Here is a 72,089-nt window from a genome sequence, read left to right on the forward strand (position 1 = left end):
TTCTTTGGTCGTTCTTTTGCTGCCATATAGACTGGTCGATTTACCTACTGTGGCAACGCCGCCGTTATGCTGTACAGTACAAAAATAGAAAGTTTGTGTCACCTTTACGTGACAGGTACGCGTTAGCAGCAACTTATCATTGCGTTAATTCTTTAATCTTGTCATCGCGGTTTTTCTTTAATTTTTTTGCTTGCACTGCTTTAAGTTATTAAGAAGGTAAACTTGTTTCACTATGTATGCAACCGCACATACGAAAAAGCACTTTCTGCAAGGTACGCTAGTATTGCCAAAATAAAAGAACGGCCGGCTTTAAATGGAGTTCACGGTGATGTAGCTCACACAGGACGGACGAAACGATAACTGAGCATCCGCGTGAAAGAGAACAGCAGAATGATTTCGGGATTGTTACTTTCTATTTCTGCAGCATCCGACATTGCTACAGTGGAGTTTAGTGAAGGTTACAAAACTGCACCGAACAAGCCCTCCAGACAATCCTGAAAAAAGTCGGGTGCGAATAAAATTATGGAATTTTCACATTTCAGTAAACAAGCGGCGAAGAGAAATAGTGTGCAGGAGTAATATAGTTTGCTTTTGGAAGAAGTTCGTAGCTCTGTGCGTGTTGGTGGGTGCGTGATGCTTCAGAAGAGATAAGTATGTTGCTCATTATACGTTCAAAATGAAACATAAGAGAAAAATTACGACAGCTTCGCTCTAGTGGTGCCAGACTGCACGAAGAGTGCAGCTGGACGGCCGTTCCTGTTTCTCGTTATTCTTAGTTCTTAGTGAGAACAAAAAAAAAATCCTCCAGAGTACCTCACGTTACCTAGCCACCACCAATGTCTCAGATGTGCCACACCTTCTTCTCGAGACCAAAACTTGCTTTGTTTGTCTTCTTTTTTATTTTCGCAATCTTCATCTTTTGCATAACTGTTAAAACACAATCGCAGACAGCTCCGGTGTGGATTGCAATAACTCTGATGCATGCGACAACGAGGTAATTAGAAAAAAGAAATTCGAAGGGAAACAAGTCTTCGCCAGGCCAGGTTGAAACCCAGCAACCGAAGGTGAGCGTGTTCACCACTTGGCTGAGCCAGCACTTTCTTGTCTTTGAGTGGTAATTAATACAATGCGTTATGGGCGCAGCGGCTGCGAGCCTGCCGATTACAGCGAGAACAGGGCGATGACGATCGCGGGTGCACTCGGGGGCACGCGGCATCCGCTGACAGCGGGCAGTTGCGGTCCGGGTTATGATCAGTAAACATGCTTTCTGTCGGTCTCCGTCTCTTCCCTGAAAAGCTTGCGGGCCAGCCTCAGCCTTGAACTTCTACAGGGGCGTGGAACCGGCAGTGCAATGGAAGTGCCGCTCACGCATGTTCTGTTTTTGTGCAGTTTGCATGTAGCTCCAGGGTGCTTTCAACGGGTGGTTCAAAAATAACTAGAGAAAAAAAAAGCTTCAAGTTGTTTTTAATATCCTCGGATTGAAAAACACTTATTGGTAAGAGGTCCCAATTGGCAATAGTCCTGACGAAAAAGTATTTGTGAATCAGTAATACGAGTGATAACAGGCGCCAATGAATATTCATGCATATATTTTGTTTTTATAGACGATAGACGTTTCACACAGTTGGGCCAACTTGTTGTAACTTACCGGAAAGAGATTTCTTTAGATACGTCAACCGATTCATTTTACTGTGAGATTTTTATGTTGGGATATAATTAGGTTGCATAACTTGTGTTGGTGGATCTTGTCTTTTATATTTGGTAAAAAACACCAGGCCTATGCGGAAGGCGCAGCACAGTCACAGCTGAAGCTACAAAAGCACCCTTTCTGCGTTGCTTCTGCGTTGCCTGCTGTTGTTGACGCTGAAGACGGTGAGGGTGGGGTAACGTTGCCTTGAATGAGTGGTGGGACGATTATGTTGGCTTGTGTCCCAGTACTAGTTAAAGGCACTGTTGTCATCTGTTACTTCCATCTCATCTACTCGTCAATCAAAAGAGGGGAGAGAGGGATGATGAAAGGGGAGAGAATGAAGGGGAGAGCATACAAGCCGAGCATGCGCAGTAGGGGTGCGGACGCTGACGACGAGTGACATAATGCGACTAAGAAATTCGCATTTAAAAAGAAGCGTTTCGTTAGCGGCATCTTTGCGGACACGTCACCGTGCAGCGTACAAGGCATCCGAACTTCCTACGTTACTCTTATCTCTTGATTTTGTCGTAGCATTCGATAGCATTTGGCATCTTGCAGTCTTTAATTTCCTACGTAAGCACAGATGTCCACAACACTTGTACTTCCTACCTAAATCTTTTTTTCTCTAACCGCACTATCAGTTTTTCAACTAACGTCGCACAAGACACAGCTCACCCAACCGTTGGCAGCCCACGGGGATCTTGTATGAGCCCATTACTGTGGAACATAGCAATACACGGCTTCTTGATCTTCCCATGCCACCCGGCGTGCAGATGCAGGCAGACTATACCATGATTGGCATCGTAGATACGCCCACACTCAGGTTACAGGCAAAGTCTGTGCATGTCCAGACTTTAATATCCAGGTGGGCACGTGGACAAAAAGTTACGGTAAGCGCATAGAAGTCCTTCTTCGTGTTCTTTAACAACAGGCACATCAACACGCTACCCATCTATACTAATGGATGGCGTTTTCCTCAAACACGGTAAAGAAATTCGAAATCTAGGCATATTATTCGACCCCTCTTTGAATTTTCGTGCTCACAATGAATACATAAAACAAAAAGCTGAAGTGTCTACATCTTGCCTTCTCACATTTGTTAAATCGCACCGTTCGCTAGACAGTACACACATTCGACAACTCCATTACCACGTCATCCTGTCGTCTCTCACATACGCATTTGCAGTATGGTGGCCTATGTTTCCTTCGAAATTCAATAGGGCGCAAGTTTTATTGGTTCAGCGAAACCCAATAATCTCTTTAACAGGTGAATTTTACACCTCACGTACGTCGTGCCTACTAATTCTTGCTAACACACCTCCCTTACGACTAGACCATCTGTAGAAGTTTTCCTGTTCATACTACGGAACGTAACTCACTATGGTGTAAAACGACCAAACCGGCTGACATTCTATATCCATGCAGTCCGTGGGCTCACTACCCCGGTTAAAAAATATAAATTTAGTATAACTACAATTTTATTGTCACAAGAAGTGATTCTTTTTCTGAAACAAAAGCCGTTCAAGCATACACTGACGGCTCACACACGTTATACGTGGCAGAAGCGGCATACATTTCCCTCAACGAAAATTGTAAAAATTCATAACTGTCAGGAAACGTGGGATAGGCAACACTCCAAGAAGCGCTCCATTTCGTCTTTACAAATAACTTTAACAAGCCAATTCATATTTACACTGATTATCTCTTCTAATGAAACTATCAATACTCGTGGACAATGACGAATGAATTAGGAACATCAAGCTGCTCCTTAAACATACTATCTCTATAGGGAAAATAATGAATCTGTATCATGTACCCGGCCATATGGGAATTCTAGGAAGCGAACTAGATGACGCAGCCGCTGCATGAGGAGGGAGGAAGATCAGGCTTCGTGCGTTAGGCCAAAATATCAGCTTGGCCAATACGGACACAGTTTCATAAAGTCTTGAACTTTTATTGCCGCGCTCATTGGCATTGGTGTATTGCCACACCCTGAGAGTTTTCTTTAGATCCCAAGTCCCTATGAAATTCCGCAGTGGTTCCCCCTTTCTAAAAGCCTAACACATTTATTGTCTGGTCAAAGACACTTTCATTTATTTATAGTAACTACATCGGGCAGGTGTGGTAGTCTATAATAATCATGCCTGCGTGGGTGCTCTCGATTATAATCAACAAAGATGAAAAAAATTCCTGTGACTGATAGCATCACTGCTCCAATCTTTCCTCAATACCTGAAGCATGGCACCTGCAACGCTTGCGCGAGTAGTTATCACTTTATTTTCCTTTAAAACGCACGCCACTATGATGTCTTGTATAAGTTCGCTGTTGCAAAGAGGCTGCCCAAGGCTGCCTGTTGCATGAATAGTTTGAACTACAGCCCGTCATGGCTGGCTACACTGCTGCTGGTGATAAGATGAACCTCTAACAGACTAATGTTATCCTCATCAACGCTCACCTCATCCTCCAGGCCACTGCCTCGCATCCCACCTTGCCGTCATGTTTGGACTTTCCCACAATTCAACAGCAACGTATTTTAAATGAACACACAGACAGACACACACGCAGTCACATACACGCACGAACACCAAACAGTGAACTTACGCCAATACACCGCTGATGCCTACCGACCTCCTTTTTCTCGAGAACCTAATCGGTTGATTGCTTGCACTTCTATGCCACTCTCATTACGTTTTACTCTTATTTTATTTTAACAAATTGGCTTTTTTAAATTACTTTGGGACATTTCCTCTCTTCATTTATGCTTGATTGCCTTGAGCCCTTTATACACCTCCTGGTGGTGCGCGCTAATCCCGCTATTTTATTTTCATAAATAGGAACCAAAAACTACACACACACACACACACACACACACACACACACGCACACGCACACACACACACGCACGCCCAATGTGAATGTTATGTAGCGATGGGGAGCGTCCGAAATGGGAGTATTAACATAAAATTGCGTGGCATAAGCTAGAATCCAACGAGATGTTAAAAGGCGTGAATTGCACAACTAGACGGTGTTTTAAAGGTCCACTCATCAAAAAGCGCTAAATCTATACTTATAAAGTGTGCAGGTGCGCAGGTACGTGGGGCAACTTACTTTACCGATTCGCAAAAAGAGTATTTATTGGTGCAGTGGTGGCAGTTTGCAACTTTCTTCGGGTTATAGGCACAATCGTCCGTTGTTTGTGGCCTGATTGAGGTGTCCAGCGAGAAGCAAAGCAAAACGAGCGATTGAGAAATAGATGCACATGTGGCTTAATTACGACATCGCATTATACACTCTAAGGTCAAGCGTTCTCCAAGTTTCTATTGTCATAGCAATTATGTGGACACTTGCGGCTGCATTTTTCCACTGGCGCCAGCGTCCTCACCATATATTTACACTTGCCTATATGTATGAAAATACGTACATGAAAGAAAATAATAGCCCCGCAAAAGACTTCAGCGCGCGGAAACAAACGTGGGACCTCTGAATTGCGAGTGCGAGGCGTTAGCCACTGAGCTACGAAAGAGCACCTCCTTGAGCGTTCAAACGGCAAGCTATTTATTCATATCGACGACTGACCACTGGTGACGAGCATCTCAGGGAGAACTATCATGTTTCCAGCGTTAGCAGCGTTAGAAGGCGCAATGACCATGCGTACCCACATCGTCACGACGTGGCGGCACGTGCTCTCATCTCCCACGCGTACTTTGCCACGTGGAGAGGGGGCAAGGCCAAGGCGAACGCATGCGCTTATCTCGCAGTGGGGACAATTGTACGTTGTGGCTGGTCTCGGGCTTTCACCTGGACGATTCTCCTGTATAGTTACCAGACGCACAAAGGTGGCTGCAATTATAACACAGTCACCGTTTGCGGAAAGGGCGCGCTTTTCAGACACAGCGAAGTAACAACTGAGATGCTTATTCGCGTTCATCTGTACCTGTGAGTACGTTTCGTGCGTCATTTCTGCCCGAAAAACGCGGAGCACGTTTCGATCTACTTGCCATTCTGCGCGTGACCTTCCGATGTGTTGCTATCGCGTTCATTGCTTCGCCTTTGCGGTAAATCTGTGAGTTTTGGGGGCGAGGCTCCCTACGTCATGGGTTGTGCGTCCGCGATGTATGTAGTAGTAGTATAGGTAGCCACCTCCACGGCTGGAATAAAGGAGCGGCACGCGCGTACCCTTTTCAATTGAGGAGAAAACCCGCGCGCGTCAATCATAAATTACACGATAGTTGTTTCCGATGAAATAACTTACAGAGACGAGTATTGGCGACTTATTTTCCAATAAACTTTGCCATAAATTTGATATTTACTGAAAGAAACTAGTATCAAAAGGACGCACTTTGACCACTATCTGACCAAAAAGTGTAGCCACGTTAAACCTGCTGCGCGTAACCTCCTTGGCTTTAGCAAAGTTTAGCGAGCGTTGGGCCGCGGTGCCATAAATATAGTGACCTAGTATATAGCCATGAGCTATAGGGGGTGAAAGGTGGGAGGTAGACACGAAACGCAGGCCGTAAGAAAGTGCGCGAGTGCCACCTCTCGCTTACTCCTTTGAATGTCCGCTGCATGGCGGTACTTCTATATGCTTAATGTATGATGAAAAGATGTGAGATGGCGGTACTTGGACTGTTCACTAGTTGGACGGACGGATGGAAGGATGAACAGGCAGACAGATGCACGGACAAACGCATGGACGAGCGGAAGCAAGAAAGAATGCACGGACGGACGGTTCGCCCCAATTATCATCATGCACACCGTGGATATGCTGTGATTTTTAAGGGGTGAAGTTCCTTTTGCCATTGGTCGTGCGTCCACAATGTCGTAGTAGTAGTAAAATAAAAGGTAGTAGTAAATGTAGTAGTAGTAGTAGTAGTAGTAGTAATAGTAGTAGTAGTGGTAGCCGCCTCTCGTTTAGTCCTTAAAAGGTCCGCTGGATGGAGGTACTTGTATACGATGAATATATGATGAAAAGATGCAAGATGGTAGTTGGAGTATTCACTAAATGTACAGACAGATGATCGGACTTACTGGTGGACAGATGGATGCACGGGGGAAGAGAAAGACGGACCGACGCACGGACGTACGCATAGACGGACGCATGAACGGACGCATGGAAGCACAGACGGACGGATGCACGCACGGACGCATAGAAGGATGGACGTTCGCACAAACTACGGACGCAGGGAAGCAAGAACGAATGGACTGACGGAAGCATGGACGGACTGACAGACGCTTCGCCCCACTCATCATCATTCACTACGTGGATAGGCTGTGACTTTTTTTATTCAGGCAACGAATGTGTAGCTGTGTGTATCCGCTAAACTACGTGCTTTGTCGGTGTCAGCTTATACGCAACGCTCCGAAGTGAACTTGGGGGAACGAGGGAAAGATTATACAGCGCTTTGGCAAATGTATTTGCGCGCATTGATAATCAGTGATGTGTTCTCCTTCAGCGTTCTAACTGGTGTTCAAGCTTGCTCCTTGCGTGCTGGCATATACACGCAAAAGGAGAGGTTCCCAGAGCTGTTCTAGTTCTTTCTTTCTTCTTTCGAACTCGTCCCGAGTTGACCTCTGAAAAAAAACACAAAAAAAACAAAAATTACGCAAACCCATGGGCGTAACACACCAACCTTAAGTAATAGATTCAACTTCACAATTACCGTTAAATTAGGAAGGAGTCTTCTAAATGCAAATGTTCGTTGGGGTGGTGAAAAAGAGTCACAGGCTCACAAGCAAAAAATCAAATATCGATGAGTACGATAAATACTTAATACCACATCGAGGTCAGTATACTTGTGAGTGGCATGATTCAAAGGGGCGGCCATAAGCACTCGTGCTAACGATAGTTTTACTATTAATTGCAAGCTTAATAATTACCGTGTAGCGTGCTGCAGTGGCTCACATATTTCCTTTTTTTACCATAAAACCTTGCCGCATCTATGTGCTAAAGCGCACATGGGGATTTGTGCATGTGCGCGTGCGAGTTTGTGTGTGTTTGAGAGCAAGACATTGCCCCGCCGTGGTGGTCTAGTGGCTATGGTACTCGGCTGCTGACCCGCAGGTCGCGGGTTCAAATCCCGGCTGCGGCGGCTGCATTTCCGATGGAGGCGGAAATGTTGTAGGCCCGTGTACTCAGATTTGGGTGCACGCTAAAGAACCCCAGGTGGTCTAAATTTCCGGAGCCCTCCACTACGGCGTCTCTCATAATCATATAGTGGTTTTGGGACGTTAAACCCCACATATCAATCAATCGAGAGCAAGACATTGCCAATTCAGGAGTGCTAAAACAACATTTGTGTCAGCGACAAGGGCAGTTGTCGAAATGGTAGCTCATGCGACGTTTCCTCGGAGACCATTTCTCGTCACTCGGAGCCTACACTTTCCACCAAACTTCTCTATTTTTTAACCAAGTCTTGGAGCACTACTGTACGCAAGAAAGAAACGAATAGTGAAAACGAGGCCGATGTAAAATAGAAGCACATCTCTCACTGCGTTCATCTCTAGCCAGCCCTCCATCTCGTCCACTTTCTTGAGCACGTCGTCCATCTCTTGCTGCCTGAGCACATTGATGACTGAGGGGTCTTCCTTGATCTTGGTGCGCACCTGCGAAAGGTAGTAGGCTCAGTGCTATTTAGGATTTCTAACCGCTACAATGCAACCGTGGGGTGTTGTTCTTACCAAGTGCAGTTGCCTGTTTTCTAACATACTGTACAACGAGGTGCTTCTGCGTTTAGGCAAACACTCTAGTGCTCATTTACACTGCTGTCACGGCTCATTTACACGACCGCCACGGCCGCGGTTTTCGACAAGGGAGAAGATTTTCGAGCGGTTTTCATTTCAAAAAAACGAGTTGATGATGACGTAAAGCGATGCTCTAAGTTTCCGCTGCGGGAACGACGACGGTGCCCCGCCCTTACAAAATGGACCTATCAAAGTTTAGGAATCTGGCCACTAAATAAGACGCTTTTAACGAAGCCAGACCTGTCCATTTACAGGCTACAGCGCAGGCTGTGCAAAAGTAACAGTCGTATCCCGACTCACAACTATTATTAACATTCGAGTTTGACACGAGCGTTTGAGCATGTGGCACGCCATGCAGCTTGTGAAGTTTGTGTGGTGCCAAATGTCCGATATTGATAAACGTCAAGGTAGTTTTCACCCAGAAGCACTAAGACTTCATTCAATTTATTTGGCGTATAATGTTTATTCAATTTCTGTAAGTCAAGAGAACGTACGAGAAAGGTCAGTCAGCACTGGTGAAAAAATCGCAGCATATCCAAGGAGTGAATGATGATGAGTGGAGCGAAGCGTCCGTCCATCCGTTCGTGTGTCTGCTGTACGTTTGTCCCTCCGTATTTCTGTCTGTTTGTCTATCTGTCTGAGCGTTCGTTCGTGCATCCGTTCGTCCGTCCGTGCTTTAGTCCCTCCATCCATCCATGCGACCATCCATGCTTCCATCCGTCCGTTCATCCGTACATCTGTGTGTCCATCCATCCGCCTGTCTGTTTGTCTATCTGTTTGTTTGATACTGCCGGTTACGCCTGACGCAGTACAGGGTTAGACTAAGAGGAGCTTCGCCCCTGAAACGTCATCTGTCGACGTTTCGACCACCGTAGCCTGTTTGTACATTGCTCCGTCGCATCTGCTGTTCGCTATTCTGACGAGATGGTGACGTGACGAGCTGTTTGACGGCTGTTTGAACTAACACTTACATGCCTCGCCAAACACGCCTTCTGCGGCGTCTCGCGGTGGTGGTGGTCAAACACTTAATAACTATTAAATGCTTACAGAGAGATGATTGGGTAGGGGCCTCATTGGCCTCCTCCCCTCACAGTTCTAGGTGGAACCTCTATTAAAACCAGGGTCTTTCGGGCCCTTCCGTCCTGACAGCCGAGCAGGGCCGCCTTACAGTCCTCTCTCTTGGAGTTGGGGTTGGGGGGGGGGGGAGAATAAATGAATCAGAGTGGCACGTTCAGTCTATGTGAAAAGTGTCGGCCACTATTCCACGGTACTGGCACGTGCCATCAAAAAAATGAATTGAAACATTTTAGCACCACCCGGAACAGTAGAGTATTGGTAGAGAGTTCGAAAATAAGGTGCTCGTCAGTGCGATGATGTGCCTTGCAAGAGTCCGCAAAGCGTTGGTGCTCCTCCTTGTAATATTTGGTAATATCTATCAACTTTGAAAAGGCCGAATTGTCTGATTAGTCGTAGGCTTCTGAAGACAGGGAGATAGCCCGGGAAGAGAGTGCGCGGGCGGCGTGATCGGCTTGTTTATTTCCCTTAAGTCCTTGATGACCGGGTGCCCGAACCAGATTACGCGGCCATGACACAAGTGACAAAAAAGCACGTCATCCTGTAATGACGTCACCATAATACTTCATCAAGACATCACACATCGCCAAAATTTACGTCATCCTGACAACACTATGACGTGACATCTACGATGACGCCATGCATAACAACTTTGCTAGGTCCAAGGACGGTTAATAATGGACAGGGATGCAGAACAATCAATAGCATGATCTATACTACCGGCAGCTGAGTCGCTATCGAACTATCTATGGTTGAAAAAGCTATCGATAGCGCAGTAGGTGGTAATTTTCATAATGTTACGATAGCGTACAACCAACCGCGCGAACTCGTAGCAGCATGAATTCCCCAGGTGTGTGGTACAGTTAAAACGCGATCTAAGAAAGCCCCAATTTACGAAGTTGTCGATTTAAAAAAGAAAAAAAAACACTCTCAGGTAATTATGCTTAGCATTCACTTTTTATTCAACCTAATTTATCGAACTGATTCAGCCACCAAATCTTACAAATAGTTGCTCTGATAAGGAGTCTGTAAGGTATTGTGAATAAATAAATATACAGACAGGTTTTTGTGAAGTAACTCAACAAAAACGCTGATTATTCTTTCCATTTTTGACTGAGACAGGTTTAGTTCGAGCGTGCGCTGTCGCACTATCGTGTTAAAACATGTAAGTGCCACGAATGGGGCCCTAGCTTTCTTTGCATGGGCCTACGCGTCGCAACGATGCACAGAGCAACAAACTCGTCGCCGGTAGCGTTCTTACGTACAAGTTAGTGCTAGAAGCGGTAGTGGTTGTTTTGGCTATTTTGTGATTTAAATGACGGATAGCACTGATCATCGCCTCCCATATTTCTTTCTCACGGTGCTGACACAGTCACTGTATTCGTTTTCCACGTTATGGCATGTTGGTAGGTGGTCATAGCACCACATGACGACCTATCTGGGGTCTCGATCATCCGCTATGCCTGAACCGCCATCGCATCGTCATCACGAAGTTTTCAGACACGCAAGCGTGAGTTGCTGATAAAAGCAATGCTGTAGATGTCTCTAGGTGCCGTTACGTTACAATTTTGTATTTTAAAGAATGGAGAATCTGTTGCTTTATTTCACCAAATTCCCCGACTTGACAAAACAGCCTGAAGCAAAACGGAGAGGCGAGCGAGTTGGTACTGATCCATAACAACGTAAATGCAGCTGCAAACAGATCTTGCACGCATTTCGCTCTGCGCAGCTTTCTAGAGCCCGTCGATCTCCTAAATAACGTAGCCTTCCCTGTCTCGGCAATACGTACCACCTGCCTGCGCCTTGTCAAACACATAAAAGGTATCGACGCACGCAGTCAGAACACAGCTCACAATGATCAAATGTTGCTGTTACGCCATATACCCACGCGCTCTAACATCGGCTTAAAGGCCAACTCCGGCGATTTTTTGGCCGCGTAAAGGTTATGGTGTTTCTATGTTCCTGAGACACTCTTGACACGAGCCCAGTAGCTGAAATGCTCAGGAAATTCGAAAATAATTTTTAATAAGCAAAAATGTACAATACCGAAACCGAAACTCTACCGAGCGCTTTGTCTGAGTATGACGTACTATTTGGTGGAGCCGGAGGGCGTATACTGGTTCCGCCGGCGCGGAGTATGAAAACTGTGATAGCCAGTCCAGCGAAGCACCGGCTAAACACCACAGAGGAAGGAAGAAAACATTCCCGTGCTATATTCGTGCCAAACATCGCCATGGTCGCCTTGTGAAAAGCACAATGAACGCTGTAGTGGCCAAAGTACCGATGCCATCGGCTGCGTCTCTTACGTTCACATGCCAAGCATGACGTCATCCAGACAGTGTTGCCAATAATCCTGACAAGGGAGGTGAGCTTTTCGAGGCCACCTTTAAAATTCTTTTGGAAACGAACAGTGCATAATCCAAACCTGCGATTTGGCATAAAGGGCGAAAATGTGCAAAGGACCATACCCAGCGAATTTCATTGAGATTCATTGAACTCGAAAAATCGCCGGAGGTGGCCTTTAAGAAAACCGCACAGAGGTTTGGCTCGAAGGTCATTTTTTTCTGCTAATAACAAGCTAGGTAGAATATGTTCAATGGTGGGCAACAAGCTTGACAAGGTCGGAATGCGTGGTTGCTCCATTAACCACCATATTTGATTCGTGTCATGAAGGGCCAACGTCGTCCATTGCATCCCTCTGTCGTGTGGTCATGTATACGTGGGCCAGACAGGCCAATATATAAACATTCGTCTTAGGGAGCATCAGTCTTCCTTGCAGGGAAGACCCCTAACGCACCTGGCCATGCACTGCACTGAGGGCCAGTGTGAAGCGCAATTCTCCGCCACAGAGGTATGGTTTAGACACCACGATCGCACGACACGAGAACTTGTCGAGGCCTACCACATTAACGCGAGAGCTCCCAAGTGTGTTAGCAATCCTTCACTAGCCTTATCGGAAAAGGAAGTCGCGCTACTCATAGAAAGGGGGTAGACCAGTGGGGAGGGAGGTGCAGGAGGTGTGTTCTTGCTTTGTATTGGTGCTTTTTGTTTCGCCCACGATTCGCATGGGCAGTATATTTTCGGGCACCTAGTGTAACTGTTACATATTTTTGGTTCAAGCATTAAAGCTTTCAGTTATGAGTAAGCGCTTGTGGTGTACCCATTTTTGTCCGTGTTTCTTCGCGCTAAATTTGCGTTGTTATGGAAATAATCTGAGCGACCCAGTCACTTCGTCCAATCGAGTTTCAACTGTACATGGTGGAGCAGTAGAAGCAGGCTTAAGTGCGAAAAAGTTGACATCCTTGCCTTTTTTTTCGGCTGAATGACTGACAGTCGCAGGATGATCCAGCTGGGTTGCTCACCTTTAGCAGCCCGCAAGTCGTTACGTGCGGCGGAACTTTACTGCATGAAACATATATTCCATCTTGTGATATAAAAATACAAATATGAAAAGCTAATTTTTATTGTATGATTTACTGGTTACTTTTGAATATGAATTCATTGAAGGACAAAATCCAGCGTTTTGATTGCGGCAATAATTTATTTCTTTTACCAGAAGAAAAAATATTTCTCATACATTAAGTGAACTAAGGACCTAAGGACAGCTGAGACTAGGCTATCGCCATATATTTCGCAAAATTGCCACCAAACAAATTAGGAGCATAACCATTCACAGCCTGATTCATTGTACTATCAGCCTAAGTACTCCTGATTGCAGTATTGATTGCACTGTCAGTAATACTGGCAGTCATTCATCAATAACAGTACCATCGAGAGTTTTCTTACACTAACGCTAGTTTATAAAAGAAACTATCGATATTATAAATAGAGCATTCACAGGTAGTTCTGGATCACTATCATGGAGACAGTGAACGAACAGCTGAGGTACAGGAAGCTGGCAGAGCCTCCGATCGTTGAGGCAGTCGAAAAACAACGGAAATGATTCAGAATGTTTAATACTGGAAGAAAAAGCAATAATTGACTCGGGCCTCCCAGCCGTCTTACGGGCAAGGGACCCCGGGAGTTCTTTCGTCGGAAAGGCCAAGTAAGACATTCCATTTGTATAAGGGTTTTTCTGGCCCACATATATTCTAACGTATGCGAATGACAAGGCTTCAACATAAGAGACCCATTTTTTACTAGGATCAGTGGTTTAGTTTTTCGTATTGTGTGCTCAAGCATTTTGCCCTGTGTCTTCTTCGAACATGGGCCCAAGAAGCTGTAGAAACTGCTAGAGAACGGGTGTTACTTTAACCCCACTACAAGCTCTGTTGCGTGCTGATCTATCTCTGCGAAAAAAAAAGAACATATTGCAGTAGGCATCACGGGAGAAAGCTTGTGTCTCTACTTAAAGGCGCAACGTGCGCAATTCCTTTGTCGCCTGTGCACACTACGTTGCCTTGTCCGAAGGATGGGCTCTCCTAAATTTTACACAGCCATTGATTAGTAGTTGAGGCAGACAGATTAGTGTGGCAGTTCAAACCAAACTTTTAAATACGTTATATACTTGAGCTCGTTGGCAGGGCTTAATTGTTAAAAAAAATAGCGCAGGCACACAGGGCAAGAAAGACAACAGGACTCTGCGCTGGCTAATAACTTGGGTGTTTATTTTGTCGAAACACATATATACGCCTCAGAAAGGAGAAAACGAAAAAATAATTGAAGGAAAGGTATGGCCCACACATAAGCTCCTAGAGAAGTTCAATCACAATTATAATTATTATTTTTGTACGACGCACGGCGCGCTTAAACTTGATGGCCCAATGGAAGGAAACGTGAACACTTCATTCCATGCGCAAAAATTATGCGTGGGATGCGCGTCTGTTCAAAAGCTGGAGTGCATCCAAACTCGGCACAGTGATTCGCCAGATTTCGTTCACCTTCATCTTTGAGGTTGATGATTGATTAATATGTGGGGCTTAACGTCCCAAAACCACCATATGATTGTGAGAGACGCCGTAGTGGAGGGCTCCGGAAATTTAGACCACTTAGGGTTCTTTAACGTGCACCCAAATCTGAGCACACGGGCCTACAACATTTCCACCTCCATCGGAAATGCAGCCGCCGCAGCCGGGATTCGAACACGCGACCTGCGGGTCATCAGCTGAGTACCCTAGTCACTGCACCACCGCGGCGGGGCATCTTTGAGGTTGTTATGGTGCTCTCGAAGTCGGTCGCTACCGCAGCAACCTGTATGGCCAACGTAGCGGCCACCGCAAGACGTCAGTATCTCGTAGATGGGTTCAGTCTTTCAAGGAACTAATCTCGTAGTCCGTTGCGTCTTGCAAATGAAAGTATTTGGGAAAGGGGTGTTCCCTTTTTTGCTCACAGTGGTCCCTGTTTGACAGGCGCCGGGAACACCAGCCTTACGCTGGCACGTGCAGTCGATGTCATCTTGAAGGGGCGCCGCAGGACGCAAAGACCTCGTGCTACAGATGACAGGTCGAGAGTGACGGCAATACTCTAACTGCCTGGTGTTTCACACAAAATCAAGAAAGCTGCTCCAGCGTAAGGCTGGCGTTATCGGCTCCAGTTAAACTGGGGTCACTGAGAGCTAAAAAAGTGAACGCCCTTTCCTCTAGTACTTCCATACGCAAGAAACAATATAATACGAGATTCGTTCCTTGCAAGACTGAAGCCATCTACGAGATTCCGACGTGCTGCGGTGGCCACAACGTTCGTCAAACAGGTCGCTTCGAGAGCACAAGAGGACTCCCGAGGATGATACTGGAAGCGATCTGGCAAATCACTGAGCCGAGTGTGAATGCACTCCAAGTCTTCAACAGACAGATATCTAACGTAAATATCGCGGTTTTCGCGCGCGGGACACATACGAAGCGTTCACGATTGTTCGCATCGGGCCATCATATAAGCGCACCGGCCATTGTACTAGCCGACAAGGGGATTATTTATCATCGTACTTGAACTTTGCATTTCCTCTACTCGTCGAGACACATGCACAGAACGTCCTTTTCCTTCATTCTTTTTTTTTCATTTTCCCCTTTTCAAGGCGTACATACTTGTTCTGACGAAATCAACGCACTAGTTGTTTTGTTAGCCAGCCAAAAGTCGTGTTGCCTTTCTTGTCCCACGTGCCCGCGCTGTTTCATGACAAACTGTTCAAGCAGGTACTGTATTTAGTATCTTACCTGATAATTATTTTTCCACGCTCCCCCCCCCACCCCGCTAAGTACTCAATGGCGATAAAATGGGTTAAAATATGAAGTATTTGATTGATTTACCAGCGCTAAAAGACGACACGAATTAAAGGGAATACACAAGCACAGCGCTGTGTCTGTATATTCCTTTTCTGTGTCTGTGTATTCCTTCTTATACGTGTCTTCTTTTTACGCTGTTAAATCTCTCTTAATCGTAAACCAAATCGCCCAAGCAGTAGTTTTAGTGAGGCATACCATCTGTTTAATTATTGCAGCGTTATGGTTATTCAATGTTCTTAGTAAAGCCAGAGTGCATGAAGCCTTCCTTCATCATTGCATAGCTCAGCCCAGCGCCTCAGGCATTGTTGCGTGCTAACCTTTATTTAAGGTGAAACCCTTCGATGCCTTATCAAACACAAATATGAACCGTTGTTGGTGTCAGCACGAGTGATTATCACGCGATTAAGTCCTCATGACGTCACAGATTGCCAACATGTGCGTCATAGCGATGTCACTATGACGTCACAACATGAATTGACATGTTGACGCCGTCATGTGACATCGTAACTAGGTCAAAAGAGGGCCGATAACAAAACCAGGTGAGGTGCAGACTCCTCCCGAGGCAGCTCGATCAATACCACATCAGGTGCTGAAAGCTTTGGGAGAGAAGGGAGAGGAGGGAGCATCGCGTAAAAAATTGGCAGCATATCCACGGAGTGAATGATGGAGAGTGGGACGAAGCATTCGTCCGTCCTTTCGTTCTTGCTTACGTCCATCCATGCGTTCGTCTGTGTGACCGTCCATGCGTCCATCCGCCCGTCCGTGCGCGCGTCTGTTAATGCGTCCGTCCCTGCGTTCGTCCATGCATCCGCCCCTGCGTCCGTTCATGCGTCCATCCATGGACGCATGAACCATCTCGCATCTCGCCATCTCGCATCTTTTCATCATATATTCCCCATATATAAGCACCGCCATCTAGCGGACATTCCAAGGGCTAAATGAGAGGTGACACACGCACACTTTGTTACGGCTTGCGCTTCGGGTCTACTTCCCACCTTTAACCACCTCGAGTTTATTCGTGGTATATACTAGTTCATTGTATTCATGGCACTGCGGCTCAACGCTCGCTAAACCTTTCTAAAACTAAGGTAGTTACACCCAGCGAGTATAACGTAGCAACCGTTTCTTGTGAGATAGTGCTCAATATACATGCCAATGGCTGCTAATGGGGATAGCAGCATGCGCGTTAACTAAAGGCCGAATGCTCCTGTCTCTCATTCCCCATTAGCAGCCATTGGCATGTACATCGGGCACAATTTTTTATTTTTCAACAACGCACAGAAGAAATCTTTCACCAGCACAACCTTGGAGGTCAAAATGTTATACTTGTTACATGCTACAATGGCTACGAGAGACGAACGGGTGCCGCTATTAGAAGCTTCACCCATAAAAGGCTACGACGGCTTTATTGTTCGAGTTGTTTTAGGTGAACGTATGTGAGTTTTCATACACGAAAAGTAAAAATACCTGGAGCCCTTGCCATTCCACTACGCATGGCACCTGTATGCCAAAGATCCCAAACCTCATGGTGTTGTACTAAACACTGACAGTACAGGAGTTAAGCCATTGTAGGCTGGCGGAGTGTGAACGCACCTGGAACAAGTAGCTCTCGAGTGCGTTTCGGGCGGCGATGCGGTTCCTCTCGAAAGTGTCCTGCTCCTTGTAGGTCTCGCTCTCCTTGATCATCTTGGCAATCTGTTCGCTGGTCAGGCGGCCCTTGTCGTTCGTGATGGTGATGTTCTTAGGCTTGCCGACGCTCTTCTCCACAGCAGTCACGTTGAGGATGCCTTCGGCGTTCAGATCGAAGGTGACCTCAATCTGTGGCACGCCCCGAGGTGCAGGTGGGATGCCCTTGAGCACGAACTTGCCAAGCAGGTTGTTATCCTTGGTGAGAGCCCTCTCACCCTCGAACACCTGAGCGCGTGTTGCAGATTATAATGTAAGTACTGAAATGAATAGGTGGAGGAAAAATGGCCAACTTAAAGTATCTTCTGTCACATTTTGCTAAACGTATACGTGTTCTTTGTCTGCTTAAATGTAAGAAATGTACTTCATGCTTATTCTTTGCCAGCCAGATTGGTATGTGCAAATTACAGGAAATATAGTGTGTGTGTGTGTGTCTGTGTGTCTGTGTGTGTGCGTGAGTGAGTGAGTGAGCGTGCGTGCGCGTGTGCGTGTGTGTGCGTCTGTCTGTGTGTGTGTGTGTGCGTGTGTGTGCGTCTGTCTGTCTGTGTGTGTGCGTGTGTGCGCGTCTGTCTGTCTGTGTGTGTGCGTGTGTGCGTGTGTGCTTGTGCTTGTGTGTGTCTGTGTGTGTGCGTCTGTCTGTCTGTGTCTGTCTGTGTCTGTCTGTCTGTCTGTGTCTGTGTGTCTGTCTGTCTGTCTGTGTGCGTGCGTGTGTGTGTGCGTGTGTGTGTGTGTGTGTGTGTGTGTGTGTGTGTGCGTGTGTGTGGGGGGGACATTTTTTTATGTAACGACCGCTCATTATAAGCTAGTTTTTTTTAGGGGCGAAGCTCCTTAGGGCGTGGGCTGTGCGTCCGCTGTAGCCTGTATGTAGCCACATCTAGTTTAGTTCTTGCAGTGTTCACTAGATGGCGGTACCGTCCCCTGTATGTAGCCACCTCTAGTTTAGTTCTTGCAGTGTTCACTAGATGGCGGTACCGTCTCCTGTATGTAGCCACCTCTCGTTTAGTTCTTGTAGTGTTTACTCGATGGTGGTACTTGTAGCTGATGATGAAAAGATGCAAGATGTTATAAACTAGAAAGCGGTACTTGTAGTTGATGAAAGACGCGAGATCTTATAAAATAGGAATGATGTCACATATGGCGCGTGTCATTGGTTGAAGGCAATCGTTCGATTTAGTGCGGCGACGTACGCTAGGGGGAGCGATGTAATAAAATCGAGTGGGCAAAATGTACAGAGGATTCATGGTTTACCAGGTTTACCTCCGGAGCTTCACCCACTCATCATCATTCACTTCGTGGATATGGCGGATTTTTGTCATTTTAAACTTTATGACCAAGAGTGTTCATGTCGTCTGAAATATTCGGCTTAGCTCCCCCCCTCCTTTTTTGGACATTGTTTCTGAAGGTTTGGCCAAAAAGTTGTTTTCATAGACCAGCTGTTCCTGTAGAAGAACGAATATTGGGAACCATTCCAGAATTGCATATACCGGCCTTTATCATCCTTGGGAATGCAGCATGCCGAGTTTTCGCACGAATAGTTTCGTGTAACGTTACCCTCCTGGTCTGAGGAGAAAAGTACAGCCAAGCTGTGATGTGGCCTACCTGTATCAGCACGCTCGGCTGCTCGTCCGTGTAGGTGGTGAAGATGCGAGTCTTCTTGATAGGAATGGCTGTGTTGCGCATGATGAGCACCGTCATCACGCCACCCGCCGTCTCGATGCCCAGTGACAACGGGGTGACATCGAGCAGAAGTACGTTCTCCAGCTCTACTGTCTTAATGTTCGTCACGATGGCCGCTTGTACGGCGGCGCCGTACGCAACGGCCTCGTCAGGGTTGATGGACTTATTCAGCTCCTTCCCGTTGAAGAAGTCCTGCACAAGTCTCTGTATTTTGGGGATCCTGGTGGAGCCGCCCACGAGCACGACGTCCTTGATTTCCTGCTTGGTCAGCTTGGAGTCATTGAGGCAGCGTTCCAGAGGATCCAGGCAGGACCGGAACAGGTCCGAGTTGAGCTCCTCAAACCGCGCGCGTGATACGGACGTGTAGAAATCCACGCCTTCGAAGAGGGAGTCGATCTCAATGCTGCGTAGAGATATTTTCGAAGTGAGAGCTCATGGTAATGCGCTGATGAAATCAATTTTCCCGCTTTCACGCGCAGAAACGACTTTCATGCTTAGGGATAAACTCCGATATAATTTTGACCATTTAATGCGCACTTAGGTTTAACACACGGATCTTCTTGCATATCCCAGTCACTTCCTTCTAACGTTTCCCTTCCCTCATCCCGTGTTCACGCCCTCACCCATCGACAGTAATACATCCATTTAGACAGCATTGAAACTTCTGCGATGGTCAGACTTGCCACGAGCAAAATAGCCTTTCTGTATAATTTACGCGAGAAGTATGGATGACTGCTACGTATACGTATAAAACAGTCTTCTGATGAGCTTTTACTGGCTTTTATTTTTTCTGTAGTAATTTATTTTAAACCTATAAGGCTTTCAGTAAAACATGAGTGATACTTAATTTGTGCCCAACGAAACGTATTCGGAACAGCATCGCTTAAGAGCGGATGACGTTCAACTGTTACATCTCTTCGTGAGGTGGCAAATCACATTGCAGAAATACGCAAACGGCCTAATATTTGCTCTATAATTAGTATGTTTGCACGGTTTTAAAGAACTCTTTTTTTACAAGGCCTGCGTGTTTGCTCTTAATTATGCCTAGTCAAACGTCTTTCAAACATAGAATGTCAATGTCCTGAATGAAAAGTATGTTATTGTGGTAGCTTTATTTTTGAGGTTGTAACTCTTGCAATGGCATTGCGACTTGCTTGTTAGTATTGTCACGTGACAAGAGTCCACCGAAGCGCGCCAACTTCGAGGAACCGAGACGGTGAAAGACCTTCGCACATTCCTGGAGCCGTGCTCGTATTTCCGCCGTTTCATCAGCAACTTCACACGTCTAGTTGATTCGCTCACGTCGCTGCTCCACAAAAACAAATGTTTTGCATGGAGTGCTGAGTGCGAGTGTGCGTCGAGCGAGCTAAAATTTTTGCTTACCTCTGCTTCAACTTTACGCCGTTTTGATCCAGAGGCACCAACCGATCTACACATCGATGCTAGCAGTGTGGGCATTGGCGCGGTACTTGTGCAGTACATAGTGGACGCCAACAAGTCATCGCGTTATGCAAGTCGTACAATGACAATTGCAGAACGGAACTCTACCGTCACTGGGAAGCAACAAACTTCAATGACCACTTTGCTTGCTTTTGCAGTGCTCGTCGTCTATACCTAGTCGGATACGGTGCCTTCGGCTCACGTGTTGCTGTTGCTTCGGTTTAATCGCCTGTCTCGTGCGTTGCTGGTGGGACCTGCGTGGATTTTTCGCCCTGTCTACGCGAGTCTATAATCGGTACTGCGCAGCTGCGTTGTTGATTCTTCCCGTATCAGAGGGATGGCAAAACTGGCTTGGCATCATTGGACAGCGGTGGTCATGGCTAGAAGCAACGAACGAGCAGAGGATCACCCCGCTCGCTTTTGCAGGTTAGTTACACTACAGATTGTAATGTTTTTTACTATTTCTTGCGTGACTGCCGCTGCTGCAAGTGCTCATGTATTGCTATTGTTTGTGCTTGACACCATGCCTTCTTGTGCTGAGCTTCTGAAAAGAATTGATCAGCTAGAAGCTTTGTTCAAGAGTCAATCAAACGAGGTTGTCTCTGATCTTGTGAAAAAATGTTCGATAAAGCTGTCATCAGAAGGTAAAATTGTTGAAATGAAACTGGAAATGGAGGCACTAACCAGAAGTGTCGACATGCTTAACTCGTTGGTTGAAGAAGTTTGAGCTCAGAATAATGGTCTGACTGCTAACAACAAAGCACTAAAAACTGGAAATAAAGCAATGGCCAAACGTATGCCAGAACTTGAACAGTACTCTCGCATAAACAACGTGCAAATCAAGGGCGTAGCTTCCACACCGGGCAAGAACTTCCCTGCACTTGTAAAGGCTGTCGGCGATAAAACAAGCTGTCCCATTTCTGACGATCACATCGATATTGTCCACCGAGTGCCAACAAGGTCTGGATCGGGCAATAAGAATATTGTTGCCCGCTTCTTCTCTAGAACAAAGAAGCAGGACTTCATCGCCAACGCGTGAAAAGCTCGCATAAATTCAAAAAATCTCGGATTCCCAGCCCCTAATCATGTTGTCATTTACAATAATGATCACCTGACACGTGAAAACAAAATTCTGTTCGCAAAGGCTCAGTAACTGAAAAGGGACAAAGGCTGTGAGTTCCTTTGAACTGAAAAGTGCCAAATAAAAGCCAGAAAGATGTGCGACACTCGAGTCCTCTGTATCTTGTTTGAGGGTGATTTATCTATATTTCGATAAAAACTAACGGGCCTGGCAACTAACTTAGTGCCTGAACGCATCCAATGATGTAAATTTTTTTTCCACTGCGTAACCTCAGTCGCTTTTTTTTTCAAACCCATGCCTCCATGCAATTTATTTCAATGCGCGAAGTTTGAAAAATGCATTATAAATTGCAGGGAGGCATGGGTTTGAAAAAAAATGCATTATGGGTGCACGTTAAAGAACACCAGGTGGTCAAAATTTCCGGAGCCCTCCACTACGGCGTCTCTCATAATCAAATGGTGGTTTTGGGACGTTAAACCCCACAAAATCAAATAAAAAATGCATTATGATGAAATCTTGGATTTCGTGGCTTCTTTAGATCACAAGTTTTCTTTTATCTGCATGTCTGAAACTTGGCTGTCACTCGCAGACAGTAATTTATACGGATTTTTCTTTTGTGCTTCAGAGTACTGCCACCGTCCATAAAAAAGCCATGGTGGTGCCGCTGTTTTTGTAACTTCAAATCTACGTTACAAACGGCGGCATGACAGAACAATTTCGGTGCCAAATTGTGAAGCTGTGTGAATCGATATAGAAGATGTCAATCTAACAATTATCGGTTGCTTGTATCGCTCGCCTTCATCGTCTGTATCTGCTTTTGCAGTAAATGGAACATTGTGCTTGGTAATTTATCTTCAGAAAAGAAAGATGTTCTCGTTCTCGGTTACATTATTATAAATTTGCTAGATGCCTGCAGTGCTTCTACTATTGCCTACAATGACTGCCCTCACAGTTTTGGCCACGAATCATTGGTTTCCCTTCAAACCCCATGTACACCAGGGTATTCAGCCACATTAATCGACCACGTATTTTTCAATCATATGTGTCCTCCTGTCTACGGTATACTTGAAAATAACATCACGGATCATTTTCCTATCTTCTTTAAACTTCCTTGTCAATTGCATAAACATTGCCATGAATTCAATAAAGCTGTGATTAACAAAGATGACTTTATTACACAGGTTTCTAAGCTAATATGGTCTTTTATAAACTCAGAATCAAACGTTGATTCCGCAATTAATAATTTTCGAATAGCATGAAACAATATAAAATAACTTCGACCAGAATTGTGAGGTGCCGGAGACATATCCCTGCGTTGCACAATTCCTGGTTAACAAGTAGCCTTCTGGCTAGCTTATGCGAAAAACAATCTTTACCGCAAAGTTAAAAATCATCATTTCAACATTCGACGCAAAACGCGCTATAAAGTTTACTGCAATCTATTGAACGAACTACTAAAAAAATCCAAAAGAACATATTATGAATGTAGAATTGCTGAGGCTGGCTCTGATGCAAGGTGATAATGGAAAATATTCAATTCTCTCCTGAACCGATCTGGTCGATCACGATGAACTAATCAGAAAGCTTCAGTCATCAAGTGGCTTCCGTACGAAACCGTTAGATATTGCTAACGCTTTTTTCGGTGACTTCTTCTGTGGTCCCACTTTCGAAGAAATCAACAATAATCAAGGATCTCCTCAACTGCGTTTACAAACAATGTACTTATTTACAACTGACCCAGACGAGATAATCAATGTCATAAATCATTTAAAGGTTACGGCTGTAGGTCTAGATATAATCAGTACAGCAAATGTAAAATTACTCGTTCATTGCATCACTAGCTTTTTATCCTGCTTCACCAACCTACTCTTCACGAGTGTAATATTTCCAAGCCAGCTAAAAAAAGCGGGAACTATTCCCGTCTATAAAAATAGAGACCGGGCTTGCATTTCAAATTATCATCCTACCGCTATATTTACTCCTTTTTTAGCAACGTCATTGAAAAGGGCATTGAAAACGTCTTACCACATACATCTCAAAATTTAATATTCTTTCTTCAAATAAATTTGGCTTCAGGTCAGGTTCTTCGACTAACTATGCTATACTTTTTTTTTACAGATAAAATGAAAACCGCCATAGATGCTGGTTTTTACGCACGATCAGTTTTCATACATCTATCGAAAGCATTTGACTCCATGAATCATGATATCCTCATTTAAAAACAACGGGCAGCAGGTGTCAACGGGCCCGTGCTGTAGTATATAGAGAGTTATTTAACATACAGAAAACAAGCTGTGTGTGTTCGTTTCTTGCTTTCTAACTTCAAAAGAACGAACAAGGGTGTTCCGAAGGGATCGATACTTGGCCCACTACTATTTTTAATTTACACAAATGATTTACCAATTTCCCATCACAAACGGAAGCTTCCATTCACGCAGATGGCACGACATTGCTTGCTAGCGATGGATCACTAACTGTTTTTACACCGAAATAGAATACTCGTTTGAACAATATTTTAGCATAATGCCGCCTCAATTCGCTGAAAATTAACCCCACCAAGACTTTTTTATGCTTTTTCATACCAGTCACAGAACACCAGAAATCCGTTACATGGTCATTTTTTATTCTCATGTGATACGTGCAGTTGATGAATGTTCATTTCTTGGTGTTACTTTAGATTCAAACATAAAAGTTACGAAACATCGTCCATCTAAAGCGCAAAATTGCTCCTGGTACTAGAATTTAAATAAAAGCCGGATACCATTTCAGCAAACCTACACTACTAACCTTATTACTGTTTCATCCAGTCACCTGAACTACTGCATCACGTCGTGGGGTGCCAGCTTTCCAACACACATGTAGCAACGCTATAATATTAACAAAATCAGGCCATCTGTATAATAACGTTCAGCTCATTCAACTGCTGTGCGTCTGACACTCTTCATAATAAAAAATCATTTCACTAGACAGCCTTGCTAATTACAATTTATGCATAGTGTATTTATAATAATGAAGAACCCTCCTTCAGTAAACATATTTCTAGAAGCTGTTTTAGTAAACACTGAAGAATATTCGCAGCTGACAATTTATTACTGCCATTAGTCTATACTAATAGGGAAAACACTCCGGTTGTTTCTCATCCTTATCGTCCTGGAACGTCTTCCTCTTAACGCTAAGCAGTCTTCATCATCAGCTCTGTCTAAAAACACATTATTCACTTTTTTCGGGATACTTTACAATTTAAAAAGTGTAATAATATCTACACATGTTTATACTCATGTGCTCCTAATTGTGTCATAGCTGTTCATCTTTTTCTTGCTTTTTCAGTCGTTTGTTCATTTAGTAAATATTTTGGAGGGTTTTTGTCTATTAAATGCGAAGCATTTCTTAGTGAACTTCGGCAACTTTTAGGGTATCTATCTATCTATCTATCTATCTATCTATCTATCTATCTATCTATCTATCTATCTATCTATCTATCTATCTATCTATCTATCTATCTATCTATCTATCTATTTATCTATCTATCTATCTATCTATCCCTGGCCCCGTGGTCATTTCGATAATGGTATCGATACCAAACCTGGCATGGCATAACATTACTGTATGGAGATCATATTTTACTAGTGACAACATGAAAATCATAACACGTATGCCATGAATGTCATGATTTACATATCATGGTCCTGCAGCTTTTGCGGTGGTTTCGTTCACATGGCATGTTGCAAAACTGGCATGGTATGGCATGATTCCATGGCGAGTACAAGCAACAGACCCTAACATAAAAATTATGGCATACGTTGTTATGCCAGCGAGTCCTCGTCAAACGTCCGTGCCTCTGAAAAAGGCAATCTGGGTCAAGGCCAGCCCGCAGTCTGCCTGGCGCGAACGGCGTAAACACGCGCGGTGCGTCTCTGGCCCACGTGCATTGAGTCAGCTCCGCACGTGACAGCGAGCCGGCGTTCTCGTGTCTGGTGGTCTGACGCATGGCGCGGCGACCCCCCATTGGAGGAATCTGCCCTGACGACCAGCGGCGCTTCTGATTGGACATTTTGGTTGGACCCGGTGTAAATAAAAGAAGCCCTGCGGCGCGTCGCGATCGGCAGCCCTATGAGAGAGGAGGTCCCGTGTCGGAGAGCCGACATGTGTGCGAGTCGGCGGTTTTAGGCGAAAAGCTGACCTATGTGTTAGGGAGGAGAGCTCGGCTCTTCGAGTCTCTGTCGGCCCCAGTGCCGAAATTGTAACGCCTCTGTATATATGCTGTACATAAACCTTGTTTAACTCACCGTCGTCTCGTCCGCTCGTCTTATCAGCTCTGCGCAGAAGCAGTCGCGAGCTGAGAAACCTACGCTACCAAACGGCTGGTGACCTTCCCGGCGGAGTCGAAAGCAGTGGCGCCTTCGGGGCCGTGTCGGCGTCGTCGTCTTTCGCAACAGTGGTGGCTTCGGCGGGATCGGCCCGTCGTTCGCAACAGTGGTGGAAGCGGCGGGATCGGTCCGCTTCGCAACAACGTGTCATGTAACAACATGACTACATGCCACGCTCATGATGCGCTCACGGCCGTTCCGCCAGCGTCACATATACCAAATTTTGTATTGCGGTACGTGAATGGATGAGGAAGGTATGTGACTGGCGCAAACATGATAATCATGAGATTCATGACTTCTCGTAACAACATGAATGTAACAATTGTAATGATTCGTAACAAAATGCTTACATATCACGCTCATGATGCGCTGGAGGCCGTTTCGCTAGCTTCACTTATACCAAATTTGGTATTACGGGACGTGAATGGACGGCATTGGTAAATGACACAACCAAACACGATAATCCCGACATGCGTGTCATTTAACAATATGCCTACATGCCACACTCATGATGCGCAGGTGACCGTTTCGCAAGCATCACATAATGCCAAATTTGGTATTACGTGACGTCAATGGATGACGAAGTTGTGCGACTGGTGCAAAGATGATAATAATGAGATGCGTGTCATGTGAGAACATGACTACATGCCACAGTCAAGGCGCCAATTTATTTCTACGGGACGCGGTGCGCGTGCTCGCCGGCGTTCATTTCGTTGCGTCACTCCGGCGTTGTTACGCCAGGTGGTGATCCTGCCATATACTCGCAGCGCGCGCCGCGCTGCATTGCTTTGACGCATGCGCGTTTTAGCACGTCCGGCGTCCCTCCGTCAAGAAGAGAGGGAGATGCAGTGTTGTCTGAGTAACGCATGGGCGCGAAATGCAGCATGTCGCCTTTCGCGCCGGTTGCCGTCGGGCCGCACCGACGGACGCTGGTCGCGCCTGGCGTCAGACTATAGAGTGCTCACGTTTTGCTAACGTAGCGTGGCTCTGCCCAGCGTGTGCGCGCGTCCACGCTACATTGGAGTATATTGGGGCCTTCATATGCACTTGCGGCCGTTTCGCTAGCTCCACATATTACAAATGACGTGTTACGTGATGTCAATGGATGATGAAATATATGACTGGTGCAAACATGATCATCCTGACACGAGTGTCATGTAAGAACATGGCATCATACCACGCTCATAGCGTGCTCGGGGCCGTTTCACTGGCTCCACATATGCTAAATTTGGTATCACGAGACGTGAATAGATGACGAAGGTAAAGGACACATTCAAACATGATAATCTTGACACGGAAGTCATGTACGGCATTATTTATCTCCACCTTCACCTCGTAATGTTCTACTGATTTTAAAGTGATATATCAACCTTTATCACTCGTGCTTGACATATCATCAAATCCCAGTGTACGTGGGATCTGCAAACTTTTTTTAAAATGTTCAATGCAGTGTTTTTGTGGTACTTAGGATTCGACTACCCTTAGTCTGTGCTACATATATTGTGTAATATATTCTACGTTGTTGCATTTTGCTTGTACACATATAACACATTTTTTGATAAAAGGTCCCCCTTCATCCAAGTGGTCTGGGACCTCCTTCTGTATACTCATGTAAGCAAGTATGTTTTCTATGAAAGTAAATAATGTGAACCGAAAGAGAATGCCTTGCGGTAGTGTTTGCCATTCAGAAATTCCGACCATACCTGTACGTCTGCATCTTCAGGATAGACACCGATCAGTATTCAGTTTGCTGAACTACGAGACCCCACCACCCAGTTAGCTCGCTCGGAATTTCGGCTCCAATTCATACCATATGTCAGGACGCATAGTTTTCTAGGCGTATTCATTGATAGAGACCTCTGCCGGAGCCCACATGTGGCCCACTTCAAGAAGAGGCTGACAGAAATTGCTAACTTACTCAAGTATCTTGGAGGAAAAACCTGGGGGACATCACTACATGCAATGATGCAATTGTACAAAACGTTTTATCTTCGCTTTTTGCGCTACAGTTTGCCTGTGTTGGCAAATACCTGTAGAACCAGCGTTCGGACTTTCGAAAGCATCCAGGCTATAACTCTGCGAGTTTGTATGGGGCTACCGCGATGTTCATCAACAGCTGAGACAATCGAGATCGCTAATGACTACCCGCTCAAGACGCATATCATAATAGAAGTGCTCAGAGCACACGTGAGGCACCTTACTCGCGCCCCTGCCCATCATCTAGCTTCACAACCAGAAGACCAACCTCGTGCCTCATTTTGCCAGACAGTCTTGTCATATCGCACACACATTCCCACGGGATATATAACTCCATCCAGAATTTCAACTCCCCCATGGAGTATGACCTATGCACATGTTGAACTCATGGGTCCAGGCATGGGGTCAAAAGCCCGGCTTTCGTTTCCAGCGCTAAAGCAGCTCTCTCTTCTTTTGTTATGTGAGAAGTACAGTCAGCATACTCATCTGTTTACTGACGCTTCAAAAAAAGTGGATGGGTCTGCAGGTTTGGTGATCTTTCCTGCAACAGCGACAACGGTGGAGTTTTGGTTATCCCACCAGACATCATCGACAGCTGCAGTACCTGCTGCTCTATGTATAGCGCAGTTAAAGTCATTAAACACCAAGAAGCCAAGAAACGGAGCGTGTTCACGGACTCTAAGGCAGCACTACAGTGTTTGATATTTGCCTTACGCCGGTGACCTCATGAACATTTAGGGCTGGAAATTAGACAGCTCCTCCACCACCTCTTCGACGAAGGACACAGAATCACGTTTCAGTGGCTTCCAAGTCACTGCAGCATATTGGGCAACGAACATGCCGATGCAGCTGCTCGATCAGCACAAGAAGATGGTGAAGAAGAATCTATACCATTCTCAAGGACTGATGCTGCAATGACCATTCGAAAAATAGCTAATGTAGAATTAAGATCCCTGTGGAACGCCGCGTGCTTACGGCACACGTGACTGCATAGACTGGACACGTCTCGCCGACTCCGGCCTCCGTCTGGACTCTCTCGACTCGAGACAACGGTGCTTTGCCGACTATGGCTTGGTGTCGCCTTCACCAAAGCTTTCGCCTTCCGAATCAGCATGGAAGACCGTGCTGCTTGCGGTCACTGCGGCAGCGATGAAACTATAGAGCACGTTCTCTGTCACTGCTCTCGTTACAGCGTGCAAAGACGGCAACTAGCTGCTGCGTTATCTCGCCTTGACGACAGACATTTGTCTGAACAATCAGTGCTTGAATGGCGACTTGATTTGTGTGCTCACAGAAAATCAGTGAAGGCCTTAGTGAACTTTTTGCGTGGCAGTGGCTTGTTGTATAGACTGTAGCACCCAGCCCCCCCCCCCCCCATTTTTTGCGCGCGTCTATTTCCCTCTTTACTTTCTTTCCCATCTTTCTTCCCCATTCCCCCTTCCCCTAGTGCAGGGTAGCAAATCAGATGCTCCATTTTTGGGTTAACCTCCCTGCCTTTCCCTCATTTTATTCTCTCTCTCTCTCTCTCTCGGCTCCAAGACTTCTCCGTCACGTACAAGGGCAGTCACTGTCACACCGATGCTGACTGTCTATCAAGACTTCCGTCAGCAAGCACCAGAGATGGTAGAGATGACTTGGACGAATACCTTCTCGAATATGAACGCAGTTTCCCGATGCTTTCCAGCGTAAACAGGTGCTACATCCTTCGTTAACGACTCTTCTCGATTCTGCTCGGTCAGCAACCTCACCTTTCACCTTTCAGCTCACCTTTCACAATATCGGTGGGCTTACTCTACAAGAAGGTACACTCCTTCTCCTCGTCGTGCCCCAGAACTTTAGAGCTGAAATCCTTGGCGCCATGCACTATGACATATCAGGTCATCTAGGTTTCGCTAGGACGCATCACTGAGTGTGTCAGCGTTTCTCTTGACCCAAGCTCTGGAAAGCGACGAAACAGTACGTTGCCACTGTGCCAGTTTCCAGTGTCACAGACAACCAACCGAGCCTACGGCTGTTGCCTTGCAGTCTGTCAGGACGCCAACCCTTCCATTTGAAATGATCGGCATTGACTAGCTTGGCCCCTTTCCCAAGTCATCTACAGAGTGACGCTGGATAATGATGTGTGTGGGCTACCTGACGCGATACATGAAGACGGCAGCGCTCGTTTCTGCTACAGCAGTGGACGTCTCATTTTCCCTGCTGCACTCAATATTTGTTCGCCATGGCGCTCCACTTGTTGTAATTAGCGGCAGGGGGGCGATGATGCTGAGAAGCTATTGCGTCTTTGCGGGTCTGACTGCTGGCAGCCGTCCCCCTGCCACCCTCAAATGAACGACCTGACTGAGCGCACAAATCGAACCTGCAACGTGCTCGCCACGTACGTGTCCGACGACCACAAAAATCGGGACTATATTTTGACACTTATTACGTAAACATACAACACGGCTAAGCATGAAGTCACTAATTACCCTCCCTTCTTCTTCATATACGCTCGACATCCTCAAAGTTCGAACAACACAATACTTCTCTGCCAAGCACTTAGCCAGGAATTTTTTCCGGGAGGGGGGTTCACGCCAACTCAATGTGGGGGGGGAGGGGGACAGGTATCAGCTTTTTTCTGTGACGTCACTACTATCGGTGGTAGTTTAAACAGATGGTGCACATGTATATCAAGTCATGAGATTCCCCCTCCTCCCACACGTATGGTTGTGAAAAGAGTAGGTAAAAGTACTGTAAGAATGATTGCTTGATATGTGGGGTTTAACGCCTCAAAACCCCCATACGATGAGAGACACCGTAGTGGAGGGCTCCGGAAATTTAGACCACCTGTGGTTCTTTAACGTGTACCCAAATATAAGCACATGGGCCTACAGCATTTTCACCTCCATAGAAATGCAGCCGCTGCAGCCGGGACTCGATCCCGAGACCTGCGGTTTAGCAGCCGAGTACCTTAGCCAGTAGATCACGGCGGTGGGACAGTACTGTAATAAGTACTCTAAATACAGTAAACGACAGGTACAGTGAGCGGTTGGAGCAACGACCTCTCCCCGCACCATTGAATGAGCTGAGAAGGTGGCGGCCGGGCATGGCCTGATCACCATTTTTCTGTGAATTTTTTTTCACTTAAATAAGGTTGTTTCTCTCTCTCTTCAAAAACTAATTCTTGGAATTACACGCCTGATCGAAGAAGACATCGTTATTCGGTAATCTTTGTCTCTCGTCCTCGGCTCTCGTCCGGGTGAAGTGCGTTTGAAAAGTAAGGGATGGTTCCGCTTACAACGAGGAATGAGATATACGCAGCATGTTTTTGTACATTCATAATTAAACTTTGGATTTGCTTACTTTGCTGAGCGATTTTTTTACTGTCGATGTCTGTGACTTTATGCCCAATTGGAATTATTTCATGTTAATATCTATACGTCATGCCGCCCTGACGCAGTGGTAGCTTTTAGTCAACATTTTTTTTAACTGCGTGCATCCAAGCATGCTTGCGATACGCACTAAGTAACTTATTGTAAGATATGGTGCACGTTGACAACATCATTTTTCACACATTATTTTTCGCGCACACTTGGTGTTGCACTGTGACTATTGATAGCAATAAAGCACTCCAATCGTATACAGGTTTTATAGCGCAATATTCGAGGGCAAGATAATCCCTGAGGAGAAATGTTCACTTGGTCTCAATTAAAAGTGCACGTGCAACCGGACTATACCTACTCACATAAAACTAGCTTGATCACTGCGTATATGGGCCAAACCACTTAAATACGCGCAAGAAACGCGGTATGTTCTTGTTTTTTTTTGCGTAGATTTTTTTCACTTGGCTCTCTGAAACGACGGCGTTGTGGCATGGTGTCTTCCGTTGTTCGCAAGTGTGCAGCCGACTTTTTCCTTTACCTGAACCGATTCAGAACTGTGCAGTCATATTTGCAGCACTTACGCCAGCATGAACAGGAGCAGCATCGAACCACACAATATCTTCAGTGATCGGTTCTTCGGTGATGAAACAATGAACTCCGCAGTTGTTCAGAGCTAGTGCACCATAATACTCACAGAACGCATGAACTCCGACGAGAACTGCCAACTCATGTAACATGAGTTTACTTACGCTCTACTGTGCACCGCCCATGCCTGTTGGTTGTCTGTGTGGGGCCTTCTGATGCGAGTCCATAGAGTTTTACTGCTGCCATCACCTCCTTCGCGTTCATTCACGTTTGTGGTATTTCATCACAACTCGACAGAAACAGCAGCCTTCCGTATAGGCGCAATCACAAACGTGAGACATCTCGTGCGCCGAGTAAGATACTGGGGGAGTGCAACCTTACCGGCACCTGAAGGAAAGCGGAGGAGATGTATATCCGCGAATCTTTCCGCCAGAAGACAAACGAGTGCTAATGTTTAAGGCGGAACTTTACCAGCCGACATGTATCGTTGCTAAAGTTCTCGTTTCTCGCATTCGGGGTCACTGCCCGAACATTGCCGAGCTCGTTGCTTCCTAGCAATGTGAAGCCACCTCCTTGAAATACGCTGCCCACACGTGATGCTTGGTAGTTCGTGTCCTGGGTTGATCAGCGCCCATCCATGAGACTCGATGGTCGAGCCGAAACGCAGTACGGTATAACGGTTGATGATTATTTCCCGAAAAGTGACGCTGCTCCCAGTGAACACTTGACAAGTGGCGAAAATGAGAATGCTGCTTGCCACAGGCAGGCAGTTTCATCAAAGTAACGTGGCAGTGGCTGATGTGAAAGAGCACTCTATAGGCTTTCAGTATTTCTGGCCTTTTCTGGACTATTTATAGGCAGTTTCAATGAGCGCTTTAAAAGACATCGGCTCACCTTGAAGATGGTTTCTTCGCTTCTGCCACAGAATATTCCCGAATCTGCCACTATTCCCACTGCCTAGGAGTTTACTGACATGTACTCGAACAGTATCTCATATTCGGCACTGTAAGGGGAGTTAGCAGCATAGACTACAAAATGGAAGTGAGAGAAGCGAGAAACGCTGAGCATGTCTGCTATGCAAGCCTTTGCCAATTGCCCAGAGATACTCTTCCCAAACATGCACCATCTTCTAAAGATTCCGGCAACTCTGCTGGTGAGGACAGCTGAAGCAGCACGATTCTTTAGGGGCGAAGCTCCTTAGGTGTGGGTCTGTCAATCCTTTGTATGTATGTACGTAGTACGTAGTCATTGGTGGCACATACCCGCTCTAGAGGGGGTTTGTGCCAGAGGGGATTCGAGATGGGAGATGGCGGCACTTGAAGTCTTCGCTAGATGGACGCATGGATGGATGGAGAAACAGACTAGCAGATGGATGGACGGATGAATAGACGCGCAGACGTACAGACGGATGGACGCAGGAACAGACAGAAGAATGGGTGGACTAACGGACGGATGCATGGACAGATGGACGGCCGCATGAATGGACGCGCGGATGGTCGCGTGGATGGACGGAAGCAAGAACGAACGGATGAACGAAAGCACGGACGGGGTGACAGACGCTTCACCCCACTCATCATCATTCACTCCGGCGATATTTCATCACTCAGACGCCTAAAGCTGCACAGCTACAACAACAAATGACAGATTTTTCGCATCGCTCTCTGAACACCCACCGTTAAACACAAGTCCGCCCGAAAGACATTCTCTCTGTTCTTTAAAGGGAACGTAGACGGCTTCAGCTGAATGTGTGTATAATATCAATCTTAGGCGTCAGCTCAATCAAGGATGGAAGTTAACTGAAGTTATTCTTGGATTGAGATGTTCTGAATAACAGTAAAATATGGTTGTTGATAATAACACTATAGGATTTAACATACAAAAACCACGATATGACTACGAGAGATGCCGCTTTAGGGTGCTCCGGAAATTTCACCAATTTAGTTCTTTAGCATGCACCTAATTCAAAGTGACGGGCCTCCAAATTCAAAGTGACGGGCCTCCAGCATTTTCGCTTACAACGAAAATACGGCAGGGATTCGATCCCACTAACTCCGGGTCAGCTATGGAGCACCATAACCACAGGATCACCCTGGTGGTATAGTAAAAATGAGAATTTTGGTAAAATCAGTATGCGCCACTTTTCGTCCAGCAGTAAGGGCGCAAGTTAAACTTAGATAAATTGCTGAAAACCACTTTCACAGCGTTGCAGAGTGATTCCGTTCTTTTCCATTGCCTACTTCTTCCTTTTCGGTGGCACCTTTCATTTGCAGACGTGGTTTGCGGATACAAAAGGTATGAACGGCAATGCACCAACCCATATTTGCATGTGGAAGTTCTCGCAAATTTTGGATAACATATGGGGAAATGTAATGTGACATGCAATGAGTAGGACCATCTTTGCCTCAATTGAAAAAGATGGTCAACAATATTCTGCTATCTAATGTGTCTGATTGAGGCATGAGACACTGTTTGCACGTAGCCTGTTGCGTTTTTTGTGAAAATGTATGGTTATTTTATATGTATATTGCTCGTAATTTGACGTGATAACACGGCCACCCATGTTTATTCATTCTGTGAATTCCTTATCCTGCGTCGATTCGCTAGTTGCAGATTTTTCTCAATGTGACCGTCTAGTCATGTCAATGTAACGAATCTAACAGATGAAGCGAAACAATGTATATAAGTTGTATATTTTTTCAGGTTTATGTTCCTCATTCTAGCACTGTTTGCCACAGTGCTGTACAATAAAGCTTGTGTTCACTAACGCTGCCCACACTGCATTTCTCATTATGCTGCCTTAGGTGTATGACCACCGTCTTTTTATTTATAAGCTAATGCTATATGATGAGTATTTTAGTAGGCTTTTCTTAGGCTGTGATTAACCTGCACGCTTGCCTGTGTTGCACCTTCGTCACTGGACAACACTTCGGAGTGCCTTAGACGTTAGGTTATAATAAATATATGTAAAAACACATTGTACACTCGCACAAAAGTCGAGTTAGGTGTACAAACCGAATATTCTGTGGCGCGCTTGCACGTGAGTGCATGTGTTTGTGTGTTTATATTTTATCAGAACGTGTGAATGTTCAATATAAATGTTATTCTCTAGCTTGAGTAAATCTTATCACACGTGCTAAAATTCACACTGTAATGTGCTTGAACGAGGCCTATCAAACATTAGAACTGTGTCTGGCTATTTCCATTAAAACGAACCTCTGCCTATTGAAAAGTATCAGAGTGATCGACTCAGGCGAGATCAGTTGCAGCGGATACAAGTATGACCACCACGTCAGCAATAATCCTGTCGCCGAGCCAATTAAAACACTCGCAGCCGAGATTCCTGCCCTAAACCTCACAGAGTGCTACTAAGCCTTCAGAAACACCGCAGCACGTTTTTTTTTCTGTATGCCGACATTATTTATTGTAAAAGCGCCCAGCATTGACGTTGCGATAGTAAGTAGCATCGCTTACTTTTTAAATCATGTAAGCGCGAAGCGATGAAAAAAAGTTAGAGTAAGTGGCATAGGAGAGGGAGCGAAAAATTCGGAGGAAAAGTTGAACCCCCCTCCCCCCTCCAACCCTTCACTACGCCACTGAGAATCCCTGGTATCCGCACGAAAACTTCTCAGTATACTATAGCTCGCATTTTATATCGCACTGAAAGCTCGTCGATTCGCTCGCCGCAGAACTATTTCATCTCAACCCCGAGCCAAAACCCACTATGACGCTAGACACAGGTCTGTCACTTTTGAAATTGGAGACTTCGTTTTGATTTGAACGCCTGTGCGAAACAAAGGATTATGCAAGTTTATGAAAGTTTTCTTCCAGGTATAGCGGACCATACGTCATAGTGATGTGTTTGAGTGACGTGGAGCTCGTCATCGCCAAAATGACCTCTGACAAGCGGCACTCACGTCGAACCCAAACACTGCACGCTGCGCGACTGAAGCGTTATTATATAGTCAGGCTACGTAAGTCGTTCGGAAAGCTTCGTATCGACCCGGAGAAATTGCGACACGACAGGAGTCCGCCGAACCGGAGGACAGGAGAAAAAAGGGCGCGCAAGCAGTGAGCCGTTGTGGGCTGACCGTTTCTTGCACTGCGCAACGCATCTCCGGCTTTTCCCGTTGTAAAGAAATTAATTCTATCATTACAGTGTGTTCGTAGTCTTTACAGTATACATATAACGCGAGTAGAGTAGCCAACCGAGCCAAGCTTGGTGAACCTCCCTGCCTTTCATCTTTATTCATCTCTCTCTTTCTCTCTCTCTCTCTCTCTCTTAAACACGAGATGGGTTTGAAGAGTGCAAGCTTGGTTGTCTTCATTATTCCTTTTGTGGTTTAATCTGAGTCAGTGACATACATTGTTTGCACTGCGTGTTGGGAATCAAGCAACGATCACGTGCACATACAAACGCACTCGCACATACACGCACAACACACCCGCGGTGGTAGATTAGCATGTGGGCTCTCACACTGCTATTCTCGAGGGTTCGACTCCCATTCATGGCATCCGTATTTTTACGAAAGCGAGATGCAAGAACAAAAGTGTACTTAAATTTAAGTGCACTATTATAAAACACTTGGCTGTCGAAACTGATCGAAAGTCACAAACTACGGTGTGTATCGTCATTACAAGGCGGTTTCGGAAGGACAAACTCCAGCAAATATTATTATTGCTTTTACTTCTTTCGGCTACCACACATTCGCAAACATGCCCACGCGCACGCACACAAGTAGACACTTACATACACATTCAAACGCATGCTCACAAGATTGGGTAAACGTATCTGGTACAGCAGCACACAAGCCAGATCTACAAATGCACTGCTTTAGTGGAGGCTAATTGTTTAATTACTTTTGTGGTTCCATCATCAGCGACAAACCTAACTTCTGGAGTGTGTCAACACTGTTTATCCGTAACCGTCTTTCTCGCGTTGCTACTAGCAAAATACTCCTTCTTAAACGTTCATTGTTAACTTCTGGATGCCATGTTTGGCCACCGTAGTTCTTCCTCATTACATATTTGTCGATGTAATTGTATTTCCATGATGAACGATCTAAGCGGCTGCTATATTTTTGTCCGTCTTGTATATATTTTTCATTTCACAGTTGTGACGATTCTGGCACAGTTCTAACAGCTTATAATCAAAATAATCAAGATTGGCATTATCTGGGCTTGTAGGTACATATTCGTTTTACTATCATGACTTATTTTAAAGAGGTTGTCTGATGCAGTCCATAGGCGGAGCGTATCATTAGCGATTGGGGCTGGCCAACAGCGAAGAACATTTATCAACCGCAAAGTTTCAAAATGGGCTTCATTATTTATTTGGTTCCGTCTTCTTTTTTAGTGTAAAAAAAGAGCAGATCCCACGTATTGTGGGAATTGATGGTATGAGAAGCACGAATGAGGAAGGTCCATATGTCACTTTAAGATGAGCGCAACCTTACGAGACGGACGTAGATAATGCCGTACATGACTTCCATGCCATGTTTATCATGTTTCGATGTGTCATTTAGCTTCGTCATCTATTCACGTCACGTGATACAAAACTTATTAACACGTGACATGATATGTGCAGCTAGCGAAACAGTCGCGAGGGCGCTGTGAGCGTAGCATGTAATCATGTTTCACATGACACGTATATCATGATTATCATGTTTGCACGTGTCATTTACCTTTGTCGCCTATTACGTCACGTGTTACCAAATTTCGTATATGTGGAGCTAGCGAAACGGCTGCGAGCGCACTATGAGCGTAGCAGGTAGTAATGTTTTACGTGACACACATGTCATGATTATCGTGTTTGCACCAGTCATGTACTTTCGCCATCCATTCATGTCCTGTAATACCAAATTTGGTATATGTGAAGCTAGCGAAACGACCGTGCGCGCACCATGAGCGTGACGTGTAGTCATGACTAGTCATAACATGAAAATCAAGACATGCATATCCTAATTTCCACGTTAGTGTCTATCTCTTCTATTTTCCATGCATTCGTCATACCATACCAGTTCTGCAAAATGTCGTGTGAACGAAACCACTGCAAGAGCATGAAAGACCATTAAATGTAAATCAAAACATTCATGACGCACTTATAATGATTTTTATGTTATGACTAATCATTTATTCTCGTCGTACAGTCATGTTATGCATACCTATTTGGTATCAATACCACCTTCGAAACGGCCAGGAGAGCTAAAAGTCGTAAGCGGCTATGAATGACCTACTACTTTTACGCTCAAATTTGCCGAAGTTCACTAAAAAATGATTCGCACACCGCCGTGGTGGTCTAGAGCTAAGGTACTCAGCTGCTGACCGCAGGTCTAGGGATTGAATCCCGGCTGTGGCAGCTGCATTTCCTATGGAGACGGAAATGTTGTAGCCCCGTGTGTTCAGATTTGGGTGCATGTTAATGAACCTCAGGTAGTCGAAATTTCCAGAGCCCTCCACCATGGCGTCTCTCATAATCATATGGGTGCTTTGCGACGTTAAACCCCAAATATCAATCGTCATCACCTATACATCATGTTACTGGTTTTTAGAGACGAAACTTGAACCGGCACACAACCAACTTGCCTGATTCAACGCAATTGTGAAGAAGGTGTGCGATTCTGAAAAACAAATAAAAAATAAAGACTCCCTCCTTTTCATCGTGTTTGACTGCGAATATCGGTACAGTGTACTAGATGACTCTATAGCACGTTCTTGTCGGTTTTTAGGGGCGAAGCTCCTTAGGGCGTGGGCTGTGCGTCCCCTGTAGCCTGTATGTAGCCACCTCTAGTTTAGTTCTTGCAGTGTTCATTAGATGGCGGTACCGTCCCCTGTATGTAGCCACCTCTAGTTTAGTTCTTGCAGTGTTCACTAGATGGCGGTACCGTTTCCTGTATGTAGCCACCTCTCGTTTAGTTCTTGTAGTGTTTACTAGATGGTGGTACTTGTAGCTGATGATGAAAAGATGCAAGATGTTATAAACTAGAAAGCGGTACTTGTAGTTGATGAAAGACGCGAGATCTTATAAAATAGGAATGATGTCACATATGGCGCGTGTCATTGGTTGAAGGCAATCGTTCGATTTAGTGCGGCGACGTACGCTAGGGGGAGCGATGTAATAAAATCGAGTGGGCAAAATGTACAGAGGATTCATGGTTTACCAGGTTTACCTCCGGAGCTTCGCCCACTCATCATCATTCACTTCGTGGATATGGCGGAATTTTTTTGTGTTTATTATTTGTCCAAATTTGTGAATACTCTGTATTTTCTTGCCAATATTTTCACTTGTTATATGGCTACACATGGTGCTGAATAACAGTTCCACGTGTGCATGTCCTTAAATACCATCGTTGTGCGATTGGTCAAAGCATCGGGAGCGTAATCCGAACGTTGCTTGATCGGTCCCTGCTGGGGGCTAGTTGCCTTTTCGTCAAGCTTACTTTTGGCATTTTACTACTTATAGTATACTTAGCGTCACCCGTGCTCTTCTTGACTTCATTATCTGCTCATTCTTCCTTGGTTTACATTTCTACCTCTACCTCAACCTTTTTAGTTATTTATTATCTGCTATTTTTTGTTATGGTTGTGTAAAACAAAAAAGAAACGAGCTCTTACGATTCTCTTCCTTTATAAATTATGTACACATATTTGAGACTTGTTAACTGATTTGTTTTTTTAATTAAAATTGCATAACATATTTTTTGTATAATTCCACTTGCTTAAAGAAGAAGCTTTGAGTAAAATATAGATAAAACAGAACTTGTCTCCCTGCAGAGCTCACCTGGCCTGCGTGCATGAGGAGAGCGTACGCTTGGCCTTCTCGCAGGCGGTGCGCAGACGGCGCAGCGCCTTCTTGTCGCCCTCGATGTTCTTCTTGTGCTTGCGCAGAAACTCCTGTGCCAGGAAAGCCACCATGCGGCTGTCGAAGTCCTCGCCACCCAGGTGGGTGTCGCCCGACGTCGCCTTGACCTGGAAGGTGCCCTCTTCGATGCACAGCACGGACACGTCGAACGTGCCACCGCCGAGGTCGAAGATGACCACATTGCGCGGATTCTTGTCCTCCTGAAACAGGAGAAACAGTGCTCTGGAATATTCGACACAACCAATTCAGCAGTCTGGTTTCCTTGGCCAGTGAGAACACTATATGACGAATGAACACCACGTTACGGTGCCACAGGAGAAACACAGAGGGCAAGGACTGGTCTATTCAACAACTGAAGTTTCGCTAAGAGAATGCACTTACTAAAGTACCACCCTGCGATAATACAATAATTGGTGCGGCTTTATGTCCCAAAAGCATGACGTGTTTTATCATTACTGCAAACAGCGCGGAAGCGAGACAACATGAGACTATACACAACACAGGCGCTCACTTTCAACAAGGTTCATTGCGTGAACACGAAACATATAGGCAGAAGAAAGAGAAGAAAATGCACGTTATAAAAATATGACTTGGGATTATAAGCTGTCGAAGACGTGAACTTCGCAGATAGGTTATTTGTTTCGTCAGGATGGACTGCATGAGAACTAACGCAACAAGGACCCCTCTTGATAATGGTGAATGTTCCAGTGTTCTCACGCGTGCGCTGGCACAAATGCTTTCTCACGACGGTGAGTTCATTAAAATTCGGTGTGCAATTACACGATATGCAATTAAGCTGCTACCTTGCTTTTGTTTGACAACAATGGCATGTTCTATCGGGCGATCATTAAAGCAGCGTCTAGTTTGACCTACGTTGCAGCGGCCGCAGCTCAGAAGCATGTCATAAATGACTCCTTTGAAGCAAGTGGTAATCGAAGTCTCATGTTTATTTTCACATGCTTCCTCAGACGGTTTGTCTTGGCTGACCTTCCGGTATAAGACATGAGTATTTTACGGGACCGAGAATGCAACTGAAACTACTGCTCTGCCTGCCGGCGTCTTTAATTTGTGGGACACTCATACAGAATGACGGCCCGCTTCGATTTCTGGATCTCAGTGGTTTTGCGGTGTCTTTTTTTTTCGAATATCGGCAAGCATGTCTTCCATCGGCGCGACCAGGAGGCACCTCGAAAAACGTGCCCGTACCAGCCGTTGAACTTGACCTTGTAAAGACGTTTTGTAAGAAGGTCTCACTAATCGCAAGATTAACACCTTCAACACTCTGTAACCTCTAGCAGTCCATTTTATTATGCTTATCGCGTGCCTTCTCTCATCTTTTCTGCCTGATTGTACAAAGCTCGACTGCTGGCGGAACGCCGTGCTTTTTGTAGCCATGGCTATCGAATGCCATCAAATCGAAGTGCGCATAAATTGACAGTGTGCGTCGTCGACTTTTACCAAATACCTCTCCAGATGTCGTCATCCGTTAAAGCTTCGGTTGCGCTGGCATTCTTAGCTCAACAATGAAACACTTGACTGCATGCCTCGGTGGTGCAGTGGTGACGGTGCCAGACTTCTGACTCTAATGACGCAGAAACACTAGAAACCCGTTATTGTGCGATGTTAGTTCCCGTCTAGCGAACTCCGGCTGATCAAATTTACCGGACCGCTCCTCTACTGCGTGTTTAGCATTAATTTCGTGGTTTGCTCGTTTATTTTGTGATTTGCTCCAGTCTCGCACATAGCAATCACTTCAGCGTTAAAGTTTCACTATCGGTCAATTTTCTTTCTGTAATTGTTGTCGGCCTAAATATTGTCGTCAGAAAGAACTCAGTCGCACGAGGCAGTGAATTATTCGCTAATATGAGGAAAACGAGTAGTGTTCGTCTATTAACGCCAAACAGGCCAGCCTCGTTCGCTGAAAAGAAAAAAAAAGAAGAAAGAAGCTGCATATGAAGCCCAGGAATGAAGACAAGTTAACTTCAACTGGCAGCACTTTTCATTTGGGATGTCTATACAAAAATGTGCCTTGCACGCACTCTAACGCGACACATCTTCGTAAGGGCAATTTGAGGAGTGAGAACAGTAACGTAGTTAAGCACGGCGACTCGGAACCCCCCATTACTAAACTCAAGCCCATAGCTTGCACGGGGACTGCTTTCCAATGGACCAAGATGGCATTTTAAGTGACAGAACAGGGCGCACGGAATAACTGATAACAGTAATAGAGAGTTTCAGTACTGCGGAATCGTGCCACGTACGCATCACGCAAGCGCCTTGCGTTACGTGGCGTCGTTTGCCACTAATCGTCTTTTAGTACGCCGTAGTACCCGCGTACGTAACGAGCGTGAAGCGTGTTGCGTCATCTGGTAGATCAAAATAGTAGCACGTGTTTTTGACAGCCAATGTGAGCCAATCCAAGTGTTATAGCCAGATTATGGTCATATTTTAAGCCACAGAGCCGGTCGGTGCTTGCCTTCGATGCCGCCATTTTGCAAAACGAAGTCTCGCGCTGTCGCGAACTTGTTCGAGAGCGGCGCGATCAGCTCATACGTACGCACGCACGCATCTCATGCGTGCGTACGTAGCGGCTACGTACGTAGCGCGATACGTGCGCGTTGCAGTCTGCGCATGCGCACTAGGCAGAACGTGGCGTCCTTACGTACGCAACGCCACCACGTACGCAGCGTACGCAGTACTAAAACTCTCTAATGTCTCAAGGTTTCTTTATGACGGTGTCACCACGACCTGAGTTCGGCGATGCTTCTTAGAGTGACGAATATTCCCCGTCATGCTATGAGGCATCTTCGTATACGTTGCCCAAAGTCGTGGATACTCAATGCTAATGTGGCCTCTGTTCGCGTTCCGAAACGCTTGCGTGGTGCAACACGAGCTGATGATGGTTGTGGTGCTTTCTGTGCGCCTGCGGCGTTATTTTTTGGGACAACTGAAATGTGCATGCGGGATGACGATGCCGTACACATTTTACGTACCGGCCGGTGGTTCCTTTTACAAGAAAATCATCAAACGGTGCGTTTCGTTTAACAAGATGGAGCGTGAGGTGGTCCCCACCGCACATCGGAGATAAAAATGTTGAATCAATGCGCATGTGCGCGAAGCACTTTGACCGTTTTATTTCATTGGACATGTAGTCATTCTAAGGGAACAACAGTAGCGATAAATTCACCTCCTGTTAAAGTATCTCTAACAGAAAATTGAATTGTTCACCCGTAAGGTTGTACGGCTTCAACAATCGGCCCTTTGCGCAATCGATGAAATCGCGATTTCTTCGGGTGAACGTGGATGCAACCTCTCAGATGTTTGACTCCACATGCACAATAACGAAAATGATAATTGTTAGGGTTAAACAACCTATAACCAAGATGTAACTATGAGAAATGCTATAGGGGAAGGCTTTCGAATTCCAGCCTCCTGGGGTTTTTTAACGTCCGTCTAAACCTAAGCACACGGACCTGAATAATTTTCAGCTCCACCGAAAATGCGGCCACTGAGGTCTGAATTCGTTTCTGCGACCTACGGGTCAGATAAAAGTGACACGGCTGAGTGTGCAACATTTAATTTGAGACAAATACTAGGTAGTAAAAACCGTTAAATATAGTGTCCAGATTAACGGCACTGAGCACGGCCGCATTTCGTTCGTGGTGGAAAAAAAAGGAGCTAGGAAGCAAAACTTAATGTTTAATAGTGTTTGGACAAATAGCTTAGATAAAATATCAAATAAGCATTTGTACTCTTCCAGTGCCCCGTGACTTATGAGCATAAGTTGGTTATGGCGCTTAAAATACAGAATATTTGTGTAATTTAGGCAGCACTACAACGAGCTGCGCGTTATTAGCGACTACTCTTAACACCCGAGGGGTCATTTCTAAATTGACGATAAACTCTGGCAGTCATATACGCATGGTACGCGTTAAAAGTAGCCGTTTGAAAGTAAATTGACCGTCGTGGAAGTTTAGCAAGCTATAGAGCACCAAGGCTGTTCTGCGCTCAGCCACAGTGACAGCAGCGTTCGCATGTCTTGCATGTCTTCTCATGCACAGTTGTGCCTCTGGTGGTTGCCCCTGGCTCCATATGAAACTGAGGCGGCAGTTCTGCGACCGTAACAAGCATTGAATGACTCTGGTACTAGGTGAGCGCCAATTGCATAGCCACAGTTTTTTTTTTTTTTGAGGATGATGTGTTCAATATTCAACCCCCTTGGTGACACCATTGGCAGTAACATCTCGCACAATGAATTTGTTCAGCGGCTGCTGTCAGGATTTAGCATATTTTGTGTAACTGATGCTACTAACACTATGTTCTGAAGAAGGAACAAGCTTAGAACAGTTTTTGTATGCGTACGTGCGTTCGTGCAGGTGTGTGCACCAGGGTATAGGCGTGTATGTACGCGTGCACGTTTAATCATGTCTGTGACTAGCTACCCCACTGGCGATCAGACGATCATCTTGTTTAGCCATATATTAACGTTTAATTAAAGTACGTTCTTTGACGTTGGAAGCGCGCGGCGTCTACAAATATCGAATTACTGATATCAATGCTTCAGGACTATTTGTAAGTTCCGTATAGACTGTCATGCCACCCCGTAGCCTCCAGCGTATTTCTTTTTTTCGAAGAGTACGGAAGTAGTGCGGCAGCGGCACTCCTGGCGTGTGCATGTACGTCTTGGCTGGCGTTGGGCGTTCACTGGAACTTTTCTGTTGTAATTAGCGGGCGCACAAAGGTCACTGAAATCGTTGCACATTCTTTGTTTTCGAAAAGGGTGCGCCTTTCAGACACAGCGAATTAACCACTGAGACGCTTATTCGCGTAAATCTGTACCTGTGAGATCGTTTGGTGCGTCCTTTGTGCGTGAGAAACGCTGGGCACGTTTAGATCTGCTTGCCATTTGACGCATAATCTTCGGATTCGTTGCTATCGCATTCATTGTTTCGCCTTTGCGGCAAAGCTGTGACTTGTATTGAAAATGCGTCAAGAATGTCGCAATTGCGATAACACACATCAGTAAGTGTCAGCTTACTTAAATATCAGCTCACTTGAACGCTCATGCGTCAAAGCAACGCGCTGCGTAGCTTTGACGCATGCGCGTTTCAGTGCATCTGGTGTCCCTAAGTCACGAAAAGAGGGAGACGCAGTGCTTTCTGCGTAACGCATCGGCGCGAACTGCAGAATGTCGCATTTGGCGCCGGTTGCCGTCGGGCCGCGCCCACGAACGCTGGTTGCGCATCGCGTCAGACTATAGAGTGCCCGTGTTTTACGTAGCGTCGCTGTACCCAGCGTGCGCGCACGTCAACGCTACGCTGAAGCATATTGGGCCCTTCATGATGCACTCGCGACTGTTTTTCTAGCTCCACATATACCAAATTTGATGTTGTGTGATGTCAATTGGTGCGAAATATATGACTGGTGCAAACATGATAATCCTGACACGCGTGTCATGTAAGCAAATGACAACATACCACGCTCATAGCGTGCTGGCGGCCATTCCACTAGCTCCACATATACTAAATTTGGTATCACATGATGTGAATAGATGACGTTGGCAAACGACATATCCAAACATGATAATCACGACATGGAAAGTATGGACGGCATCATTTACCCTCACCTCGTAACGTTGTGCTGATTTTAAAGCAACATATCAACATTTTTCATTCGTGCTTCGCACATCATCGATTCCCACTGTACGTGGCATCTGCCCATTTTTTTCTTGCATTTTTCTTCGCAATCTGTTCGTAAATATTTTATTAGGTCACACCCGTGATGAAAATGCGTCAGCGTAGGTATGGTAGTCCCCAGAATAAAGCACTTTTGTGTTGAAACACGCCATCTACAGCTGCGATTTGAACCCAGGCCTTTTGAATGGGAAGCGGGCATTTTACTCATGCACCACGGTGGTGGAGCCACAGACAACTCCTAAAACGACGACAAATTGCAGACGACCGATCACAGCGCCAGAAGCAGATTGACCCTGCATCGCCTTGACTTTTCGAAGCTCGGTCTGGCCACTCCCCTTTTGTAGTATGTATACTATACTAACGCTCTCACGCTCAGTTTCAGCAGCCTACGAGAGTATACATCTGGGTGTTGCCGCGCAGAGTATGTCCCTAAAAGTGAGCAACGAACCTTGTCGAGGCCGTAGGCTATCGCAGCCGCCGTTGGTTCGTTGACAATGCGGAGTACTTCGAGGCCTGCAATTGCACCGGCGTCCTTGGTTGCCTGCCTCTGTGAGTCGTTGAAGTAGGCCGGCACGGTTATGACGGCCTTTGTGACGGGCCCACCGAGGTAGGCCTCTGCACTCTCTTTCATCTTGTAAAGGATCATGGATGAAATCTCCTCCGGGCAGAATACCTTGACTTGGCCGCGGAACGTGACCTGAATCCGTGGCTTGTTCCCTTCGCCGATCACCCTGAAGGGCCAGTGCTTCATGTCGTTTTGCAGGGCAGGGTCATCGAAATTTCGTCCGATGAGCCGCTTCGCATCTGCCGTGTGTGTGTACAAGAATTCATAAGTGATATCACTTGCCCGTATGTCACTGGGCGTCACGTTTACTTGAAAAAAGAAGTAATATGTTTTTGTTCTTTCTTATTAAAACCGCGATACTTCGAGCATATCATGATGCTCGGCTTTCTATACTATGCAATATTGTACTCTCAGTGACCATCGTAAAATAAACTTCTTGATAGCGTTACACATATACGAACGCAGCAAAGGGGATTAGCGATGAACCAAAGCCACTTAACAGCCACTACATTAACACAGGAAAGACTATAGTCTTTAGGATATTCGTCAATTATAGCACGGGCCTGCACAATATGAATGCAAGATTTCAGATTGGGCGAGTTTGCGATTCTTTATACTTCAAGTAACTAGAGCCCCGCCGCGGTGGTCTAGTGGCTAAGGTACTCGGCTGCTGACCCGCAGGTCGCGGGTTCAAATCTCGGCTGCGGCGGCTGCATTTCCGAAGGAGGCGGAAATGTTGTAGACCCGTGTGCTCAGATTTGGGTGCACGTTAAAGAACCGCAGGTGGTCGAAATTTGCGGAGCCCTCCACTACGGCGTCTCTCATAATTATATGGTGGTTTTGGGACGTTAAACCCCCCAAATCAATCAATTGAAGTAACTAGAATGGAGTTGTAAACGAAGCAGCGTGGCGGTTTTCTTTTTATCTGTTGTTTTTCGTGATTTACGTTCTGTTCTCCTATCACATGTTATTACAAAACTTTTATATATCAGCAATACAGGGTGTGCCGTTATCACAAAGCGGGATAAGAAAAAGGGGAACGCTGTTACGTGAATCAGACCTAGTCGATATTGTTTCCAATAAACTGCAGTAGCCACCACTAAATTCACTGTTAACGAGCGAAAAATCATTTAGTCACAAATATGATGGTTACTCCGTAAGTACTCCCTTAATAAGCAAAATGCCAATGAGAAAAATGCGCGCATGTCGGAACATATCTGTCTGTCCTACCTTCAACAACGTACTAAACGCGTGCACATTTTTTCCTGTTTTTTTATGCAATAGAAATACTGAAACATACAGCACTCACAGCATATAAAATCGGCGGTTAGGAAACTCTCTTATATTACGCCAGAAATCTAACAGGTTGTGTCGCTGGAGTAGCTGCTTCAACAAGTGGACTTGTTCTCGACAGGGCAGTTGCTACCGCGAAGAAGGCAAGTACTTTCGTCACAGGTTTCTCACTACGCAAATCATTCGTCTTCCGTTGTTTGATCGATGGCATAACATCAATGATGGCAATATAGTGGGAGCGTACATAGAATATCTAATATATCTATGGTGAATAATAAAATTCGAAAGTTACAAAAGTGCATTCATGAACAAGAGGGAGCTACGCTGCAATGGGGCAAAAACTGACGGAATAGTTGAGTTGGTGGCGTTGGACATCTTTCCTCCCCTCTTCGCTATTTTTCCCATTTCTCCATATCGGGAGCTCTCGGTGGGGCAAGCGGTGCCGTGTAATGTGAGGGTCGTGTCTCCCATTTTGAAGTCGTAGGCAGCGGAGCTACTGATCCGCAATGCGTTCGCAACAGCTGTCACGGCGCACGGAGGTGGCGCGATTGTACCCTGTGGGCGTTGGCTGCAACAGCTGCATCTGAAGTAACAAGGATGACTGCAGCGTCTACAAGATACCCAAAGTGCGCCTGAACGGGTGCGATAAGGTAAAGGAGCTGTCAGGGCGGCACCTGCGTGAATGGCTCACGCGCGTAAACAGACGTGGTCTTCAGGGCAACCTCGACAATCATGATGTGATACGTATCAGTGCATCACTGCGACTTCGCGAGCCCACCGGACGTCTAGCTTGATGGATTATGGCTGAAAGAGCTTTATTAGGTCCAATAGATCGTGCGAGTGTTCTAGCACGAAGCAGGCCGCTCTTACGTTAGGACCGGAATACCTAGCCTTTCGCCTACTTGTCAGGCCCGTTGGACTGTCCATAATTGTCACTCTGATGTAGTACTGCACACAGCTACGTCCCATCATTCTTCAGTATTTTCCTTGTGACTGCATAACACTCAGCAATGCCACAGCAAATGAGCAAGATTTATGGCGTTGTGGCATTTAGCGCATGACTAGATGTGTTTTTACATTTTTTTGCAGTTAGAGTCTGTAATTTTGTTCACTAATTTTGCTCCCATTTCACGCAGCGATACATCGACCTCTGACACTTTGGGCGGTAAAGGGGCGTCTCCAGCTGCTGCTTTGGTACTTTTGTCTAAAAGACTCTGCAAACCATCGCTGGTAAGTGATTTCTAATATATATACTAGTAATAATTTTGTTTTTAACCGAAGATACATTCAGAAACTCTCTTTAGTTTGATTAGCCACAAGACAACGCGGTGAACGCGCTGCCTCATGGCAGGGCGTTTGAAACGCGTTCGGGCTGCCTTGAAGGCTTCGATTGTAGTCGATCTCCAAGTGAAGGTGACAAAAAAAAATTGCCCGCAGCTTCCCTCGGGGGAACACTGAGGAGGATGCGGAGCATATAATTGGTTAACGGGGTGTTAAAGTGCGACTTACTTGGGTCGATGGCTAAATTGGTTAACGTGGTTGTGAAATGAGGTGTTAAATTGCGACTTACTTGGGTCGATGGCTAAATTGGTTAACGTGGTTGTAGGAGGGGGTGTTAAATGAGTGAACACGTACACACGTATGCGAAAGGGCGGCGCTGGTCGAAGGGACGTCGATCATTGTGTTTGTGGATTCGTTGGAATTCATTTCACCGCGACCTTGGACGTCGACGCGCCGTACAAACCAACCGACGAGCGGCAACTGAGCGAGCGAGCGCCGACCTTGAGTATATATACAGCGCGACGGCGCATGCACTGTCAGCTGTCGAATGTTCGAGAAGGGGGAGAAGCGCAACGGCGCATGCGCGCGCGTCAGCTGCCGATGTTCTCGAAGCGCGACGGCGCATACGCGCGCGTCAGCTGCCGATGTTCTCGAAGCGTGACGGCGCATGCGCGCTACATTATACAGCTAGCGAATGTTCGTGAAGAGGAGAAGCGCACGCGGTGTGTAGAGGAGGAAGGGTGCACAGATGGTGGAGGAGTGAAGCGCGCGCGGTGTGTAGAGGAGGAAGGGATGCACAGATGGTGGAAGAAGGAGGAGGAAGCTTGCGGACGGCGCCGCACTACAAGCCTCGAGTATTAGATGCTCCGCATCTAAAACAAAGGAGTGCCCGCGCGTCAAGGAGTAAATGATTCCACACTCTTTTAAAACAAAATTTTCTATCTTGCTGCGAGATAACAATTTCTATAATCCTTTACAACAACGTTCATGCACCGGCGGCGTCGCGATTGCGTTGGCCGAACGACGCTTGCCTAAAACCGAAAATGCGCATTGCACTCCGGCAACGCTGTGCTTTTGCGCGGAACGGGCAATGAAGCGCCAAATCGGTCAGCTGACGTCGGGCAGATGGGAGTCCGTGTTCTGGGAACGAAGAAGGGAGCGTGTTCGGGTTCATTATTACGATAGTTTTTGGGTCACGTTTCGCGAACAAAGATGTCGGCAGCTCTGCTGTAAAATAATGCATTGACAGCGGATAAGCGCTTACCGAACACCGTGTTCGTAGGATTGAGCGCCGCCTGGTTCTTCGCGGCTTCGCCGATGAGGCGCTCGTGGTCGGTGAAGGCCACGTAGCTGGGCGTCGTGCGGTTGCCCTGTTCGTTCGCGATGATCTCCACTTTTCCCTGGCGGTATACGCCCGCGCACGAGTACGTCGTGCCCAGGTCGATGCCGATTGCTGGCGCTGTCGCCATTCCGCCACCGACCTGCTGAGGAAAGGGCGTAAGAGTGATGTCGAATTCCAGTGGCGGATTCGGAGCAAGTATTTTCCGCTCTTTTCGGAGCGAATGTGTTCAATGGCAGAGTGACGGTGGGAGTCAACAGTTCCAATGATTGAGTCGAAGTGGAATTAGAGTGGCAGTGACTCTGAGCAGCAAGAAGTGTTGCTCCATTGAAATCGGTGGAGTGGATGGTAACTCGGCGTGACGCATTCCCTTCAACACGTTTGTTCGCCGCTGTCGCAGGTTTTCGCGCTAATTACGCAACCTGAATGACATGAACGACTGCGAAAATCAGCGACGACTCCGAGTCGGAAAGCTATAGCTCATCGGATAGTAACAGCGACATCGAAACTTCCCTGTACGAGCGATAATTTAACAGAAATAGGCAGTGGAATTAGCGGAATTGAAAACGTTGGCACATCCCACGTACAGGGGCAATCGATGATATGTGAACCACGACTGAGGAAGATGTCACTTTAAAAACGCCCCGCCGTGGTGGTCTAGTGGCTAAGGTACTCGGCTACTGACCCGCAGGTCGCGGGTTCAAATCCCGGCTGCGGCGGCTGCATTTCCGATGGAGGCGGAAATGTTGTAGGCCCGTGTGCTCAGATTTGGGTGCACGTTAAAGAACCCCAGGTAGTCGAAATTTCCGGAGCCCTCCACTACGGCGTCTCTCATAATCATATGGTAGTTTTGGGACGTTAAACCCCACATATCAATCAATCAATCAGCAGAACGTTACGAGACGGACGTAAATTACGCCGTACATGACTTCCATATTATGATTATTATGTTTGGACATGTCATTTACCCTCGTCGTCTATTGAGGTCACGTAATACTGAATGCGGCATATATGGAACTAGCGGAACGGCCGCAAGCACGATATGAGTGTAGCAAGTAGTCATGTTTTACATTACACGCATATCGTGTTTCAACATGTCGTTTATCTTCGTCTGTTCACGTCTCGTGATACCAAGTTTGATCTAATTTGATCTATGTGGTGCTAGTGATACGGCCAAGATAGCGCTATGAGCGTTGCTTGTAGTCTTGTTTTAGATGACACGCATGTCTTGATTATTATATTTTCACCAGTGATTATTATGTTTGCGCTCGTGGCTATTTTACTAGCTTCACATATACCAAATTCGGTATTACGTAACACAAAATTTGGTATATGTGAAGCTAGTGAAATGGCCACTAGCGCATCATGGGTGTGGCATGTACTCATGTTGTTACACGGCACATATTTCATGATTATCATGTTTAGATGTGTAATTTACTATCGTCGTCCTTTCGCGTCACGTAATACCAAATTTAGTACATGCGAAGCCAGCGAAACGGCCGCAAGCTTATCATGAGTGGGGCAGGTAGTCGTGATGTTACATGGCATGCATCGCATTATTATTGATTGCACCAGTTACATACCATTGTCACGCGTCACGTAATAACATTCATTCGCGTCACGTAATAACAAAGTTCTTATATGTGAAGCTCGCGAAACGGCTGCGAATGCATCATGAGTATGGCGTGTAGTCATGACTTGCGTGACATGCATGTCGTGATTTCTACGTTAGGGCCGTGCCGCGGTGGTCTAGGGGCTGAGGTACTTGGTTGTTGACCCGCGGGTCGCGGGATCGAATCCCGGCTGTGGCGCCTCTATTTCCGATGGTGGCGGAAATGTTGTAGGCCCGTGTGCTCAGATTCGGGTGAATGGTAAAGAACCCCAGGTGGTCAAAATTTTGGGAGCCCTCCACTACGGCATGTCTTATAATCATAGGGTGGTTTTGGGACGTTAAACCCCACATTTCAATCAAATCAATCAAATCGCTTAATATTGAGTCATATCACCTAACCCTCGTTTCTCTTTTTGGAAGATTGATTGATTGATATGTGGGGTTTAACGTCCCAAAACCACCATATGGTTATGAGAGACGCCGTAGTGGAGGGCTCCGGAAATTTTGACCACCTGGGGTTCTTTAACGTGCACCCAAATCTGAGCACACGGGCCTACAACATTTCCGCCTCCATCGGAAACGCAGGCGCCGCAGCCGGGATTCGAACCCGCGACCTGCGGGTCAGCAGCCGAGTGCCTTAGCCACTAGACCACCGCGGCGGGGCCTCTTTTTGGAAGATGGAGCTTGACATGTTGCCTCTAAGAATACAGACGGGGCGGAAAAAAGTAACGCTTTACCAACTCCTAGGGGCCCTGCAACACATTTTGAGCATGGACAGAAAACGCTGCCAATCGATATTAGAATCTGTCGACAACACACGAGCTAAATATTATAGTGCAGCACGTGACCTGGAATTCACAATAAAATATCAGTCAGCTAAAAATCATTGTCTTGTTTTGACAAATTACACAAGACGCTCAAAAATCACACGTAGCAAGCCCATCTATCAGCCATTGGCAGATTTGAACATGGCACGCTCGGTCATTACAGAGATCGCCGTAGGGGGCGTGACCTATCCACGTGTGCGCACGCAATCACACGGAAAAAGTCTTGCATTGGAAAAAAAGGTGCTCAAGGTCACTAGGCGCAGGTGACGTAGTTTATTTGCCCCTGCTATCGCTCCCTGCTTAGCTCTCGGCGCTTTCTTTGGAACGAAATAAGAGATAATGCAATTACAGCATGCGACAAGCCATTGTAACTCCACTCGTAATGAATGGATTCTTAAATTTTTTACGACGTGGAATTCGTAAGGCAATAAGCTCTTCCAGTGAATTCATTCCGCGGTTACTTGAAAAAGTGTTTCAGGGCCACTTTAAGGTACTTTAGGCTACAGCAAATTTTGACTACAGGTGCTTTTCGCTACAGCTTTTGGCTACAGCGAATACTCTCTCTCGCTACAACTCGAACGAATATCCCGCGGATGCTGTTCAGGTTCTTGTCACAGAAACTGTGGCTCGCACACACCCTGGTCTTATGGAACCCTGTGGTTCGTGTGTGTTTGTCCCTCTGTGTTTTGGCGCTAAGTTTTGTCCCTCAATGTGAAAGAGGTGCGTCGAGCCCAAAATTCGGATGGCGAATGTACAACATTGATCTGCTTCTGTCAGCGGGCGCGGCCTCCAAAAAACAAGCTACTGTTGCACATCTCCAAGTCTTGCTGGCTGATCAAATAACTTTTGGTTTATGATGGCGTGCTAATAAAGGTACCTGTTTGGTGATCCCATCGTAACTTCGGTCTACAGTCTTGGCACTCCTGCATGAGGGACATCAATGCTGTAACAGAAGCAAAGCCTAGGCGCGAGATTCAGTTTTGTGACCCGGTTTCTCCAATGACACTACTTCTCTGGTCACGAACTGCGAGCAACTTCGCTGAGCCATTTGTACCAACACCTCTCTTGGATCATCCATGACAACTTCTCAGCATAGGGCTATTTCACTTCGGTGGACCCATTCTTCTCCTGGTAGTTGATTATTACTCAAGGTACCTAGAATATAGTCTTGAGGAGCGAGACCACAAAGATTTGTGTGTATTCAAAAAAGCATATTCGCTCGCAATTGGATACCAGAGGCACTTTGGTCTGACAGTGGCGCACCATTCTCGTCACGAGATTTTGCAACCTTTGTTTCATCGTATCGATTTTTTCATACGACAAGCCATCCCAACTACGCCCAGTTGAATGAGGAGGTGGAGAGATGCGTCTTGACGGTGGAAAACCTCTTCAACGAGGCAGAGGACCCTCACGTGGCTTTTTTGTGGTACAGGGATACCCCAGGTGCCAATTCTTTTAGCCCGGCTCAGCTCTTGATGCATCGTCGGCTGAAGACCACAGTCCCCAAGAAGCAGTGAGAATTGCTGCATCGAAACGGGCCACCGAAAGGTGCAGTAACGTTGAGGAGCATACCCTACAAAAAAAACGAAAAAGAACTACAATCGGCGTCATTGGGCCAGACATGAAATGCAGCTCCCCGTAGGACCACAAGTCTGGGTACGGCCAGAAAGCGTCAAGAGGACAGAGTTAAGTGTAGCACAGAGGCCCAGGAGCTACATAATAGAGACGAGACAAGGTGTTATGTTGCAGCGCAACACATGTCACCTTGTTCCCTTCGTTCCAGCATCATTGTCACCACAAGCTTGGTCAGAAGAAACCGAGCTACCGCTGCAGGTAGCTCACCCATATCAAGGTCCTCCAAGTATCTTGGTAACGACGAGCGACTCGGGACAGGCTGGTGATCATGTTGGTGCTGGTGGTGAGGGGGGTGAGAGTGATGATGGTGTTGGTAGTCACGACAGTTGTGCGTGCGCGTAGGGTCCGATGCGCTGTCCCACCGGCCTCTGAACTTATAACTGCTGAACGTGTGAAAGGGGGGAGATGTAGTGTAGAGGTCACTACTATTGTGTCCATGGGTGGCACCCCGTTTTATAGCTGTAATTCCATTTATGCGAAGCTGAATAAAGGGAGCTGTTACCGAGTTCAGCGTCGACTGGTCTTCTTATCACGGGCTTTTCAGACGCCCATGCTATGCCAGTGTTACCGTCTCCAGTAAACGACTTACACTACAGCCAGCACGGTGCACGTTCTGTCCGCTTTGACTAAAGCACCACGAAGCTCGTTTGAGACAAGAAAAGTGTGTGATTTAATGTGCGTGCTTATACTCACGAAGCTGACGTGAAGGCGTCAGTACGTGCGAGTTTCGCAACACACTCACCTGGTTGGCGGAGCACACCGGGAGCTCGCTGGTGGAACGTTAAGCCACGCTCCTCGTGCTTTGATGATGATGACCCTCTCATATTGCTGTCACTTTCCCACAAAGGGGGATTGTCCAAGAACCGGGTGGCAGGATCATCACGTTAGCTGGTTATGTATCTAAAATCATCCAATGGAATCTCAGTAAAGAACAAATCGCAAATACTTCATGAAAATGCTACACACGCAAGCGGTCAAGCAATCAGATGGCCTCAAAATCATCACGCTCACGCGGTTGCTCGAGAACTTACCGAGCAGCCCGGTGTGGTGAGGCCGAGAGTCCTGATCAAGTGGGCGCTCCACTCACATACCGAGACATATTGGCATATTACACCAGAGCTAGACGCATGCTCCCGCCGTCACCATCGTTCTCGCGAGCGGAAGGGGTGGCACTCCGCCAACTCGAAATGCATGCGTTGCCCAGCCTCCTCTCCTTGCATAAATTCTGCCCTACGCAGACTCTTGCCCTGTCTGTGGCAGCTCCTCAAAAGTGTTTCACGTCAGGGTGGAGTGTTCCACAAAATTATTCCCTCCCCTTCCCGCTATCCAGCGCACGTTCCCCACTAAAGAGCTGTGGGACGATGCCTTCTGTGACGGGCCTCCCGAAGTCCTCCAGGCATTGGTTTGATGGGCCCAGCTGGTCGCTGTGATCGTGATGGGGAACTCGGACTAGGGTTCCCTCCTAGATGATTTGCTTATATATACCTAAAAAATGTTTTCTTTCTCTCTCTCGCGGAGCCGAAAATAATAATAGACTAACAAGGTAATCTTTTTTGTTTCCATTATGTACGCAAACACATCTTAGACTATAACCTATTATAATCCCTGCAAAAGATAGTTACTGCCACGTTTACTCTAAATCTACCTTCTCAATTGGATCGATAAGGTGTTGCATTTTTCCTTTGATAACAAGATCGATGACAAATTGAGAAGAAATGGTATATTGTTTCTATTTACCTGCAAAAGAGACACAACGAATATGCTGGGAGTCCAACTTAATGTAAGTAATATTTTAAGTGCGGAATACTACATTTTAATCTGGTGATTGTAATTTCTAACTGCCGAGAACGCACCATTGTTTATTCCAACAAGAAGCTTAGATGTACGAAGTCTCTGGACTCCTTTTTTCAGCCGGCTGAATGGTCGCGCGGAGGCACGGCTTAACCCACTACGGGCTCACCTGCCTGCTCCTCAGCACTGGCTCCTGCTCGCTGTGGGAGTTAGACCCGGCGGCTGATGTAAGTGTAAGCATTAGAACAAAAGCAGGGCTAGTAGGTTTTTTTAAATGTGAAGCATTTCTTAGCAAACTTCGGCGACTTTGAGCTTATCTATCTATCTATCTATCTATCTATCTATCTATCTATCTATCTATCTATCTATCTATCTATCTATCTATCTATCTATCTATCTATCTATCTATCTATCTATCTATCTATCTATCTATCTATCTATCTATCTATCTATCTATCTATCTATCTATCTATCTATCTATCTATCTATCTATCTATCTATCTATCTATCTATCTATCTATCTATCTATCTATCTATCTATCTATCTATCTATCTATCTATCTATCTATCTACCCGTTTGCGTTTGGGTGCTCTTGTAGTCACCTCCTTGGTGTGAATCGAAATTAGCATAGGTCGGTAAGATGGTTTGATGAATATAACGTGCTGGTCAAGACATGACTAATGTCATCCCGTCGTATACGTCGTCAAAGACTTCCCGCCGAACATTGGCACATACCCGCAAGCGAGTATGTGCCGCTGGTATGCGGGTTCGTGTCACAGGTGATTGACACTCAGTATCTACCCAGGAACGACAACAACACACATGGGTCATTTTAATGCGTGAGCGTTAAGCAATATCCGGCAATAGACAGTTATAGTTAAGCGTTAGCGTGATAGCGTAGGTTAAGGGAATGGCGTTACCGTGGAGCAAACATTCGTTGTGGGCAGCGTCTTATAGTTTAGCGGAATAGCGTTTACGTGGTTTACGTGCCCCAGCTGGGATGGTGGTGCCACCCATTAGATGATTAATAAGTTAAACAGTGAAAATGAAAAGAAAACGAGAATGTTTGCCTATGCCACCAGGCGAATTATTGTTAGAAGTTTATTTTAGTGATAATAAAAGTAAATAATTATGAACCACGTACCAAACGCGAAAGCATCTACGTCGCCAGTTTGTTTACATCGATCTTGTAGTTAGGCCTATGCTCGTTCAAAATGGGAAGCTATCTCAAAAACTACGCCAACTTATCCGTAATACTCGGTCATCGAAGCTAACTGAAGGCAAGCGAAGCCACTTTGAAGGTGAATCTTTCAACAACTACGCCAAAATCACTTCGAAGCGGGCGTCCGAGAGCGCCGCCATGTTTACGTACACTATTTACACCTACGCTACCACGGTAACGTGAAATCTGAAAAATACCAAGCGTACAGGAAGCAGTATGGGGGACGTACGTATCTGCGCATGCGCACTTCGATTCCCGTATCACGGTACACTCGGTAACCCGGTAAACCCGGTATACTATAACTCTCTAATGGTAGCATCGGCCAACTGAAGGCATAGAATAAATGTCAGTGTTAAGAAAAACTTGACATAGGTAGCGTTGACCACCAGACGAATGAAAATAATACATTTCAGGACCCCAGCAGGAATCCAACCCAAGCATTCTGCGTGGCAGTCAAGCGTTCTACTACAGAGCTACACCAGGTCTTGGAACTACTTTTCAAATAGACGCTAACCTACGTGAAACGTCAATAGTGGTTGCAGTGTTGCCTACCCAGTTTTATAAACAGTACATATGGGCTCCTTCGATACAGCCGTCACGTCGGGTTATTGTCACTTCTGGTTAGGTGCCATGCACTGAAGTTCAGGCTTTTCTGGTTCCACTGATGCTGCTGTGTTCGTTAATGATCACCTTACTGTCGAGAACAAACGTTTGTTTTCTAAGGCACTAGCTCTTAAGAAGGAGAAGAGCTGGCAGTTTTTATGGACGGACAACTGCCAGATTAAGGCTCGTCAGACTAGCAGCAGCAAAGTGTTCATCTTAAAGTCTGAGAACGACCTTCGGGTTTTCAACTAAGTCGCGTGTTATCGATTCTAGGGACAATTCTCTCTCTCTCTCTCTTTTTCTAATTTTATTTTTTTTGTCCTTGACGAGTACCTGTCAATCATGTCCTTTTCTGCTGAAGAATTTATTTCGTTTCTATCTGACAATCAACGCTCTCTAGTTCATTTCAATGCACGTAGCTTGCGAAGGAATTACGACAACATTAATAGTTTCATTTACTCTACCAGACACTCTTTTTCATTTATATGTATATCAGAAACCTGGCTTTCTGATGTGGATGCTAATCTATATGGTTTTACGTCGTACAAATCTGAATACTGTCATCGTGCATCTAACAACCATGGTGGCTCAGCCATTTTCATTTCTTCTGGCATTAATTATATTCGCAGATTGGACCTTCATATTACCATCCCATATTGCGAATCAGTTTGGATAGAAATTGAACAGCCACAGGTTACTCATAATCAAAAAAATTTAATACTCGCTTGCATCTATCGCTCACCTTCCTCCTCACTTATCCAGTTCTTATCGGCTCTTGAGACCGTCCTGAACACTCTATCAATGGAGAACAAAAATGTATTGTTGGTAGGCGATATCAACATTAACCTATTAGATTCTCATTCAAGTACTACAAGTGCCTATAATGATTGCCTTCTAGGGTACGGGTTAACGTGCCTCATCGATTCGTACACTAGATCCAACCCACGTGGCTCTAACACTCTTTTGGATCATGCTTTTTGTAACTTTAATCCTAGAGTGTCCGGGGTGGTTGATGTCGATATTACCGATCATTACCCCATCTTCATCACATTTGATAGCCCTATAACTCAAATCAACACAATTTTTACTGCACTGCGATTTGACAAAGACAATTTCATCAGTGCAATTTCAAACTGTGACTGGTCCAAAGTTAGCTCGCAAGCTGATCCACAATCAGCGGTTGATACATTTTCTTCTTTATTCTCAGAAGCTGTTTCTTCTAGTACTCACACTATTGCTTATAACAAGAAATACCAAGAGCCTCAAAGCCCTTGGATGACATCTGCCTTATTAACCAGTCTCAGAAAGAAGGATAACCTCTATAGGAAAGTTAAGAGACAACCCTTTAATATCGCCTTGGCACTTCGCTATAAAAGTTACTGTAATACTCTTAACTCTTTGCTAAAACTTGCCAAGAAACGCTATTATAATGAGGAATTTATAAAGAACAAAAATAATCATAAAAAACAGTGGAAATTGCTCAATGAATTCTTGAATTCGCCTACAATTAACTCGCCCATAACGAAAATCACTCACCATAACGCTACTTATTGTCACTCTGACGACATTGCTAATGCGTTTTCTGAGTATTTTTGTTCGTCATCCAATTCCTCAAAAAATGTTCCTTCTCCTAGTTTGCCGCGCTTACCTCACTCATTTTTTCTCTTTCCCTCTTCCTCTGACGAAATAGTATCAGCTATTCGTAATCTTAAAAATACTTCTCCCGGTCTGGATAACATTTGTGCACACCATTTAAAGATGGTGGCTCATATAATTTCTCAGCCCTTAACCCATATAATCAATCTCATTTTTTCTAAAGGTTCTTTTCCTGACTCATTAAAGCGTGCAAAAATTATACCAATTTTCAAGAAAGGCGATAAAGATGATATTAAAAATTATAGGCCTATCTCTATTCTTCCATCATTAAGTAAACTAATTGAACAACTGTTTGTAAAGCGTCTTAGTTCTTACCTTTCGAAATTTAATGTTATAAAACCTTCCCAGTTTGGTTTTCGTCATGGAAGCTCCACTAACCATGCTCTGCTTTCTTTGACAGACTTCATCAAACATTCCATTGATACTGGTAACTTCTCGGGTTCAGTCTTTTTGGATTTAACTAAAGCCTTTGACACGCTCAATCACTCCATTCTTTTCAATAAGTTAGATTCGTATGGTATTACTGGACCAGCTTTAAATTTTCTGAAAAGTTACCTGTTTAACCGAAAAAATGTGGTCTTTACAGGTGGCTCTTACTCTAACATTAAGATTACCAATCAAGGTGTTCCGCAGGGGTCCATTCTTGGCCCCCTCCTATTCATTATTTATATTAATGATCTCCCTGACGTCATTTGCTCTGCACATTGTGTTTTGTACGCTGACGACACCACAGTATCATGTAAGGCCAAAACAGTTCCATCTTTAATATCAAAACTAAACTCTGTACTCAGCGATGTAGTTTTATGGTGCAACAACAATGATCTAACGATAAACCCCTCTAAAACTCAGTTCATGGTTTTCAGGTCTGCTCATAAACATTTGTTAACTTCTGCTGCTATAACTATGGGTCCTAATACTATCCATGCTTGTGATACTGTTTCTTTTCTCGGTGTACGTTTAGACATAACCCTTAATTTTGGTCTACACTTATTAGACATTAAGAAAAAGACTGCTTTTGGTATTCGTGCATTGATTAAAGCTAGGCCATATTTTTCCACTAATGCATTATTATCGCTCTACTTCTCATTTATTCATAGTCATTTTAACTATGGCATAACTACCTGGGCCAACACCTATCACTCGTACATCTCATCTGTACAACATATACAGAACCAAGCAATCCGCATTATCACTTTCAGCCCTCGTCGTTCGAACGCTATTTCATTGCTTAGACAATATAATATTCTGTGTATCAGTAGGTTATTTGAATTTCATTGTACTTGTTTGTTCTTTAATATAATTCACCGTCGGCTACCCTTCGACCTCATCAACTGTGACTTATTGATAAACACTAACCGCACTCGCTTCGCATTGGAGCGAAATTTATTACTACCCCGAGTTTGCACTAATTACGGCATAAAGTCATTGTCATTCACAGCTATTTCATTATGGAACTCTATTCCACCAAATATAAAGTCTCTTTCCAACTTGTATACATTCAAAAAAACTTTGAAATTATATCTTCTATCACTATAAATTATTCTATGTTGTCCTTTTTGCATTGTGACTTAGCGATTGTATTGTTGTTGTTGTGATTATTACTATGTTTTATCGCTTCGTTATTTTTCTATAGTTGTTTTATATCATTGTTTTGTTAATATTACATTGTCTTGCCATTTGCCCTTGCACTTTTCTACATGCTCTCTTCATCGTGGGTCCCCCTACAGTCTTCGGACTATGGGACCCTAGTCTGTAAAACGTCTTCTTCATTTTATGTATCGCCAGTCTGTTAATAATAAACTTCAAACTTCAAACTTCAAACTTCATTTATGTAGTATTGTCCAGGGCCAGCATCTTCGCAAGCATCAGCACTTCATATCAGCTTCAGGTGTTGCTAATACCCATGTTCCAGTTGACATCATTGTGCAAGTGCAAACAACTGGTTATATAAGTATCTGCAACTATTCAACATATATCTGTGCGTGCGACATTTGTACGCATATTCAGCGTCATTTCATGACGTGTCACTCAGTGAAAAAAAATTGGGTATGTGGGTGGATGGGTGGATGGATGGATACGTTCGTTGTAGAATAAGTTTGCCTAGAAATGTTTCGCAACAAAATGGAAGGAAGAAGCAAGTAAACAGAAAGGAAGAAGGCGGGGAGGTTAATCAGAAAGACTTTGGTTCGCTAGTTTACACTGGGGGACTAAAATTAAGATGGCTTAGTCACCTTATGGTTCTGGCACCAACACTCTGTGACATTACAGATGCTGATAGCATGTATTGCAACCTGTGCAAAAAGTACTTTAAAACAAGTTATTGCTATAATAATGAACTGCTATAGTGTTATAATGAACTGTTATTGCTATATAATAAACTCTCCTTTGTTACTGACATTTGATTTTGTGGTGAAGAACCGCAACGCCATTTAGGCGTGCTGAAATGGCATATCAAATCAGTGCCACACGACATCTGTTCGCTTTTTTTTTTGAAAGCAGGTGCATTCAACAACTTTGTCTTTGGCAGCGCGCGTTGCAAGTTTCCATTGGCAGCACACGTTGCGCCCTGTCACAGCAAGTGGAACGATGACGCGCCAGCAGCAAACATCGCGTCTCGTCAACACCCAGCCAGACAGCCCAGCATGACAATCAAAAGGGTTTAAAAGCGCCGCCCTGCACACATTAGTACAATTTGTCAAAAAATGCTTCTGCCATTAACGTCCGTGAGGCGCTCTATGAGGGGTTCTCTTCGCAATGACCGCAAAGCACACGTGAAGGCTAGGAGATGGGTGAGATGCAGGAAAGAGCTAGAAGAGAGGGTGTTGAGCAGCTGGATTGGGTGCATCTGGCTGGCATTCATAAAATAGAGGAGGCGTTGACTAAGGGCACGACACCAGCCCTCACCTTTGTCCGAAACCTGGTGGAGGTCAAGTGGTCTAACCTCAATGTGCACTTTGGCAGCGACCATTAACTCCTCACCACTCTCCTGCAAGTTGGGTAGACAAGACCACGTAAGTTCCTAGTGACCGACTGGGACATGTTCTGCAAACTAAGAGAGGAGTGGTCTGAGTACGAGGGGAAGCTTGACCTGGAACAGTAGACGGCGTAGATTACAGATGACATCCACGATATCACTAAGGAGATCCCCAAGAACCTGCCTGTAGAAAACATGGACAGGAGACTGGCTCATCTTCTCGAGGCACAAGAGTCAGGTGGAGAGGCAGCGCCTCAATCACACGCTTCGCAATAGGATTGCCGAGGTCTACAGAAGCATTGAGGAACCCTGTAAGGTCATCTGTAAACAATGGTTGTAAGGTCGTCTGTAAACAATCCTCCAGCTCTTCTCTTAACACCATCACAACAGCCATATTGACACCCTTTTTACGTTTCACCATTCTAGAGTGTATGTGCAAAGAAAAGAGTTGTAATATTAAGCAAAAAGGTGTAAATATAAAAACACCTCTTGCACACCTTTAAGGGTGTAAAAAGTTTACTGTGAAGCTAGACAAGCTCAGTGCCTTATTTTGCAGTCTGCCGAACTGTTTGTGTCTGTGATATAGTAACAAGTTCATGAAAACGTAATAATGTAAAAATTCATTTACGTAGTTCCTATTTTTCTTCTCCGGTGTTGCTTGTTTTTGCAGCCGAGCGAATTTTGAGACTTCGGTGCCTCGTGTGAATTTCCAACATTTATTTGAAGCTTTCCAATGTATGCTCGCTGTCTCAGTTTATGCGTACAAGTGCCAGTTCTTTATCAAAAAGATTTATGGGCAACGTCAACGCAACCTGATAGTGTAGATGCTCTCGAAGTAAGATATCGCGTGACACGCCTTGTGTTTTTTTTTTTCATTATAAAACGATATTTTAGGTCGGGTGACACTTAATTCAGATCACTGTACTGCAGACAACGGTGAGCTAAAAATCATTGCGTCCTCATTGGTGCTTCGCATTCCATCGATTCACACTTGCAGGAACGTTTGATCTGCTATTTTTTTCGGCCGCTGAAATGTGTGTAATCACCAGCAAACGGGCGAAGCGAGTGAAGCACGCATGTCGCACAATTCTGAAGAAGGTGCTCAGAGGCGCGTTGTGAAAGTTCTATTCTCGCTGACCACCCCAATGGAAAAAGCAAGAGAGCAGCTAACGAAGGGGAAGGGTTGATAGGTTAACCAAGCACATTCATCTGGGAGCCATCAGGGTGGTGATTGGCGTAACTGCGCTGGTCAATAAATGACCCGCACACATCGTTGCCCTATTCCGCAACCTTAATTTTACCTTTTTCTTCTGACCATCTTTGCATCATTCGAAGGAAGGAGCTTCAAGAGGGCGATAAAGTTGTGACTGAAGGTAGAAAACCAGTATACAGAAAGCAAAGGTAAGACGCGTCACGTGTCATTTTGTGTCGCAATTTGTGGAGCTGTCCTTCTCATCACACGCTTAGTTGTTTTATACGTGGTCGTCCGCCTGGGCGTCCTTCATCGAACTATAACAAGGGCATAAACATATATCAATAATGGCTGCCAGAACCAGAGGAACTCCGTATGACTAGCACCCTTGCTGTTTGTACGGTTTTGACGTTGGGCCCGAGCTTGTGAATTTCGACAAGTTCCTTTCGTTGAGGATTTTGTATGAGTACAATTCGCGGGGGTTACAGTATTTGTTGCTTTTTCCTCCTGGCTTTCGTTCACCCTTTTTCAACATTTTGCTGTTTGCACACGTTCACTCGCCACATGGAGTTTACTTTGCGCTAGCAGCAGATACAACGCTAACGAACTAAAGCTCCTGGCGTGATCCCAGAAGATAGTGACCTCTTAGCCTAGTATCTTATCACATAGGTACTTTGTAGTCATTTTCAGTTATCTCGAAACACTGAGACAAGGGCCGCGTGTACGAACTCGTATTACCCCCATACTGTATTGACTCCAGCAGTCTTCGTACTTAGCACGCTTTTCTAGTACTCGGGGACTTGTTTGACTCGTACAGTAACGTCTTCGTGATGCGTCTGCTTTTTAAATTTCTTTTTCTAATTACGTACCTCCCCACCTTGATCATACCTATTAAATCAATGAGATAAGATGCAGGACGAACTGCTTCAGGATGGCCCCTTTCCCCCGAACAATTTGTGAGTGGAACAGGCTGCTTCAAGACATAACCACCATATATCCCCTGATGTATTTGCCTCCTCTCTGCAGGATACGTATCGTCAATAGTTCTAGTTATCCCCTGTGGGGTATTTGCTTTTGTGTTTCGTACTTAATGTTTTTGATGTCATTGCTTTTTGTGTAAAAGGCTATTTACCGCTGTATCTGTACAATGTACCTGATTTTTATATGGCTATGCTAGTATTTACCCCTCCCCCCCCCCTATAATGCCGGAAGGCGCTGTGGGTATTGTAATAAATAAATCAATAAATACAAACTGCAGGCCACATTCGGGTCCAAGCAGGAATTGTGACAAAAAAGCGCACGCAGATGAGTGTCATAAAATGACACATTGTCGGTCAAAAAGAAAAGTATAAAATTAGAAAAAAAGATATAGAAGGTTGTTTTCCGTATACACATAAGTTCGAAAGAATACGAAGCAAATCATGCAACATTGGATTGCGAAGACTTTACACACTAAAGCACATTTTAGCAATATGATTAACAAAGGAGTCTGCTGGGGCAGCGGAAACTGCACTTTCGGGTTTCTATTACAATTATCGATTGCAGTGGCAAACATTCAGTTTTCTTTTCAGCTTACTGTGAGCTTTCCTCCAATTGTCATTAAGATGGGTATCCCAACTTACATCTCTCAAAACTACCCCCAGATATTTTGTGTGCGAAGTGCTAGATAATGATGTATTGTCTAGTGTGTACTCGAATTCGAGCGGGTATTTTTTATGAAGTGAGTGATATGTATTATGTCTTCGTAGTGTTTAGCCTGATACTCCATACCTTGCAGCAAGCCTGAGTAGAACCTAAAGAGTCGTTTAGCGTAAGTTGATCTGCATGACTGTGCTGTGGCTTTTATATGACGAAATCGTCCGTGAACAAATGTATCTGTACATAATGGCAAATACAATCTTGCATATTATGTACATAAATTTGAAATCACATGGATGCTAATACTAACCCATGTAATACTCCAGAAAACACACTCAGTTTTGTTGACGAACAGGAATTCACAGTGCCACTTCGTTTTCTATTTGCTAGATAACATAAAATCCAAGGCACTGAGGCTTTGTCAATAGCATATGCATAAAGTTTGGTAATGAGGTCAACATGAGAAACGACATCAAACGCATTTGATAAATAAAAAATAGCATCAATTTGACCTCCTTTATTAAGCTCGTTAGTAATGTCAATCGTTAATTCTGCTATTTGCACCATGGCTGACAATCCAAGCCTGAAATAATGTTGGCGACGACACAATAAATCGTTTTTATCAAAGTGGGTAACGATGTCTTTGTTAATAAGTTACTCGTAAACATTGCAACACGTGCTCATGAGTAACACTTGTCTGTATTTGTTCAGATCTAATTTAAAACCGAATTTGTGAATTGGCACAACATTGGTACAGTTCCAGCTATCAGTAATAGATGACATCTTCAGAGATACCATGAAAATTTTGTGCGGTTACTTCGGTACCCAACCCGCGTATCTCTGCAGTGGGGCATTTGTGATATGGTCAGGACTACAACAATTTTTGTCTAGTTTGAGCAGTAGACTTAATGTGCGATCTTATCATAATTTCCTGCATTGGTACCTTGACGTCTTGTGATGAAAATGGGGAGAAAGAGGCGGTTCTCGAGAATACCGGTTGAAATAAGACATTCAATTCATTTGCTGTAGATGTAGGCTCAGTGGTGGTGTGATCACGTAATTTAGTTTGTGAAATCGTGTGCTGATCTTTAGAAAGGTAACGCCAGAATTTCACGAGATTGCATGAATAAAGAAAAAAGCCAAATATATGGCCATTGATCTTTGCTAGGATTCATTTTTCTGTAGATGGCTAACCTTCTGCTTTGTCTGAACGGCATATTTTTACATTACGAACAAGTTTTGTTTTTATTTTTCAGAAAGAAGATTGAGTGTGGCGATTAGAAAGCCGCCATGTTCACGGTGATCAGTGAGATAAGAGAATGAACGTAATTACTTTTCTAGCTTAAGACATAGTACCTGCAATGTTTGTGTATAATTGGGATCAGTATATGTGTTGCGAGAATGCGCCGACTGTATTTTGCGTTGTCTCCAAATCGCCTTCAAGCGATGGTGCACTTGGTTTCTTTTTAAGGCTCGTTGTGTTTACTGCATTGCGAACACGCTATCAAATGTAGATAGCATGTAGGGGCGTAGCCCAGGACGTTCAGGTAACTCCCGAAATTTTCTAATTTTTTTGCGTACATATACAATCACACGTACAAATGGACACACGAACATACACAAGGCGTGGTTTGAACCCCCCCCCCCCTTCCTCTACGAAAAACATTCTGGCTATGCACCTGGTAAATGGACACACAGATGAACTCGACTGACTGCGAAGCTAAAATGCCGTCAACGCCTTCAATTTTCTTCCTCGACAAACACACACACGTACACAAGCAATTGTTATGCACATACGCGGTGCCACTGCTCAATGCGCGTCTTCAAATATCCATGGCGAGCTTTCGGTTAATCCCCTTTACGTCAATGTTGTCGAACATGACACAGCCGATCGCAAGTTTGTGTGTGTGGAGTAAAGTGTCCCTGTCACTGTGCAAAAAGTATATTCCCTGCCAGTGTCATCCTTTATCCGTGGAGCTTTTCTTGCACAAGTCCCATGCGTGTATACTCACCGCGACAATTTCGTCACTGTGCTCAAACAGGTGGAGCGCTCCCAGGACTCCCACGTATGACGCAACACTTGTGCTAGAAAGTTTCGCAAATGTGGATTCTTACATACGAAGCTACAGTTGACCATTATTGCACCATATTAGTGGAGAAGCTCCTAAAGGCGTGGCTCTGTGCATCTCTTGTACGTATGTACGTGATCGCCTATAGTGGATGATGATGATCCTTCTAATACTAACGCACACCCACAAAGGGGGATCAGTCAAGAACCGGGTGGCAGGAAGTTTATGTTAAAGTATTATGGCTTTACAAACAGGGAATGGACACTGTGCCAACTGCCCACTGCTTCGTACTTGCAAACATCCCAATACGCCCCATCACCGATCCACACCTTCACCAACCATTAAGCAAATACTGTTCAGAAGCAGCCAATATGAAATGCAAGATTGTCGTGTGCTTGTATCCAGGTCCGCGTTAATGAACTATAGATTATATCACTGTGTCCATCCCTTGTTTGTACGTGACCGCCTATAGTTCCACCTTTGCAAATTGCCCACTACTTCGTCCTTGCAAACATCCCACTACGCCCCCTCACCGATCCAGCTCTTCACCAGCCATAAAGCCGTTATAATGAAGAGGGGACGGAAGTGACGTATAGCTACCACTTACGAATAATAATTTTTGTATAATTTGATACAGTGTTTTACACGTCTATTATCATGCAGTGGGCGATATTCGTGTATATGGTTTACGGTTTAGCGATGAAACCCTCCAGTGCTTCACCGCACTCATCATCATTCACTCCATGGACATGCCGTGATTTTTTTTTAATTTCTTTTCACTTTGGTGAAATTCCTGAGTGGTAGGCGTTGGTATTTTGTTAAAACGAGAGATAAAAACAGCATTACCTCTGGCAATTCCCACACTGCGCTGCCAATCTTTGATCTCAATTAGTTTATAACGCTGAAGCTGATTTTCGCTCCCGTATGCCGCTACTGTTTGTGAAAGATGAAACGCAGGAAAACATTGAAAAGACTATCTAATCATTGCGCTTGGTCTGCTTACCAGTGTCCAGCGAATAAATGGTACTTGCTACGGAACATCACAGCGATCTAATAATCATGCCAACATACGATATCGTCGGCCACGTGCGCGGTTCTGAGAATAAACGTGGAATATTAGATTAATAATAAAAGCACAGAAAATCTTGTGTTTGCAATAGCGCACATTATTACCAAATGGTCGTTACTGCGCATAAGTTAAAGGTAACGCTCAATATGATATAGCGTCATTCGTTATGTTACCATTGGCCCGTAAGCTTTGTCAATTAAACAATACTTCTCCCCGTTGAAACTCTGGCCTCAGTCCGTGGCCGAGGTGAATCACTTTTGTGAATTTTAATGACGGCGTTTTAACTTTTATCGCTTGAATGTCCCATTTATAATGATTTTCAAACACCTCAACACTTTCTGTAATTCGGTTGTAAACTTTGCCGACTTCCTTTGTGATAATCAAATCAATCGCATAAGTCTGCTTATATTTTTATAATAGCGTAATAAAACTAGAAATATATAAAAAAACTCTAATTTGTGCAGTGATTTTTATTCGCAAATGAGTTCTGTGGAATGCCGCGAGGTGCCGGAAGGGTTTGGGAGAGGAAAATGGACACCACCCATTTGTAGCACCTTCATTTTTACATATGTACGCAAATATTGGGAAGTGAATTTCGTTAGAACCGGCTATTGTATCAACGTGTTAGTATATATCAAGAAATCTCGACAAAATACTTATTTATGGCAGCCGTGAAAATTGGTATCTTTATTTATACTTCGCATGCCTTCAAAGAATACAAGTCAAATAATGCGACAGCGTATGACGAGAAACTTTGACAGCGACTTGATGGTCTTCGAATTCACCCTTCACATTGTCGTCATGCAAGTTAATCGACTGCTCGAGTGGCGATCCGATATATTGCACAAGCCCTAACCGAATGTAGGAATTTCATTTCGCTACACGCGTGGCACCTCGAGATATGGGATAGTGTGCAGAATGCCAATGGCCGAAAGCCCCTGTCCGAACGAAATGACTTCCCATGCGAGGAGGACGTCTCACAGGCCGTGTCGTTCTTGAACGTTCCGGAGCCCCACAGTGGCATTCTGCTCTCTGTGTACGCTTTCCGAAAATCTGCACAGAACATTGAGCAATATTTCTTTATTTCCCTTGGAGCTTGGAAGTAAGTAGAAAAGAAGGTTTTCGGCCGCGTATATAGCCAAGTACGTCGCAGCAATACACAACAGAAAGCTTGCTAAATAATATTTATAGACCTTGTTCTCACTGCCGTTGGTAATCGAATAACAACCGTTGCTTGATTGGCAAGCGAGTCGCGATTTGCGGAAACAGGGTGGTTGGCGTAACATGTAAGGCTGAAAATACCATTTATTTATTTATTTATTTATTTATTTATTTATTTATTTATTTATTTATTTATGAGGACTGCAGTTGCTCACCTACTGGTGAGATCAACCTGTTGAAAATTTCCAGCAGGTGTAGGGAAATTTCTAAACTCTACAAAATGCAACCGTTTTTTTCTGCGTGCTATGGATAAAGAATGAGAATTCGGTGCAACTACGTTCAGATATAGCCGGTAACGCAATTTAAACTCGGGCTCCGCGAGCCTCCTACGTTGAGAATCGAGCGTCGCATGAAATGGTGCAGTGTTCTTCAACGCCGACCGGATATTCAAGACGATAGCCTTTCTTGAGATACGTCAACGCAAAACGGTTCAAGTACTACCACGGCCACAGCGCCCATCAACAATAATGAAGTTTTGCGTTCAAATGTGTGCGATTGACGATTGAAAAGCAAATACGGTGCCATATGTGAGGCACAAGGTAAACACATATATGTTCTGCAGTGTGTTTCTTTTTACTAGAAAAAGCATACATAAGTAATGCTAAGAACTGGAGCGTTTATTACGCTGCGCTGACAATGCGACGCCATGCCGGAAAAGATTTCTGCGCTTCGCAAAGACGATACGGTGCTGCTACCTACTTTGACATTTTTACAAAATAAGGCCTCCAAGCTTCGTTTTTTGAGATTACTGACAGATGGCACTCACGTCTCACACAGCGTAAAGTCCCCTTTTCAGAGACTTTAACGCAGAGTAGAGATACTGTATATGGTACCTTTAGGTGGCAGAGTTCCGCATACCTTTTTTTTTTCGCTGCTCGCACCGCTGTTTGGTAAGCGCTGTCACGTGGGGCAAAATCACATCAGTTGTTCAACTTCGCGCTGTGAAGTCAACTTCACATGCATGGCAACGCGGCGCCCGTGCGTTCTCTGCCCACACCGACTTCCGTCTCACCGTGATGCAAACTAGGGGCTTTTAGCTTGTACGTATACGATTTGCGTTACTACGTTACCAGATAGAATCTACGCATGCGCAGATTTTTACAGAACGTAAACCTTTACGTAACGTAAACCGGGTAGGCTCTACGATTGCAGTGCAATTTCGCGAATCCGCCTTTGTTCATACAAACTCGCGATATCCGCATTGCGGAGACTCCAGACATTGTGTCAAAATAGGCCGAAGTGCAAGCGCCAATACCAATTCCAATACCAATTCCATTGTTTCAGCTGGATCACCAAAGCTACATGGCCAGAATATCGAAGCTGCAAAAATTTGAGCCATTGAAAAAAAAACTGGATAGGTGGCGCCATCTAGTGGAGTTGAAATGAACCAGGCAATCACGAACGTATTGTAGAAACATTGTGCATCGTTTGGGGCTGGTGTAAAAGCCGTGCTGCGGCGTTGTTAGAAATGATCACTTTTTTTTAGATGTGAAGCTTCTCTTAGTCTTACCTTATCACAAGTCACGCGTAACTGAGACAAGAAGAGACCAGAAAAAAAGGCAAAAAATGTAGGACCATTTCTCGTCTCATTTTCTACGTGGCGTTACTCTGGCGCTACTCTCCGAAATGCCACTACTCTCCGATCGGCAGCTGCACGTGCTTTGCCTGAGTGCGCGGAGAACAAGTGCCTCTCTGTCTCCTGGATAGTTGTCGTACGTGGTGGATCATTGGTGGGGCATTGACGAAGGAGAGTGGCGGGGACGTTGAAGACGCTTGCGCTTGGCTTCCTTGGCCCGCGTCTCGTCGGTGTTACCCGCGTGCCATCTGCACTTTCGAACGCGATCTTACGCATGGACGCATGGATGGATGGACGAACGCTTCGCCCTACTCATCATCATTCACTCCGTGAGTATGGTGCGATTTTTCATCCGTTGTCCACTCACCCAATTGTTGAGTTTAACGTCCAAAAACCACCATGTTATTATAAGAGACGCCGCAGTGGAGGGCTCCAGAAATTTCAACCACCTGGGGTTTTTCGACAAGCCCCTAAATCTAAGCACACGGAACTCAAGCATTTTTGCTCCCTCTAGCAATATACCGCCTCACTGCAACAGTTCAATCTTGCGGAGCGCGCTCGAATAAGTCTGCGGCATGCCGCCCGCGCCTGAACACCACGCCGTATTTTTTCCTGCGTGGCGTCATGAGTGACTTCACTGCACAGCCGTGGAACATAATGGCGATCTATCCGCAACTCTGCTTCCATAGAGAGCATATACAGTAACTCTAACACAGCGCCTCCAGAATCCCATTCAACGTTTTTCTCTCGCATAACACCAAATAAATGTCTTATTCTACTCACTTTCTTCGGACAGGACGCCTCGCCGCGGTGGTCTAGTAGCTAAGGTACTCGGCTGCTGACCCGCAGGTCGGGTTCGAATCCCGGCTGCGGCGACTGCATATCCGATGGAGACGGAAATGTTGTAGGTCTGTGTGCTCAGATTTGGGTGCACGTTAAAGAACCCCAGGTGGACGAAATCTTCGGAGCCCTTCACTACGGTGTCGCTCGTAATCATATGGTAGTTTTGAGACGTTAAACCCCACATATCAATCATCAAATCTCTTCAGACAGGAGACTATCGTCTTTCGAGG

General features: G+C 45.2%; 1 protein-coding gene across 1 annotated transcript; it reads right to left on the bottom strand.

Annotated features, from left to right (window-relative positions):
* Window positions 1–7,147: 7,147 nt before the first annotated feature.
* LOC142814124 (heat shock 70 kDa protein 1B-like) lies at window positions 7,148–50,060 on the bottom strand. Its single transcript, XM_075892054.1, has 7 exons — window positions 49,856–50,060; window positions 45,901–46,256; window positions 39,676–39,956; window positions 19,009–19,489; window positions 17,317–17,637; window positions 8,180–8,293; window positions 7,148–7,261 (listed from the first exon to the last, which is right to left on the bottom strand). The coding sequence occupies exons 1-7, from the start codon at window positions 50,058–50,060 to the stop codon at window positions 7,148–7,150; spliced, it is 1,872 nt and encodes a 623-aa protein (XP_075748169.1).
* Between the last annotated feature and the right edge of the window lie 22,029 nt (window positions 50,061–72,089).

This window comes from Rhipicephalus microplus, chromosome 4, assembly GCF_043290135.1.
Source record: "Rhipicephalus microplus isolate Deutch F79 chromosome 4, USDA_Rmic, whole genome shotgun sequence".
Taxonomy (NCBI): domain Eukaryota; kingdom Metazoa; phylum Arthropoda; class Arachnida; order Ixodida; family Ixodidae; genus Rhipicephalus; species Rhipicephalus microplus.

What these genes read in the sequence shown, in the direction of transcription:
- LOC142814124 (XM_075892054.1), bottom strand. Translation starts at nt 50,060, where the DNA reads ATGGCGACAGCGCCAGCAATCGGCATCGACCTGGGCACGACGTACTCG. An exon ending in TCCTACGAACACGGTGTTCG is followed by an intron (nt 46,257 to 49,855) that starts GTAAGCGCTTAT and finishes CACACACGGCAG; the next exon opens with ATGCGAAGCGGCTCATCGGA. An exon ending in AGCCGAGCGTGCTGATACAG is followed by an intron (nt 17,638 to 19,008) that starts GTAGGCCACATC and finishes ACACGCGCTCAG; the next exon opens with GTGTTCGAGGGTGAGAGGGC.